At 35.2% G+C, this 70,760-nt stretch overlaps 8 protein-coding genes across 9 annotated transcripts in view; 5 read left to right on the top strand and 3 right to left on the bottom strand.

Annotated features, from left to right (window-relative positions):
• LOC132187166 (shikimate O-hydroxycinnamoyltransferase) overlaps positions 1-2,075 on the bottom strand; it is a 2,536-nt gene extending 461 nt beyond the window's left edge. Inside the window, exons 1-2 of the mRNA XM_059601372.2 lie at positions 1,594-2,075; positions 1-618 (exon numbers count right to left, since the gene is read on the bottom strand). The exon at positions 1-618 is cut by the window's left edge and continues 461 nt beyond it. Of these exons, the coding sequence (XP_059457355.2) occupies positions 1-618; positions 1,594-2,007 (1,032 nt within the window). The 5' untranslated portion in view covers positions 2,008-2,075. The remainder of the gene's footprint in view (positions 619-1,593) is intronic.
• A 10,976-nt stretch (positions 2,076-13,051) lies between these two features.
• Positions 13,052-15,448, bottom strand: LOC148585051 (zinc finger BED domain-containing protein RICESLEEPER 2-like). The gene is made up of 4 exons (XM_088517671.1): positions 15,156-15,448; positions 13,619-14,913; positions 13,244-13,536; positions 13,052-13,129 (listed from the first exon to the last, which is right to left on the bottom strand). Exons 1-4 carry the CDS (start codon positions 15,446-15,448, stop codon positions 13,052-13,054), a joined length of 1,959 nt encoding a protein of 652 aa, XP_088373797.1.
• An 8,695-nt stretch (positions 15,449-24,143) lies between these two features.
• LOC132186676 (putative protein phosphatase 2C 60) lies at positions 24,144-35,068 on the top strand. The gene is given in 12 exon segments (XM_059600679.2): positions 24,144-24,246; positions 24,937-25,059; positions 26,625-26,688; positions 29,212-29,320; positions 30,009-30,162; positions 31,562-31,687; positions 32,635-32,758; positions 32,862-32,938; positions 33,396-33,448; positions 34,355-34,409; positions 34,524-34,691; positions 34,694-35,068. Coding segments are annotated over 11 exon segments (1,086 nt in total). The 5' UTR covers positions 24,144-24,246; positions 24,937-24,942; the 3' UTR covers positions 34,733-35,068.
• A 4,418-nt stretch (positions 35,069-39,486) lies between these two features.
• J8 (Chaperone DnaJ-domain superfamily protein) lies at positions 39,487-41,472 on the top strand. The gene is made up of 3 exons (XM_059601051.2): positions 39,487-39,927; positions 40,255-40,323; positions 41,035-41,472. The coding sequence occupies exons 1-3, from the start codon at positions 39,706-39,708 to the stop codon at positions 41,215-41,217; spliced, it is 474 nt and encodes a 157-aa protein (XP_059457034.2). The 5' UTR covers positions 39,487-39,705; the 3' UTR covers positions 41,218-41,472.
• Positions 41,473-45,763: 4,291 nt separating this feature from the next.
• On the top strand, positions 45,764-53,145 carry MGT1 (magnesium transporter 1). 2 transcript variants are annotated; one of them, XM_059600866.2, is made up of 6 exons: positions 45,764-46,074; positions 46,765-47,392; positions 50,924-51,052; positions 51,924-52,256; positions 52,348-52,395; positions 52,529-52,713. In XM_059600866.2, exons 2-6 carry the CDS (start codon positions 46,802-46,804, stop codon positions 52,544-52,546), a joined length of 1,119 nt encoding a protein of 372 aa, XP_059456849.1. In that variant the 5' UTR covers positions 45,764-46,074; positions 46,765-46,801; the 3' UTR covers positions 52,547-52,713. The 2 variants fall into 2 exon arrangements, with proteins under 2 accessions (XP_059456849.1, XP_059456848.1); XM_059600865.2 differs by lacking the exon at positions 52,529-52,713 and adding an exon at positions 52,720-53,145 and having other exon boundaries at positions 45,769-46,074.
• A 1,898-nt stretch (positions 53,146-55,043) lies between these two features.
• On the top strand, positions 55,044-58,232 carry LOC132188210 (Tetratricopeptide repeat (TPR)-like superfamily protein). Its single transcript, XM_059602619.2, has 2 exons — positions 55,044-55,773; positions 56,566-58,232. Exons 1-2 carry the CDS (start codon positions 55,151-55,153, stop codon positions 57,656-57,658), a joined length of 1,716 nt encoding a protein of 571 aa, XP_059458602.2. The 5' UTR covers positions 55,044-55,150; the 3' UTR covers positions 57,659-58,232.
• An 85-nt stretch (positions 58,233-58,317) lies between these two features.
• On the top strand, positions 58,318-60,329 carry LOC132188212 (early nodulin-like protein 17). The gene is made up of 3 exons (XM_059602620.2): positions 58,318-58,410; positions 59,340-59,674; positions 59,846-60,329. Exons 2-3 carry the CDS (start codon positions 59,503-59,505, stop codon positions 60,190-60,192), a joined length of 519 nt encoding a protein of 172 aa, XP_059458603.2. The 5' UTR covers positions 58,318-58,410; positions 59,340-59,502; the 3' UTR covers positions 60,193-60,329.
• Positions 60,330-63,333: 3,004 nt separating this feature from the next.
• LOC132188707 (Protein kinase superfamily protein) lies at positions 63,334-65,848 on the bottom strand. The gene has a single exon (XM_059603236.2). It carries the CDS (start codon positions 65,756-65,758, stop codon positions 63,617-63,619), a length of 2,142 nt encoding a protein of 713 aa, XP_059459219.2. The 5' UTR covers positions 65,759-65,848; the 3' UTR covers positions 63,334-63,616.
• Positions 65,849-70,760: the final 4,912 nt, after the last annotated feature.

Genomic DNA, 70,760 nt, shown 5'->3' with positions numbered 1-70,760 from the left:
GTCGAGCGCCGATCTCAAATACTCGTCGTCCATCCGCGCCAATGCATGGTGAATCATGGATGCAGCATACGACGTCGGTTTAGACTGGAGATCGCCTGCTAAAGCCATTGGAGTGGTGATGAAGATGACGTTGCCAAAGTAACCAGGCGGGAGTGGAGGATGCAATCTGGACCGTCCGTCGACTGCAACATACAGTTTGGTCTCTTGATCATCAGGAAGTGCACGTGCCATTGTCACACATTTCCACACGTGTCCTGACAGAATCTCATATGAGCTATATCTAACTGTGTTGGTATTGACATCATCCTTAAACTTGGTTTTCAGCGTTTTTAGCTGCTCCCTCGTTATTTTGAACATTGACACTGTTGTTGTAGTGTCAATGGATTGAAGAGGGGTTTTCATCGGAGGGGAGGGTTGGTATTCAACGTGCTGGAATGCAGGCTGAGGTGGATTCCGGGCACGGAGGAGGGTCCGGTTGATGAATGGTGGAATGGTTAAATCAAGGCCTCGAGCCATATCTGACCATGTGTTCACAAAGTGGAGCCCAGCTAACCCATCACCAAGAAGGTGTTGCAGACCAATGCCAAGTGAGACCCCGCCACATTTAAAATGTGTTACCTGCATCCATGAGAAAAATGTCAACGCCTAATTTAGCTCGTTTTAGAGCATGTTTGGAATTAATTGCTTTAAGAAATAGAGGTTTTAGAGTTACTATCCTTTGAGATGATAATTATATATTTCCGAAAAACTAGATCTAATGAAATGATGATTTGCAATAAGTATAGAAGTAACTCTTGTATACCTCTCGTGTCACTCTAAAAATAATGTATCTTTTAAAAAATTATTTCAAATTTTTTGTTTTTATTTCTTATTTCTTCTTTCTTCGGTACAAAAATATTAACTAACAATTCAAAATACTAAATACTTTTGAAAATACATAAATAACTTTTTATTTTTATGTTACATCATAACATTTCTTTAAGCCAAAAACTAAAAACACTTTAATTTTTAATTAAACACATTAACAAATAGAGCCAAAGACAAGGATCCAATTCATTTCAAATGAAATGACTTATATTAATTGAAAGAATCTTATTCCGATCGAGAGCAGACCCACCAAAACAATAATAAATGGATTGGGAATTTAAACAATTAATTTGTAATTTTGCCAGCACATTTAATAATGCCCATATCAGATCTATATGTCCAAATAAATTTTGAGTTGTCCAAATACTTAGACAAATAGATCCTATATATATAAACTTTTTCACATGTACCACCAACTTCCTAGTAATTTAAATAGCAAATTGTTGTAAATCTATCCATAACAAAATGCTTACAAATTGTACTCAAGCCACAATTGCGAAAGATAGTAATGGCCGAACTACAACACAAAACCCTATAAAAATAATAATAAATATAAAACAAAAAAATTATTATTACTTTTTTTATTTTTTCATACTAAACTTTCTTATTTTTTTTTTTTTTTTTCATCAATCAATTTTTAGTACAATTTTTATCCGCTTAAAACTAAGGATGGGCTTGACATAAAAATTTGTATCCAACCCACAACTCTAAAGGTGAAACACGTACCTGCACGACCACGAGGGGAAAAGAGTCGATCCCTTTAGAATAGTCAACAGCGGGAATGAGCTGCCGGAGCTCCAAGGTGGGCGCAAAGTTGCCGAAATCACAGAGGACGGAGTCCATCTCGGCCTCAACAAAGAGCACGCCCTCGGCATTACAATCAATCTGAATCCTGCAGTCTTCGTCCCGCTTGACTCGGCCGGCCATCGGGTAGAAGGGCACGAGGGCCTTGCTAAGGGCCTCCTTGAGCACCCTCGCATCAAAGAAGTGGGCGGCGCCGGTAGGCCTGTAGAAATAGACGCTCGGGGTGTGGAAGCGGGTCACCACCAGATCCAGGCTCGAGCTCCACAGCGCGCGCTTCGGGGTCTCCTCTGCCGGCCGCACCATTGTGGACTCCTTCACCTTCATGTCCATTATCATTTCCCAACCTGCAGGCTTTGGAAATGAAATTCTGGGGCTTTAAAAGATATTTGGAGTTAGTGGGTACGTTGCAGCGTTAATGTAGTATATATGTAACTTGAGGATATAATATAATGACGTGTTCGCTTCCTCGACCTCACTCTCTATTTACCTTTTTACCTTTATAAATGGGCAGGGATCAATGTTTTTTGTTTTTTATTTTTTATTTTTAGGGTTAAATACTCCATACCCCCTAGAGTTTCTCAACTTTATTTTTTCCCCCCTAGGATTTCATTTTTATTACAGGAGGTCTCTGTGGTTTTGATAAGTGACCAAGTTAATCCATCCGTTAGTTGACTGTACGGACTGACACCTGGACCAATCAGACGTTAACACGTGGCACATATATTAATTTTTTTTAATTAAAAAAAATGTTTTTTTTAAAAAAAAAAATTAAAAAAAATGTATTTAAAAAAAAAAAAAAAAAAAAAAAAAAACGGAAAAAACTGGGGGTGGCTCGGCCACCCCCTTCGGCCCCAAGGGGGTGGCCGAAACCACCCCCAGTACCCCCATGGAGCCTTGGGGGTGGCCGAAACCACCCCCAACGTTGGGGGTGGTTTCGGCCACCCCCAAGGCTCCATGGGGGTGGCCGAGCCACCCCCAAATTGCCAAGGGGGTGGCTCGGCCACCCCCAATTTTTTCCGTTTTTTCATTTTTTTTAAAATTAAAAAAAAAAATACATTTTTTTTTATTAAAAAAAAATTAAATATATGCCACGTGTCGACGTCTGATTGGTCCACGTGTCAGTCCTAACGATCAACTAACGGATGGACTAACTTGGTCACTTATCAAAACCACAGGGACCTCCTGTGATAAAAATGAAACCCCAGGGGGAAAAAAAAAAAGTTGGGAAACCCTAAGGGGTTTTGGAGTATTTAACCCTTATTTTTAATGTGTTCACCGAGAGAACGGAAAGAAAGATTCGAACTAGTGATTTTTGCTTTATAATGTGTAATTCACTGCCGATTGAGCTATTCCTTAGAGATGGATGTGTTGTTAAGGAAGGGACATCAAACTATAATTATGATGTATTGTGAACCATAGCTAATCTTAGGTCCATATATGTTACATCCCCACCAAGCCCACAGAATGAATATGGTCAAGGCGCCAGCAAGGCGGACAACTCTTTCACGACTCAATTGTGGTTGTGGGGCTATCTTTTACAAGTGGGAAATATATATATATGAATGACGTACATGTTATTATATGATGAACGACGTGTGCTGCGCTAAAAAGTGTGTAAACCCAAATGCGGGTTATCGTTAATAATAAATTTTTTGTAAGTACGACGACGATCCTTAGGGAGTGATAAAACTCTGAAGTAAACTTCTTATTATTGTGTAGAAAATATATATATATATATATATATATATATATATATATATATATATAGTTGGTTTTGATTTTCCACCAAAGAGTGGAGCTATGGCGTGATTAAATTAAAATTAAATTAAGAAACTAAACAAAATAAATTGGCGTTATGAGAAACACTAAGGCGTAGAGTTAGAGATCCACTTAGGGCCCGTTTGGGTGTACCATTTTAATAAGTGCGATTTTAAAAATTGCGTTTTTAAAAATTACATTTTTAAAATCCCACAGACGTTTGGTAAAACATGCTAAAAAGTACTTTTTTTTATCAATTGAGTGTTTGAATAACATTAGCATATAATTGCGATTTCATGGCCAAATTACCAATAAGGACATTTCTTTATAACAATAAAATAACTAACATTGTCTATAAGCCTCCACTTTTAACACTTTTACAAGCAAAAGGATGACTTCCAATTTGACATTAACTTTGAGTTTTCTACTTAAGCAATTATATATTGCTATATTACTTGTTTCTATATGCTTTTTTTTGTTTTTGTGTATTTTTTTTTTCTTGAAACATATTCCAAGCAGACATATAATAAAAAATAGAAGAATAATCTGTCAAATTAAACTAATAATGTTTATCAAATTTAACTATTACATTATTCACCAATAATTTAAATTAATACTTGATAAATCACCAAAAAAAAAAAAAAAAAAACAAAAACCACAATAAAAATTAGCCTAAATCATAAATAATAAATCACTGTTTACATCCCACAACTTTGAAAGGGATTCGGAAGTGTATATATATATTACAGATCCGATGTAAAAAAAAAAAAAAAAAATACAACAGATCCGTTACAGTGCGCAGTGACAATCACTGCACTGTGCCCACAGCGCAGTGCAAACTGATTGCACTGTGCAGTGATGAATCACTGCGCACAGCCCAGAAGTGATCCGTCACTGTTCACAGTGCACAAAAATGAAAATCTACTTGAGAAAAAAAAAAGACAATTTTTATTCATTAAACTGCTTCAAACGATTCAAACTACAAAAGCGTATATACAATAGATAGAAAACACAAAACCACAAAAAACAATATCCGCCTTAACACCAAACGGTTGAGAGGCTTACAAAAGTAAAAGAATTCTATAGGATGAGATACTTACTTGATGGAGTGGTAGAGAGAGGATGAACAGCAGCTACACAAGAAACAGGGGTGGAAAGAGGACGAAGGGGCGGAGAGACGATGAAGAAAAAGAAGAAAAACGAAAGGGTTTTATTTTAGGTGAGTATTCTTGTAATTTTTTTCATTCTCGCTAAAAAATAGGTAAATATTGCACCAAATTTTTGTTTAAGCGAAATCGTAATTTTTGTTTAAATTCGCATTTTTTCAAATAAGTACCATATAATCAGCTTATTAAAATCACGATTTTCAATTTTGCGTTTTTAAAGTTGCAATTTCAAACACTTCAAAAATTACGATTTTGTTTAAAAATGCAGCTTATTTTTCTAAAATCAAACTCCCAAACAGACTTTTAGCATTATATTATGTATTTATGAAATATAATTAACTCAAAAAACGAGCAAAATCAAGGAAATGGGAAAAACCCCTCTTTCCTTACAATGCCACTGATGGAAGGAGGAATCGAATACCACCTCTTATCAATGACATGGGTCCTAGCAGCTATAGCTAGTAAGTAGTAACCTAGTTCATGGGCAGCCACATTTACTGTCCTCCTCACATGGGTAAAACTTGAGTCACCTAAGCCAAGTAAGCTAGCTTTAATATCTTCCACCAAGTGCCATGCCCACTATTGCAAGGACTGTTGGAGTTAACAGCACTGACCACACTACTTTCAAATCAAATTGAATAAGCATTTGATATAAACGAAAATCATTACAAATCAAAATAAATTTTGTTCTCATGAAACTAAAGTTATCCTCCACTCATGTCTATCAAAATAATTTTCATTGTCAAAGTGCTAAACATTAACAAAATAAACAAAATTAAATTAAAGCATAGAGAAGTTATGCAATGTCTTTGTAGGAGGAAGAAAAAAATAAAGAAAAGCTAAATAAAATCCTCTTATATGTTCCCGCTAGCTCCCTCTCCAAGAGAAAAATAACTCGTTTTCTTTCTCATTCTCATAATCATCTCTCAACTAATTTTAGTCTTTCCTTTTTTGAATTCATAATTAAATTTGTACAACTTGTACGTGAGTTCTACATATTTAATAATAGATAGTTGAGAGTTCTTCAAATCTCCACGTCATTGGTCTTAATTCTGTTTTTCTTTTACGTCCTACATATTTAATGATATGATAGAGAGTTGAGAGTTCTTCAAGCCTCCACGTCATTGGTTTTCTACTTTCCTTTTCGACTTTTGTTGACTTGTCGTTACTGTGGTTGTTGGCCCACATTACCATTTCTTTCCTCTTGGTTCCTCTTGCTTCTACGCATGGCCCACATCTTCGGCTCTTATTTGTTTGTGGGCCCACGTTGTCAGTCGATTTTGTCTCTTGGGCTTTGGGAAACTCTTGTTTCGTTGTTGCTCTTCACTCTTCGTTTCGTTTCTTTTCACCACAAAAAGTAGAATTTTGTTTGACAGGGTGTTTTTGACATGTTAAGTAGTCTAATAGATTACTAAATTTTATTGACCTATCAGTATTAATGTGTGTCGACTGTAAAAAATATGAGTGTCAAAAATGGAGATTTTCTGACATATCACTGTTTGACACGTCAATAAATTTATTAATGTGTCAAAAAGTGGCACGTCAAAAAAAAATTTTGATGTGTCAATTTTGACATCAATAAATTGTTGACTGTCAGAAATTGACATGCCAATAAATTATTGACGTGTCAGAAATTGACGTATCAATAAATTATTGATGTGTCAGAAATTGACACGTGAATAAATTTGTTGATGTCTCAATTTCGAATCGTCACTAAAGTTTAAAAATTATTAAAAATATATTTTTTTTTAAAAAAAATATTTTTCAACATCATTTCTTTCTCTCTCTCTCTCTCCCTTCCTTCGTGTCTCCAGCACGCCATTCTCTCCTTTTCTCACTCTCTCTCTCTCTCTCTCTTCTTTTCTCCATTTTCAAAAAGCCAAATCTAAAAAATCAAAAATCCAAATCAAAAAAATCAAAAAATCAACCTAAAAAATCAAAAGCCCAAATGTGAAACTCAAGAAATCTTCAAAAACCCAAAAAATCTTCTTATCCATTTTTTTTTTTTTTTTTTTTTTTTGCTTCTCTTCTTCTGGTTTTCTTCTGCTACTTCTCTTCTTCTTCTCTTCTCCTTTTGTTTTTCTTCTTCGCATATGAGAGAAGAGGGAGTTGGCCAAGGGTATTGCATGGGCGTGCCGAGAGAAGAGGGAGATTGAGAGAGGAGAGAGAGAGTATGGGGAAATAAAAGAAGACGAAAATAATAACTAATAAGAAGATGGAAAAAGTTGAATGAAGAGAGATATCCCACTTATTTTTTTAGTAACGTGCCAGCATTTGATACGTCAAAAAAATTTTGACGTGTCACATGTAACATGTTAAGAAATTTTTTTTTTTTTGATGTGTTACATTTGACACGTCAAGAATTTTTTTACGTGTCAAGAAAAATTTTTATTTGATGTGCTACATGTGACACAGCAAAAGCAAAAGAGTTTTATAGGATGAGAAGAGAAGAAGATATTAAAGCTTCACCAAATGGTTGAGAGGCTTACAAAAGTAAAAGAGTTCTATAGGATGAGATACTTACTAGATGGAGGGGTAGAGAGAGGATGAACAGCAGCTACACGAGAAACAGGGGTGGAAAGAGGATGAAGGGGCAGTGAGACGATGAAGAAAAAGAAGAAAAACGAAGGGTTTTATTTTAGGTGGGTATTCTTGTAATTTTTTTCATTCCCGCTCAAAAAGAGGTAAATATTGCGCCAAATTTTTGTTTAAGCGAAATCGTGATTTTTGTTTAAATTTGCACTTTTTCAAATAAGCACACTCTAGTCCGCTTATTGAAATTGCAGATTTTTTCATGATTTTAAAATTTGTGTTTTTAAAAAATCGGTTGGGACCACGCTTAATGAAGTAGAGGTCACTAGTTCGAATCCACCTACTCTCTCTTGTACGGACATGTTAAAAAAAAAAAAAAAATCGCAATTCCAAACACTCCAAAAATTGCGATTTGGTTTAAAAACACAAATTATTTTTCTGAAATCACACTCCCAAACAGACTTTTAGCAATATATTATGTATTTATGAAATATAATTAACTCAATTAGGTAGAAAATCTATTCTCTTAATCGGAAGATAAAGCAATAAAGCATTCATATAAAAAGTAAAATAAATTGAATATGATTTCATTAAGAATTTGATTTTGGTAACATGACACAAGATAAATTAAGCATTTATTATAATTAAATTCGAATCATAACAATTTTTTTTTGAAAAGGAATTCTGGTATATTATTCAAGCTCAAAAAAGGAGCAAAATCAAGGAAAAGGGAAAAACCCCTCTTTCCTTACAATGCCACTGATGCAAGGTGGAATACAATACCACCTCTTATCAATGACATGGGTCCTAGGCTCCTAGCAGCAATAGCTAGTTCATGGGCAGCCACATTTGCTGTCCTCCTCACATGGGTAAAACTTGAGTCACCTAAGCCAAGTAAGCTAGCTTTAATATCTTCCACCAAGTGCCCATGCCCGCTATTGCAAGAACTGTTGGAGTTAACAGCACTGATCACACTACTTTCAAATTAAATTGAATAAGCATTTGATATAAACGAAAATCATAACAAATCAAAATAAATTTTGTTCTCATGAAACTAAAGTTATCCTCCACTTATGTCTATGAAAATAATTTTCATCGTCAAAGTGCTAAACATTAACAAAATAAACAGAATAAAATTAAAGCATAGAGAAGTTATGCAATGTCTTTGTAGGAAGAAGAAAAAAATAAAGAAAAGCTAAATAAAATCCTCTTATATGTTCCCGCTAGCTCCCTCTCAAATAGAAGAATAACCTATTTTCTTATTTATTCTTTTAATCATCTCTCAACTAATTTTAGTCTTTTCTTTTTTTTTTCTTCAAACTCATAATTGAATTTGTACAACCTATACGTGAGTCCTACATATCCTACATATTTAATGATAGATAGTTGAGACTTCTTCAAGTCTCCACATCATTGGTTTTCTATTATTTTTTTACGTGAGTCCTACATATTAAATAATAGATAGATAATTGAGAGTTCTTCAAGTCTCCACACCATTGGTTTTCTATTATTCTTTTACGTGAGTCCTACATATTTAATAATAGATAGATAATTGAGAGTTCTTCAAGTCTCCACACCATTGGTTTTCTATTATTCTTTTACGTTAGTCCTACATATTTAATAATAGATAGATAATTGAGAGTTCTTCAAGTCTCCACGTCATTGGTCTTGTATTTTTCTGTTTTTTTTTTACATGTCCGCACAAGAGGGGGAAGGAGGATTCGAACTAGTGACCTTCACTTCATTAAGTGTGGTCCCAGCCGATTGAGCTACCTCTTGAGAACGGTCTTGTATTTTTCTTTTGGACTTTTGTTAACTTGTCGTCTTGTCGTTATTGTAGTCGTTGGCCCACATTACCATTTCTTTCCTTTTAGTTCCTCTTGCTTCTACGCATGACCCACATCTTTTGCCTTCTGTGTGTGTGTGTATATATATATATATATAATGATGGTTTCATAACCTGTCCATCTCAGTTTGTGTCCACGACCGACTATGTACTGATTCATATCTTCCTCGTCTGCCGTGGGCAGGACTAGAGATTTGTGTTTGGAGGATAAAATTTTAAAAGAATTAATTTGGAGGGTCAAAAATTAAATTAAATTTTTTATTTTTTTTGGTACCATTTGCGACGAGAATAACTTATGAGGAGTTACCACCTCGGCATGGAGCATAATAACAAAATAAAATCAAACCACCCGATTATATTTAGTTTAATCAATTTTTTTTTTTTAAAAAATTAAAAATGCAAGAGATAAGCCACTTAGTGGTGGCTGGCCACCACCCCCAGCCCATAGGGGTGGCCGCCCAACCATCCTTAGGCCATAGGAATGGCTGGGCGGCCACCCCCATGGCTAGGGGGTGGCCGGCGAAGGGAGTGGCTAGGCGGCCACCCCATGGTGTAGGGGTGGCCTGTGTGGCCACCCCAAGGCTTGGATGGGGTGGGCACACCGCCACCCCAGCCCATGGGCATGGCTACGCGAGCCACCCCTAGACCATGGGGTGGCTCACCAACAACCCCATAGGCCGAGCACCACCCCATCCAGGCCATGGGGTGGCTGCGAGGCCACTCCCATGGCCAGCCACCCCATAGGCCATTGGGGTGGCGGCCAGCCACCCCATGGCTTGGGTACTGAATCTGGGGTGGCTCGCCGGGCAACCCATAGGTCACAACCACCCCCAGGCCTAGGGGTGGCAGCCAACCACCCCAAGTGGGGGAGGGGTGGCCAGCCCGCCACCCCTTCAATTCTTTTTTTTTTTTTCAAAAAAAAAAAAAAAAAGTTTTTATTTCATATAGAGTAATCTGTTGTGGTTGTGTGTTTGTTTTAAATATAAGTTTATTGAAAATGACTAATGTGTCAGCTTCTGATTGGTAGCACAAAATGTCACTTTGTGCAACAGGTGCATCTAAGTGACTAAGTCCCTCTCTAATCAGGCATGTCACCACCCAATTTGGGGTAAAATACGAGGTGTGATAAAAAAGTCTTTTATGCTTAAATTATAATTAATCCATCGCGCCCAACAACGCAAAATAGCTCCATCTCGTCCACCACGCGTCGGCCAGTGTGTTTCGCCTCCCTCGCCTCGACTGTTGTAACTGTATTATGGTTTTTATTGTGTTTTTGTGAATAAGGGTTTGACTACTCCTTAGATCTGCTTTCATGAGCGATCTTTAGAGTGCAGGTTTTTGTCTTGGCCTTTGGGTTAAGGAGAATTAGTTTTGGTGCGATGGTTTTGCTCTTATGGCCATGAAAATAAAAGTTGGGAATGTGGGCTACCTATATATTAGATTGAGTTTGCCTATAGCAGATCCGTTCTATAGCTAAAGTTTGGACATGGGTTAGTGGATGTTGAAGTCATTGATAGGATTTAATTGTAAGATTTTTATGTTTGTCTCTATGACATTGTGTTACAGTGCTGTTATGTTGCACTGTAATGAGATGAGCAAGAAAGAAAGAAAAGAAGAAAAGATAAAGAAAGAATGGTTGATTCTTATTGAAAAAGCTACTTCGAGGGTAGCCCAACCTCCTAGCACATTCGAGAATGCAATTCTCCCAGTTCAAGAATGAACTTTACAATTCCAAAAGCTAATCTTTACAAATGAAGAGAGAACCACTTATTGTTCTCTTACAAGCTAACAACCTCCTAACTGTATTACAACTCCCTCCTAACAACTAACAGGCTTAACTACTACTCCTCACTAGAAGCTAACTGCACATGGAATTATCTTCATACATCTGCCAGCTAAGCTCATCATCATCTTCTTGTATCTATCACTTAGCATCATCTTCACAACCTGTGATACGTTGTAACTTCATAGCCTTGACTATGATTTATCAGAACTTTATGTTCTTGATCTTTTTTCAATAAATGAATATGAAAGATTCCCTTAAAAAGAAAAAGAAAATTGCAGGAAACATAACTTTTTATACATTCTGATATTAGAGTTATGCCTGTAAATGAGCCGAGCCGATCCGAGTTTTGGCCAACTCGGACTGGCTCATTCAAACAGACCAAGAATCGAGCAGGGTCTCGAGCTCGAGCCGAGCTTGTAAACCCCGGCTCAAGACCGACTCGTTGAGGAATATGACACGCTCGGGATCGTACTCGGGATCGGTAATGAGAATATGTGAGCCGAGTCGAGTCCTCGATTAGTTCGACTCGACTCGAGCTCGAGATAGATACATAATTTTGAAGAGTGCGAAATTGAGCTTGAGCCTGAACTCGAGCTCGTTTAGAAAGCATTTCGAGCCTTAAACGGGTAGCGCGACCCGTTTAAGGCTCATAACAACAATCAAGAATTATATTCAAACATATTTACAATTCCAAAATTTTCCAAGTTAATTCCCACTGCCAATTACAATTTACAAATCAGGTAATTCCAAATGCCAATTACAAATTAGGTAAGATTCACTATAACAAGTTATATCCAAGACTAATTGTCAAATACTACCAATGTAGAATTCAGGACAAATATAACTTACAAATTACAATAGCATTAAAGGAGAAATTTAAAACACCTAAAATTATAAGCTTAGACAATTATATTAGGGCCTTACAAATCAAGCAACTTCAAATTGTAGAAAACAAATTAATCTACAAATAGAAGAATTACAAATCAAATTGAAGAAATTATAAATGATTGAAATGAGTCAAATGACCAAAAGCCAAAATTCATCTAAAGAGACTACTCTTCAGTCTTCATCCTGGCCACCAACTATCCACACCAGTCCACTGTCCACACTGCATTCAATGAAGAAAAGAAATGTGTTAAATGTTTTTAACTCCCTTGCAAGATGTCAAGGGAGTTTTATCACTTAAGATTGGAGTAATTAGTAAGTATTCAAAACTCAGATGAGTAAATGCACATAAAATTAAACATTGGAAAATGAGGATATCAGGAAACAGTATGTGTGATGTGTTCCACTTGCAGTTGACACTAACCAGCCTAACCGTGACCCACACTGCAATCCATGTAAAATACTACCAATGTAAAATTCATGACAAATATAACTTACAAATTAGAATAGCATTAAAGCAGAAATTAAAAACACCTAAAATTACAAGCTTAGACAATTATATTAGGGCCTTACAAATCAAGCAACTTCAAATTGAAAAAAACTACTAATCTCAACAGATAGCAGCAGCATAAAACAAATTAGAAATTGAGTTACAAGCCACAAACATATAGCAGAAGCAGTAGCATAAACCAGTGCATCACAACTAACCTCAAACAAAATAGCAACCACAAAATCATAAGCATAATTGCATAAACCAGTGTATGATGTGTATCCCAACTAATCTCAACTTAGTAGCATAAAGAAATAAATATGATATTTATAAGCACATTTTTTAGAGATTTTCAGGTATATAAAATGCAACAACTTAAAAATACCAAACTAGTAACAAGCATATGAAAATGTGGTAGCTTTTAACGAAGTTTCTTAAAGGCGGAGACAAGGACCCAATGAATGAATAATCATTGCAAACACAAACAAACCAAAAATATTGTTAGCAAATTTTTACTCCCTTGCATTTAGTTAGTCAAAGACACAAAGTCTTTGACCTTTAATAAACGAGTCAAGGGAGGTTCTAATAATCAAATTTTCAAATAAAATTTTTGCTGCAAAATGAAAACAATTAAATGAACAAGGAAGAAATATATTATCTCAACAGGCTCAAATTATCAAGAGAGTTTCCAACAAAAGTACAATATGGCACATTGGCACTTAAACATTTCAAACTAAAACATAGTTATCAAAATACAGACTTAAGAAGCAAAGGGAGACTGAATCCAAACATTTCAAAATAAAACATAGTTATCAAAATACAGACTTAATAAGCAAAGGGAGACTGAAACAAAAAAAAGAAGTATTCAAATTACAGACTTAAAGAAGTAAAGGACTGAAATAGATTGTAATAGTAAATTAGTAATACACTCCTTGTCTGAAATTCTGCATCACATCACATTCAGGTAGTTGAAGTTGTAGTTGTAGGCAACTCCACTTCAACCAATTTTTACAAAAACAAACACAAATTTAATATGGCCAGTTCATACATAAATAAAATTTAGTAAAACTCTAAATAGTATAAATACATAAATTGAAAACAAAACTTACATCACCAGCAGATTTTCTCTTGATGCCATGAAGTGCTCTCACCCAATCTGAACCACATAAGAGCATTTGAACAGTGTCAGGGGATAACGATGCTCTATGGGGTTCAATAACCCTACCACCAGCACTGAAGGAGGATTCAGAAGCAACTGTACTTATGGGAACAGTCAAGATATCCATTGCCATTCTAGACAAGATACGGTACTTCAAGGCATTGCATTTCCACCATGCCAAAGCATCAAAATCTGTTTCCATATATACTCCATTCTCATTCTTACCACAAATGTAGACATCATCTTCAAGATAAACATCCAAATCTATTTTTAATGGGCCGTATGATGTCACTACTTCTTATATGGTCAGCAAACCTTGATTGACCTTCAGAAATTTTGGACACCACATCTCCAACAATTGCACTTGAGGAAGAACAAGGAACATTTACTTGGGCAGTTTCTTGCAATATACAAGCCGTATGGGCAGAAACATATGACTCAAATAACTCTTTCAGAACTGCCAACACATTCTTAATGTGACTACAAGCTTCGGTCAAACGATAAATGATGGGGAAACAGAAATTGATCAACTTCATCTTGTATCTAGGATCCAAGACAGCAGCTATGGACATCAACAAATTGCTATCGCCCCAATACTTATCAAATTTGTCAATCATCCTACTTGCCATTGACCTCATGTACTCATTCCTATCATCACACTTGATCATCAAAACTTCTTTCATCCTCCAAACCTCAAGTAAATACAGATTTACAGTAGGGTACTCACTACCAGATACAACATTGGTTACATCATTAAAAACTAATAAAACCTGGTTCACATTACCCACCATTTCCCACTGCTCTGGAGTTACAACCCACTGAAATGCTTGCTCAACTCTATGGTACCTAGGGAACACTTCTTTAAACTTAATTGCAGTGTCCAACATCAAATAGGTGTTGTTCCAACGTGTGGGGACATCTAAAATCAGCTTCTTACAGGGTAAATGCAATCTCTTTGCTATCTCACTAAAGACATTCAACCTACTTTCAGACACCACAATATATTTTATGCCCTGCCTAACATCATATATAATACCCCTAATTTCAGCAAGCCCAGATTGCACCAACAAGTTTGTAATGTGTGCATAACACCTAATATGAAACAACCTACCCCCAACCAACAAAGCATTCTTCAACTCAAAATCATCTTTTATAATTCTAGTTACAGAATCATTAGCTGAAGCATTATCAACAGTAATGGTATGAATTTTATCCTCAATTCCCCAATCAGAAAAACAATTCCTTAATGCATCAGCAATCACAACACCAGAATGTGGAGGAGGTACATTGCAAAAATTTAAAATTCTTTTTTGGAGGCACCAAGTTGAATTCACAAAATGGCAAGTCACCACCATATATGACACTCTTTGACAAGAGGTCCACATATCGGTGGTGATGTTCACCTTGTCAACCAATTTTAAAAATATTCTCAGCTTCCTTTTTTCATTTTGGTAAGTGGTAATGTAGTCATTCCTAACGGTTGCACGGCTTATTGTTTTCCAGTGGGGTGTGCAGGCCCTCATGAACTTATTAAAAAGTTCATGCTCCATCATATTACAAGGGTACTCGTGAAGTAGCACCATATGGGAAGCAAGTTCCCTAACCCTACTCTCTTTGTAACTAAAACTTGTCAAACATCCCACACCATCATTGTCACTGCTAGGCTCAAATGACAAAGTACTTTGCTTTTTAGCACTACTAAACTCAACTTATCTAACACATGAAGTCGAATGCCTATTTAGGGTTGAGGTAGTACTAGATTTTCCAACAGCAAACAGTCTCTTACACCAATTGCATTGTGATTTTTTAATCCCCCTATTGTAACTGAAACAAAGTCATTCAAGACTTTGGAAGTCTTTTGCCTTTCCCTCTTTTGATATTGTCCATTCTCACTTAGGCCACTTCCATCCCCATCCCCATCCCTATCCCCAGCCCCATGCCCCCCATCCACATCCCCATCCCCAACCGCAGCCATTGCCCCATCACCAGCCCCACCCCCACCAACAGCAGGACAAACAGTGTTAATTGGTTGGCTTGGGTTATTTTCAGTGCTACCAGACTCAACAGATACAGGTGTAGGGATCACAGTACGTGTATCATTAAGTACATCAACTTCAATACCTTCCAATTCCATAGACTGACTCGTAATCTCCATAACTGTTAATTAAAAAATTTATTTCATGATCAACTTCTATCTTTCTATGTTCAAATTTCAAACATGACAAATTTTTACACAAAAATAATTCATAGTTGTTCTAACCCTAAACAGAAAACAGGATAATAATTCATAATTGTTGTAACCCTAAACAGAAAACAGAAAAATAATTCATAGTTGTTGTAACCCTCAACAGAAAACAGGAAAATAATTCATAGTTGTTGTAACCCTAAACAGAAAACAGGATAATAATTCAAAGTTGTTCTAACCCTAAACAGAAAACAGGAAAATAATTCAAGGTTGTTCAAACCTTAAACAGAAAACAGGAAAAGAATTCAAAGTTGTTCAAACCTAAACAGAAAACATTAAAATTTGTATTCATAGTTGTTCAAACCCTAAACAGAAAAATTTGTATTCATAGTTGTTCAAACCCTAAACAGATAACATAAAAAATTTTATTCATAGTTGTTCAAACCCTAAACAGAAAACATAAAAAATTTTATTCATAGCTGCTCAAACCCTAAACAGAGAGTAGGAAAATTTTTATTCATAGTTGTTCAAACCATAGATAGAAAACAAAAAAATTAGTAGTCATAGTTGTTCAAACCCTAAACAGAAAACAGGAAAATTTGTATTCATAGTTGTTCAAACCCTAAACAGAAAACAGGAAAATTTGTATTCATAATTGTTCAAACTTTAAACAAAAAACAGGAAAATTTGTATTCATAGTTGTTCAAACCCTAAACAGAGAACAGCAAAATTTTTATTCATAGTTGTTCCAACCCTAAACAGAGAACAGGAAAATTTTTATTCATAGTTGTTCAAACCTTAAACAGAGAACGGCAAAAGTAGTATTCATAGTTGTTCAAACCCTAAACAGAAAATAGGAAAATTTGTATTCATAGTTGTTCAAACCCTAAACAGAAAACAGGAAAATTTGTATTCATAGTTGTTCAAACCCTAAACAGAAAAGAGGGAAATTTGTATTCATAGTTGTTCAAACTCTAAACAGAAAACAGGGAAATTTGTATTCATAGTTGTTCAAACTCTAAACAGAGAACAGGAAAATTTGTATTCATAGTTGTTCAAACCCTAAACAGAGAACAGGAAAATTTTTATTCATAGTTGTTCAAACCCTAAACAGAGAACAGGAAAATTTGTATTCATAGTTGTTCAAACCCTAAGCAGAGAACAGGAAAATTTTTATTCATAGTTGTTCAAACCCTAAACAGAGAACAGGAAAATTTGTATTCATAGTTGTTCAAACCTTAAACAGAGAACGGCAAAATTAGTATTCATAGTTGTTCAAACCCTAAACAGAAAACAGGAAAATTTGTATTCATAGTTGTTCAAACTCTAAACAGAAAACAGGAAAATTTGTATTCATAGTTGTTCAAACCCTAAACAGAGAACAGCAAAATTTTTATTCATAGTTGTTCAAACCCTAAACAGAGAACAGGAAAATTTTTATTCATAGTTGTTCAAACCTTAAACAGAGAACGGCAAAATTAGTATTCATAGAATCATAGTTGTTCAAACCCTAAATAGATAACAGAAAAATTTGTATTCATAGTTGTTCAAACCATAAACAGAAAACAGAAAAATTTGTATTCATAGACCATAGTTGTTCAAACCCTAAACAGATAACAAAAACATTTAACATAGCAAGTTTTTTTAAAGACTTGAAGGCTCAAGCAATTTCCAAAAGCCAATTGTAGCTTGCAAATTCGATAGACCTTCCTCCCTGAAATTAAGATATTAGAAACATTAGTTTACCAAATAACAAATTTTGAAACAGCCAAAACATAATAAATAAAAAAGACTTGCCAAAATTGAAATAGTTAGGAACTAGGGTTCATGAGAAAAACATAACTTAAATGCAGAAGTCTGAAGAGACTAAGAAAGGCTCTTCAGGTTCTCAGAAGTCAGAACTTTTTCTCTTGTTAGCACTTAGCAAGAAGCCAAAGCAAACAAGTTCAAACTTGTTCAACTAAACAACCAGAGTGACTTGCATGCATCATAGGTTCATATCGGAGTATAAAAGGGCGATGGGGGAGTGGGGGGGGGGGGGTTGGGACTTGGGAATGAATAAAAAAATAAACCTATGATGACAGAAAGCCCAATACTCAATTGCCATTTCTGTCACAGTCAGATCAAGAGCCATCATGTTTGTCTCTGCCGTCGGTATGACTGTATGAGCTAGGGCTTGGAGAAGATAACCTGAAAATTTGAAAATGTCACCAAACAGTTGAATGAACAGACTGAATGAAATAAAAAATTGAAAGAACACAAAAAAAGGGGGATTCGGCTGCAAGAATCAGCGAGATTAGACTGTATAGGAGAAAAATTAGTATCCTCTTCTGGTTTGAGTCACGCGACATCTGAAGAGAGTTTCTCTCACAAAACTAGTACGACTGCTTAGAATGCCTTTAGATCAATATCAAATGATCCATCAACGGCTTGATTGAGAATCTGAAAGGAACGGGTTGTTGGGAGGAGGTTGAGAAGGATTGAATGCGTGCATTCAACTCCCCAACGATGATGGGAGATGCATTGAATGCTCACAGCAGGCTGCATTCAATGGATCATCTCTCTCTCTCGCCATCACCCTAGTAATCTAGCCCTAAAACCAGACTAACCAGTCCATCAAACAACTCTCTGAGTCTCTGGTATTGCCGTAGTGGTAAGTGGAAGTCTGGAAAGACTGGAATGAAGAGAGAGATAGAGAGCGACGAGGGTGAGTCAGTGAGAGACGAGAGTGACGAGGGTCGAGGGTGATGGTTTGAAGACTGGTTAATGGAATAATGGTTAGTGGTTTCAACTTTCTGGTTTGGTTTAGAATTTACAAACGCTCGGTTTCAATCCCAGCCATTAGATTTGCGAAAATATCAAAAATTTTAATAAATGAACAGCTGGATTTGGAGAGAGAATTAGTTAAATCGATCTGGGCGTGCCACGTGTCGAAACCTTTAGTTTACCAAAATATTATTCACATGCAGCCGTTTGTATTTGAATCTGGTGTGCTTATTTAGTACAGTCCGTCAATTCTATAAAAATCATCAAGATTTAATTTCACTCGTTAGATCAAAGCACTCATGGCATGCTTACGGAGCTTGCAATACACTATATAACTCCCACGCGATTTAGTTGATTACAGCTAGCTTCCATTAAACACATCCAACGGCCAATATTTCATCAAAAATTGTGGAGGGCTGAGATGGCTTGTGGTCATACCGAGACGACTCGTACACTGTCAGTCTCGATGATCGTGCGTGCGTGCGAGCTTACAGCCGTTGATCAATTGCTCGAGTGCGATGGGGGGTTTTAAGTCGTTCGATCATCTTAGCCAGGGGAAGCTTACGAAAATTTGGATGCACCAAATAAATCCCACGCAAGAAAATGGCCAACAGCTGGCGTCAACTACATGCATCCAACGGCTGAAATTAAATAAAAAAAAAATTGGACGGCTGTCATCCATTGCGTGCAAACCAAGAGTCTCATAAATGTTGTCTGCCCCGTAGACTGTGCGTGCGTGGGGGATTTTTCCGAGACTGAGTGAGTGAGTGTATCGTCCGCGTGTGTGTGTTGGTAAAACTGGTTTGATACGTTATCCAATAAACAATCTTGACCATTTATTTTAATCTTTATTTTATCATTCAATCAAAGACGTTAGATTAATGGGCTCATAGTGTCCTGTGCAGCACCATATAACTCTCACTGTCGTAATGGATTACAGCTGTATTCCATTAACTAAATCCAACGGCTCCGATTAAATCAAATTGAATCGGACGGCTATGATTAAATATCTAAAATTTCAAATTTTCAAATAATCATAAAAATCTAGTGTGGGTAATTTCAGGTGAGCTCTTCTCTTTAGTTATCCAATAAATCATCTAAACCGTTAAAATTAAATACAAATTTATATCAATTAAATCTTAACCGTTTAATTAAGTAGATTGGTAAAGAAACCGTGTGTGCATAGTAGTGTAGTACTACATAGTTATTATTATCATTATTCATTAATACTAATTTACTAAACGGTTGAGAACTTCAGAGTTGAGATTCTTGAGAGTTGAGATTATTATTATTATTAATACTAAATGTGAGTAAACGGATGAGATAATGAGATTCTTGAGAGTTAAGATTATTGTTATTATTAATACTAATTATTATTATTAAAACTAAACGGTTGAGAATCTTGAGATTATTATTATTATTATTATAATTATAATTATTAATATTATTAATATGATTAATTGATTATTATGAATACGATTATTATTATTATACTATACCCTTGATCTTAATTGAACCTATGTACACACATTAATATGATTATTATTATTATTATTAACTTATGAATTAGACATTGGACATTAAACCTATAAATAATAATATAGTCTATACTCTACACTAACTTAGTTATATACTTATACTATACCCTTCATCTTAATTGAACCTATGTACACACATTAATATGATTATTATTATTATTATTATTAACTTATGAATTAGACATTGGACATTAAACCTATAAATAATAATATAGTCTATACTCTACACTAACTTAGTTATATACTTATACTATACCCTTTATCTTAATTGAACCTATGTACACACATTAATATGATTATTATTATTATTATTAACTTATGAATTAGACATTGGACATTAAACCTATAAATAATAATATAGTCTATACTCTACACTAACTTAGTTATATACTTATACTATACCCTTCATCTTAATTGAACCTATGTACACACATTAATATGATTATTATTATTATTATTAACTTATGAATTAGACATTGGACATTAAACCTATAAATAATAATATAGTTTATACTCTACAGTCTACACTAACTTAGTTATATACTTATACTATACCCTTGATCTTAATTGAACCTATGTACACACATTAATATGATTATTATTATTATTATTAACTTATGAATTAGACATTGGACATTAAACCTATAAATAATAATATAGTCTATACTCTACACTAACTTAGTTATATACTTATACTATATCCTTGATCTTAATCAATTAATTGTACACACATTAATTGAACCTATGAATATGATGATAATTATTATTATTATTATTTACTTATACTATACCCTTGATCTTAATCAAATTAATTGTACACACATTAATTGAACCTATGAATATGATGATAATTCTTATTATTATTATTTACTTATACTATACCCTTGATCTTAATCAATTAATTGTACACACATTAATTGAACCTATGAATATGATGATGATTATTATTATTATTTTTAACTAATTAATTGGACATTGGACATTAAACCTATAAATAACCTATAAATAATAACATAGTTTATAATATATACAATGTTAGTTATATACTTATATTGTACCCTTAGATCTTAATCAATTAATTGTACACACATTAATTGAACCTATGAATATGATGATGATGATTATTATTATTATTATTTTTATTATTGACTAATTAATTGGACATTGGACATTAAACCTATAACTAATAACATAGTTTATACTCTATACAATGTTAGTTACATTATTATACCATACCCTTGATCTTAATTAATTAATTGTACACAAATTAATTGAACCTATGAATATGATTATTATTATTATTATTATTATTATTATTATTGTTATTATTAACTTATAAATTGGACATTGGACATTAAACCTATAAATAATAACATAGTCCATATAATATTAGTTACACTATAGCCTTACATCTTAATTAGTTAATTGTATACACATTGAAGCTATGATTATTATTGATTAATAACATGTTTAATTATTTTTTTAGTTACATTCTCGTGTGGGTTGGGTCGGGTCGGATGACAAAACGGGTCGAGCTCACGAGCCCTAAACAAGTCGGGCGAGCCGGGTAATTTTCGAGCTACACGAGTCAAGCTCACGATTCCTTAGTGAGTTCGGGCGAGCCAGTCGATTATCAAGTTAAACGATTCGGGCTCACGATCCCTTAACGAGCACAGGCGAGCCTGCCGATCTCGACTTAAACGAGTCAAACTCACGAGCCCCCGTCAAGCTTACTCGAGCGAGTCAGGCATGTGTCACTAGCTAATCGAGCGAGTTTCAGCAGTAACGAGTGAGCTAGTACAGTGTCGAGCTCGAGCTCGGTTCGAGCTAAGTCGAGCGGGTATCGAGCGATCTGTCGAGTGTGTCGGCTCATTTACAGGCCTAATTTAGAGTTTACTTCCAAGTGAGTTAGAAAATAGTAAATATCATAAAGAAATTCATAACCTATATATATATATATATATATAAACTTGAATCGTAAATTCATAAACTGAACATGCCACAACATTGCTGTGCAAAATAATCTCATAAAACTGGAAGATATCATGAGTGAAATTCATAGCAAGAATATTTACTTCAAATTTTTCCTCCCATTACTCTCTAAACTATATATACATATATCACGTTTTTCCTCTTTGGGCCATTTTCACATTTATTAACTCTGAGTGGTGCATGTTGGCTTGTTTCAAAGGACGATTGCTTAAAGAGTAATGGAAAGATAAAATTGAAACGAATATTCTTGCTACAAATCTTTCTATAAATACAAAGCCAACACCCAACGATTCACTGGGCTATTTTACCACAAGCAAGAGTACTTGTCATTATATATACAAGAGAGATGTCATTCTTACAAACTTGATTTCTAGAGAGTGGAGGAATTCCTCGTCAGTGTAAACTACTATATTACATTTGCAAATGTATATGAATGTGGGCTGTTCAACTCCTAATAAAAATAAAGATAAATATGTTAATAGTACATATCTAGAACAGGGAACATAAAAGAACTTGCTGATCAGTTGTAACAATATCATAAATGGTGTCGGGAATCTCTTCTATCCATATTTTCTCCTCGCGCTCCTTTATCACGGCCTTGGCTAATCTGTAAGCAGTCCCACTTGCCGTTCGTTTTACATGCCCGATCTCCCAACTTCAAAAAGCCTTTAGTACTTCAAGAGTATCTCCTACGATCGATCTGCCCATATTTGCACCAGATGGACCCCTTAGCCTTATAGCTTCAACGACTTGCTTGGACTCTCCTTCCAGAATAATCTCAACCAGCCCAAGCTCCCTACAAAATTCTGCTGCATCACGGGCCCCCATTGCTTCACCAACGACTGGGTCTTGAATGGTTTCCAGAGGTCTGCTAAGAGCGGCTGAGACCAACTGACCATGTTAACCAAATGTTGTTTGACAAATCAGATATGATAATCATAAAGAAATTACGATTTGTGACAAATCAGATAATCATACATATTTGTTACTTCAAACCTTCTACGTACAATTCAATTCAAAATTTCTGCAATTGAAATCAATTTCTTCATACTCTTTTTAAAAATAGTTTCAAGCTCTGATTAAATTTTTATATTTAGATTATTCTTTTAAATTAATTATTTTTTATATTAAATTGTTCATTTTGATAATTGTTTTTATACTTAATTGTTTATGAATATATATGAAATTAACGTGCTGTGTAAAAGTAAATTGTAAGTTATATTTATATATTTAAAACAATAATTCGATTTACTTGAATTGTTTATTTATTTTGTTAGTTATATTCTTTAATATTTTTAATCAATTTTTGTTCAAATTTAAAATTTTTCATTCTTTAATTTTTTAATCAATTTTTTTTTTAACTTTAAATTTTTTCTTTCGATAAAATTTTTTTTTGACTCCCCTAAACTAAAATCCTGGCTCCACCACTGATAATAGGTGTATAACTTAAATTATTGTTGTTGTGAATCTTGATATAAATATATGTGTGTTTATGTCTGTGTGAGTGTGTTTATATATATATATATATATATATATATTAGAGGAAATTTCAATCTTATAAAATTGCTGAACAATATCTTGCTCAGCAAGTACATTCCGAAGAATAAAATTGGGACATTCTCCCATCCAAACCTGATATAATGATTTGCTTATAGCATTCTTAGCCACTAAATGGGCCCCTTCATTTGCCTCCCTACGGGTATATATGACTAACAAACCAGTACTGAAAGCGCGCTATGTAAATTAACTTTGGAAAGACTGAAATCCTCGATCACTTGTCCATAACGACTCCATCAAGGACTATCTTGTTTCAACGCATTAACAACTTCTAGAGCATCGCCTTCGAAAATCACATGGGGAACCCCCATTCACTACTAAAGACAATCGCCTTCCATGCTGCCACTGCTTCTGCAACTGTGTGATCAGAGATAAAAGGAATATATGTGTACATGTGCGCATGCACGCTTAATGAATTTTATATGCATACTATAAAACATATATATAAACTCTAGATTAGATTATTTAAGATTCAAGATAATTTCTTTAATTAACTAAAATGATAAAAATCTTAAAAATAATTAATTAAGTAATAATTAGTATAGATTTACTAAAAATAAAAATAAAAATGGCGCGTTGTTCGCCCGGCCCCTGGTTTTTCTCACTCAAAAGTCGAAACTCAGCTCCTAACTGCTTGGGCCTAACTACCATACCTAACTCTCAACTAATCTAACAATGGAAATGGGCTACATTAATTGATGGGCCCATTATAGAGAAAAACTGCAAAGGAAGTCGCGCACGTGCATGGCGCGTGCCTCGCCCGGCCCTGGTTTTTTTGTTTTTTTTTTCACTCGAAAGTCGAAACTACCATTTCCAACAAAAGCAGGTAGTTGATCAAAAGGCCATCGTTTCTCTCTTTTCTTTTAACCTCGCCTCTCTGAAATCAGTGTGCGGACGCTGAGCCTGCAAAAGAGAGTGTGTCTCGCAAACCCTAGAGGCCTTTAATTCTTTTGTTTTTGTTTTAATTTCTTGATTCAATTTATTGCGAGTGTTGACTTACTCTTATCGGGATTGATCTGAATTTCTTTGCTCATTGATCGACGGAACTCTTTTTTTTTTTTCAACTTTAATTGGTTATTTTTGGTTAGACGGTCTGTTTGGTTGCCGAGAAAACGTAGGGAAAAATCGAACAGAAATCAAGAATTTTCAATTTCTGAACTCTTGGATTAGTAAAAGGCGTGTAGTGATTGGCTATGGCACTCTCTATTTTTCTGATTTGTAATTGCTCTATTTCTTTTTTGTTTTGTGATTGAAAGAATTTATGCGGAATTATATTGATCTGATGGTGTGATTGATTTGGTGTAGTGAGGGATACCTCTTGTAAGCAAATGTTGTCATTTGTTCTTTTATTTCTTTGGTTGCATAAAAAATCACCTGAAAAGCTCCTCTGTGGTATAGCGCTTGTGTATCCATATGTATGTATCATGTATGCATGGTACGTGTGTGCTTATATATTTTTTTATTTTTAATACGTGTATAATGCGATTGTGTTGTTGGTGATTCTTGTCGTTGATGGCACTCCTATGCTTTCGCTTAGAAATTGGAATATATCTCAGCTATGTTGTGCAATAGCTTCTGTAATTGATAGTTTTGATACTGTTCCAGATAGAAATGGGGATATATCTCAGTGCCCCCAAAACTGAAAAAGCATCAGAAGACGGGGAGAATGACAGACTTAGATACGGGTTGTCATCAATGCAAGGGTGGCGTGCAACCATGGAAGATGCTGTGAGTAGTCTGTGTATTCTTATTTGCTTCAACTTGTTTTGGTTTTCACACGTTTGCATTTTGTATCCCGTAAAAATTTTCTGTCAATATGTAATCATTATGCCCACTGCTTCTTTATATAGCATTGGCATCTTCTGTTCTTGGGTATACTTAGAACTAGACACCCCTAACCCTTATCACTTGAGTGAAATTGGTTTTAGATTCTTAATTTACTAACTAGTATTTAATATCTTCTTGGTATGACTTTTCATTCACTTGGATTGAGAAATGTTATAAAATAGCTATTTGTGGCACATACCTGATTGGATTTGATGACAATACGTGGAAGTGAAAAGATAATGTGAATGTGATCATAAACCAAAATCAGTGTGCGTATTGAATGACAGTGTATTATGACTAAGAGCATGTCTAAATGACTGAACAAAGCAATAATACTCCTACAATATGTGGAAGTGAAAAGATAATATGATCATGAACCAAAATCAGTGTATTGAATGACAGTGTATTATGACTAAGAGCATGTCTAAATGACTAAACAAAGCAATAATACTCCTACAATATGTGGAAGTGAAAAGATAATATGATCATGAACCAAAATCAGTGTACGTATTGAAAGACAGTGTATTATGAGTAAGAGCATGTCTAAATGACTCAACAAAGTAATAATGCTCTAACACAATAGAATTATTTTAATATATTGTCAGTGTATTTATGTTGAGAAACCTAACTAAACTATCAAGAGTGAAACTCCTATAAAAACTATAACTTTATACAATAAGCGGCATTATCCATTGAGAACTTGCCAATAAGATAGTCGTGGAGGTATTCTATTTGGAGTCACATACATAAATTTGCTTGTCATTCTATGTTGTTGTATCTAATATTATCATTTTGAGCATATGCATCTCATAAACAAAGGATTGATAATGATGGAAGAAATACTTCAAAGAAAAGAAATAATTATGGAAGATATGAGTATAAAGAATAGGAATTAGATTTATATTCTTACTTTTATGTAATTTGATGTGCCATGATTGTAAATATATCCTTTGCCCTTGGTTGTAAGAAGGTGGATTGGTATTGTATAAGTGTTAAGTTCAAATCTACCAAGCCAAGAAAGAAATCGCGAAACATATTATATCTTTTCTGAATGGGCCTCATCGAAACACGTTGAATTCTTGCTTAAACGTCATTAATTTTGTTCGGATTACTTGGACTCAGTAAACTTGCTGAAGGAGGCTGTATAATTGGTCAAAACAGGACAAAAATGTTAATTTTGGAATTTCTAATGTATGGAAAATGACAAAAACTGGTTCCTTTTGTCTGACAAACATACAAATGCTCAGATGACTGTCATGTATTTTACCTCAGGATGGCTTATCTTCAAAAGGTATCATGCTACGTGGATAGAGATGATATGGTTGTTACTTATCAAAAAAAAAAAAAAGAGATGATATGGTTGTCTTTTTAATTGGTCTATTTGGTGGACTTGTAATCTTCATGATCATCTGTAGATTATACTATCTTGTTGATTGTATGCTAAATTTACTGTCTTTTTGTTACAGCATGCAGCTTATCCAGATTTGGACAGTTCCACCTCCTTCTTTGGTGTTTATGATGGCCATGGGGGTTAGAGTTTGACTTTTATAGTTTTGTTTTCTTTGTTTTTCATATTTTCTAAATCAACATATAACATTTTCTAAGCACATCAATGCTAAGGTTGGGTTAACAAGGCAAATTTCACGGAGTTTTTTTTTTTTTTTAAACACAACATGCACATCTCCACCTTTAAGAGCGGTTGGTCAATTTTGACCTTTAGATTGTAATATCTGGTAACCTTTGTGTTACCTCTGTGTATTTTTGTTGAAGTTTATTATAGTTAAAAGATAAGGCAAGTTTTTGTTTCTCTCCCATAATTGAAGATAAATTGGGAAATGGTATCAAACTGGTAGTTTGCTTATGTTTTTTTCTAATAAGTCATCTGGTTCTAAACCTTGCTCCTACCTGTTTCCTAGTCACTGTATCTTGAAGGCAACTACCTCTTTCCGGTTACCTTTTTTTCTACATAAGCTTATAATGCTTATCATGGAACCCTGAAGAGACGTAGATTACCATAAATCTTGGAATTGTATCGACGTAATTTCATAGAGTCATTCAGTCTTTGTTGAAATTACAGGTTGGATGTCTAATTGTCCCAGCGATAATGATAGGATCTTGTACTTGAACTGGTGGCTCACTTTTTCTAAGTACATGAACCTAACGAAACAACTTAACCAAGCTACAAATCGAGTGCTACTCTTTAGTCATAGGGCCATAGGCATCAAAATGGAACTCTTAAAGCATCTTGGGGTTTGACAGTTGCATGCTTCTTGGTCATGTATGCATATTCTTTACAAAGCTTCTTTGTAGAGGACATGTTCAATTGAGTAAACAAGACACTCTTCCATGTTTGCTAAGAAACATCTTTGGTAATGACTCAGTTGTCTATATCCCTTTTAGATATTTGAATGCAAGAGCCTGAGATTTGGTATAATGCCATGTTTTGGATGTCTTGGTAGTGCTTTCTGGTCATCAATATCAAAGCTTAGTATGCCACATATGTCACTTTTAGTCAAATGGAGATGTGGACAGCCTGTAGAAAATTTCTATATGTCTTGGGTCCTTAGTTAGCGTGCCAGAGGTTATGGCTAAAGGGATTCGGGCTGTTGGCTATGTTCTGCCGCCGGTTGTTTTATGGCCCCAGTTATACTTCCTATGTTTTGTTTGGGTTTTTGTTTTGCCCTTTCTTGTTAGGTGATTTCCATGTATACTTCCTGTGTACTTAAGGGGGAGCCATACACTTTTTTCAATTTAAATTACTTATCAAAAAAATGTATTTCTATATGTTGCCAAAGGTTGATCTGGCTAAATATCCAAATTGTCTGGAAAATATTTGCGTATCTATTCGAGTTGTGTAGTTATCAACCTTTTCCTAGTTACTTCTTAACTTTCCTATGTTCCTCTTTCTATGTCTGTGTTTGCCTCTCTCTCTCTCTCTCTCTTCCAGGGAAGAAAGGAAAGGGTGAAGGTGAGGAAGGAGGGTTGCAAATTAGTTCTTCACTCTTCCCTTATTTCTTTTTTCTATAGGTTGATAATTTCTGGTCTTGTGTTGTTGATGTAAGATACGTTGAGGGAACCTATCTATGTGTGTTGGGGGTTAGGGTTTGGAGAATGATCTATATTCTAGGATTTTGGATGAAATGATTAGTGTTTGTAGAGTGAACTATGGTTTGAAAGAGTGAATTTTGATGGATGAAAGAAGGTAGAAACTAGGAAAACGACTTGGGAGAATTTTCTAGCAGCAGTAAAAGGTTATGCTTTTAAGGATGTTTAAAGGGACGATTTGAGAGCAGAAGATTGTAAACTTTTAGGTTTATAAGGTTTCAAAAGGTATAGGATAAAGGATTTGATTTGGGGCCTCTTGTATACATGGGTTGTGACCCTTTGCGCGTTTTGATAATATACTTATTACTTATCAAAAAAAAAAAAAAAAGAAAGGTATAGGATAAAGGATTTGATTTGGGGTTGTAAAAGAAGAATGAAAGAGAAAAGTTCATGGTTATCCAGGGGTTGTGAATAGTACCGGTGCAAAGTGAAGAAGAAGAAAAAGAAGAGTACATGCTGGCAATCTTGCCTCAACACTCCAAATTCAATGTTCCTTTACTTTCTAAGAGTACAATGGAGCATATTTATATATGCTTATGGACTCTTGTATTAAGATTAGGACTCCTAATTTGGCTGGTAAACCAAAGGCATGATAAAATCTAATTAAGAGTAACTTGGATTCAAAGAAATAAACTGAAGATGCTTCAAAAAATGCTAGAAGGTTTTAGACACGACTTAATTACCAAAATACCCTAACTCACGGGGCTTACAGAAAATTGCAGGTCCTTCGTACAAAAAAAAAAAGTCCATAACTCATAACTTAGTTGTTCAAATTAAAAGCAATTTTAAAAATTGATCTTAAAAATCATGTAAGGCCAATCTCAAACCGATGTTGTACATAAGCTCCAGACAAGAAAAGCTTTAAGTTTTCCAAATTGAAAATTGCAGCAACTTGACTTTTCTTCCATGGATGCATCAGTTGTTCATAGTGACGTCCATTTTTTTCAGGTAAAGTAGTTGCTAAGTTCTGTGCCAAGTATCTTCATCGACAGATGCTCAAGCATGAAGTGCATGTTGCTGGAGATTTAGGCTCTTCTGTACAGAAAGCTTTTCTAAGGTAACTTCATTTCTTCATTTCTAGTTTCCAATTTATTATTATTGGCAGATGCCTCTAACGTAATCATAGACCTAGTACAGGGTAGCAGGGAAAGTGTCTTTTTTACCTTTAAGTAAGGTGTTATGAACAGCACAGGAATCTGAAGCCCGGCTGTTTCTATTATCACATCATTTAAAAAGCTTAAATGCTCATGAATATATCATCATCAGCCATTGTTCATTGATTTGTTCGCATTATTCTTATATGTAGTGCTGTTGTTAGATTTATATATTTTTAGTAATGTTATATACCACACCACTGTCTCATTATTATCCCACTATGCTGACGCGGCATTGTCAATCTACCATTAATTTTCTCTTCTTTTAATAAAGGTTGATCTAAAGGTGAATTGACAATGTCATGTCGACATTGTGGGGTAGTTGTGGGGCATATAGCATTATTCTTTTTTTTTTTTTTTTTTTCCATTGAACATATATTTTTAAGCTAATAAAATATTTAAGCAGCAACCTTAATATGAAAAGGACAAAAATCAAATATGAGGGAAGGAAAAATATTATAGATCTTAGCGCCATAGTCATGTTCCATGCAATGATAATTTTCATGCTTATGGGAGATTTAGTCATGACATATGGGTTTCTCTGACGAATATTTGCTCACTCTTTTATTTCTATGCATCCAATTAATGAAGAATGGATGAGATGATGTGTGGACAAAGAGGATGGAGAGAATTAGCGAGATTGGGGGATAAAATGGACAAGTTCTCTGGTATGATAGAAGGGTTGATATGGTCTCCTAAGGGTGGTGAAGTCAATGACCATATTGATGATTGGCCTTCTGAGGAGGTAATAATAACAGACTGGTTTTTAGGGTTTTTTTTTTTGGTTTCTTTATTGCATGTAGTTCTAGTACTAGTTACCAAAAAAAATTGTAGTGCTGGCACAGTAATTCTGCCTTTTGTTTTACCGATCACTACCATGACATGCATTTCAGAAATGTTCGGATATCTGAATGGCATTTCACTTTTTATTAAAGTCATGTTCCTGTGAAACCCTGTATGGCTATGGCTGTGAATTTTAATGCCCATGACTATTAAATTTGACAGAGGCTCTTATATGTGTTTATGAATTGAAGCTAGGATTTTTTCACAAATTCTTTTTTATTCTTATTGAAATATTCAGCTATACTTGCATTACATATCACATGTGCCTATTTAAAGTTTATCACATGGTTCATTGCATAAAAAACCTTATTTTGCCAATTTTTGTGAACCATTATGCAAATCTATTTCTATCTTTGACAAAGGAAATTTTTCAGAAATGGAAGTTTTGACTTATGTTTTTCTGGTGCTTGAGTAATTTGAAAAATGTCTTAATTATTCATTTTGATTGCACCATATGTCTCTTTTTTTTTGGGGGGGGCGCTGGGGTTGTGTTGGTATGCATATTCTAATCATAGATTCAAGCTTTAAAGTCAATGCCACTGGAGGTGTAGGATTCTGAACGTTAAAGTTTTTTGAGTAGCTTCAAATCTGCTTGAAGATAACAGAATACTATGTTTGGAAAGCATAATTCTACAAGAAATATATACAGTTTACTGCTTCTAAAACATTTCTGAGTTGTGAAGTTGCTGGCTGAACTTGAAAATGTTTCTCTTTTGCCAACATGCAAAATAACTCTAGTTGACTGTTTTAAAGATATCCTTTCCTTCCCTTTTGGTGTTAATATTTCAATCTACAGTCAAGTACAACGGTAAGCATCTTGCATTAGTCAAATAAAAATTGTTGATGGTTTTGACATATTGGTTAAGATACTTGACTTTTAACAAATAAGGTTTTTGGTCATGTTTGGATAGTCCAGTAGCAATCAGCTTCTTAGCTTATAGAAAAAAGTAATCAGCTTAGGTTCAGTACTGTCTAGTAGTTGAATTTCATGCTCGTTGGCTAGTCTTTGCAACAATTAGTTAGAGCCTTTGGTTTGAAAGGAATGGCTGCTTGTGTGTCAGTGAAGAGCTTCTGGCGCATAAGTTGAAGATTATTGCATGTGTTTTTTGTGGATCCCTTTATAAACTATTATTTTCATAAATTGCCTGATAATTCACAAATAAAAAATAAAATAAAATAAATAAAGGTAAGCCTGTTGTATTCTGAAATGTAAAGCTTCAGGAGATAGCAGATATGGATCTGGTTTTTTTTAATTTAATTGAAATTTAAGGAATATAAAGAGTGTTTATGTTGCAAACTAGGGGCCCCACTCTGATTTTCATGGACCAAATTCTGGATGCACGGCTTGTGTGGCAATCATCCGAAACAATCAACTTCTTGTTGCAAATGCTGGTGATTCTCGTTGCGTAATATCCAAGAAGGGTCAGGTATTGTCCCCTCCTTTAGAGTAGTTGCAAAATATTTTTCAGTTGAATTCTGTGTAGGAGATTCTTTTTCAAGGCTGCATCATGCTCTTCTTCAATTTACAAACTGAAAGTAACAGGATAGTCAGTTTTTACATACTTTTATTGGTTGTCTGATCCTATATGATAATGCTAAGACATTTAAGTGGCTGTCCTACGTATTTTAATAATGAATATTGAACTATTTGCATTCTTTCAAGATATGTGCTTGATTTATTATTGAAGGGATGGTAAGGTCTAATTCATTGGAACCTTCATATAGTGCATGAAGCATGGACATGTGACATGGAGGAGGTGGTAAGATATGTATTCAACACACCTGTTGTTCAACAATTACCCATCAGAGAATGTCGAACTATGGAGGGACAATGTTTATTTTTACAAGTTGTTTTATATGCACATGCACACACGTGGGGAATCCCTTGTTGTGAGCAAACAAACATAACCTCTGCGCTTAGGCCTGGGAGCATTCTTTACTGCATATCCATGCAAAACGCAATTAGGTGGATTGAGGTTCTGAGGTAGACGTTCTTGAAATATCTCCAATTGGCGGGACACACGCAGCTATATGATGTGCATGTACATATATTACATGCCTAAATGCATTCATGCATATCATTTAGCCCAGGGTATTGAAGGCAAATTGGACACAAATTTTTTTCGATGTGCTCTGGAGTTTAGGGGATTCTGACATCTACATACCCACTGCCCTCTGCCTCAACTCTGCTTAACTTTTGCATGAGAGTCCATGTAATGTATGGTAAAATTATCATTCAAAGGGCTTCTTTTTCCTTTGATTCTTTTTTTTTTTTTTTGTGCAAAGAACTGCCACTGGGGTACGTTGTTCTTATTTGTGACACCCATATGGTTTGTGTGCTTGTGCGATGCTTTATGAAAGTTTTCATATGCAGGCATATAATTTGTCTACAGATCACAAACCTAACCTTGAGATTGAGAAAGAAAGGATTCTGAAAGCTGGTGGTTTTATCCAATATGGTCGAGTCAATGGAAGTCTGAACTTGGCAAGAGCTATCGGTACATAAATTTTCTTAATTTTAATCCCAATTCTAAAGGAAAAAAAAGTGATTGTTTTGATCTGTTATGCCTATTTCTTCTGTTACAATTGTGATGGTTGCAGGAGATGTGGAATTCAAGCAGAACAAACTTTTGCCAGCTGAACAGCAGATTATCACTGCCTATCCAGACATAACAACTGTATGTAGCATATGGATTCTGTAGTTTCTGCATGGATTGGGGTTATGATCTGTGGAATTATATTTTGAAGGATAAAATGCTTAGGTGTACTTTCTTGTGTATTTTTCCTTTTCCTTTTTTGTTTGTCTCTTGTATACTCCCGAGTAGTAGGGTACGTGCTTTCCATTTTGTCTTGAATGGTTTTTTTTTTTTTTTTTTTCTTTAAAAAAAAAAAAAAGAAAAAAAAAAAGGGCCGTTCTATAAGTGTAGTCATATTTTTTAGATGCATATACTATTGTTAGTTTATATCTTTCATTACTTTGAAGCAAGTGTTGAATTTTGTGGCTCTGAAAATTATCCTACTGCTTATTTCTTACTACCTAGTTTTCGTGACATCATGATTGGTGATTATGTTCTCTCACTTATGAGATTCTTCTTTTCAAGCTCTACTTGGATTTCTTGTTTCTCCTTGAAATAGGTTGAGCTTTGCGATGATGATGAGTTTTTTGTTCTAGCTTGTGATGGGATTTGGTAAGTTAGTTTCCATATTTAATTATAATTGACTTTCTTTTAAGAAATTTGTTCAGCTATTGATGTGGTTCGTCTTCCCAAATAGTCTTTGTCACTTCTGATATGTGCTCGATTTTTTATTTCAAAAATCTTTGTAATTTAGAGAAAAGGAATCAAGGCGAAGATTACATTATGAAAAAAAAAAGGATAGTAAAAATAATGGGGCAACATGAAATGAGTAATTATATGAAGCATAATAATGTTGGTCCTTAATGCTTTATTCTTTTAATGTATATGTATTATACATCGACAAAATTAAAAAATTTTATTAATGTGTCTGATCATCTTACACTCCACAATTTAAAAGAATTTGAAAATCGGTTCATGATATGATTCACTATTTAACAACTATGGTTGAACGAGGCAAGGAAGCACTAATTACAGGTAAAATACAAGTAAAAAGAGTTTTCTGATAGTTGTTTACAGCTTGTTGGGTTTGTAGACAATATTTACTTAAAATGCTATTGTATTAATACGAAACTTGCCATGTGGCTCTAATGTCCCCTGCTACTGCTTCAAGTTGGAAGCTACCGTCCACAGTTAAATTAAACCTTTTCTTTTCTTTATATGAATAGATTCTGGGCATAACAAGTCCTTTGCAATGGACTCCATGTGAGTAGTTCATCAAGCATGATCTGTTCCAAACGAATGCTAGAAAAAATTTAATGGAGCTTTGTGCAGCCGTGTTTTAATTAGTTTGGATCAAGCTTAAGTAATGTAAAAAGAAACTATAGGAGATCTCCTGTAGTTTTTTCAACAGTCCAGATTTAATTCCACTAAATTGAAATTAAATCTAGACTGTTAAAGAAACTACAGGAGATCTCCTTTCTGTGTTAAAACTAACTCTGATTTTCTCTCTTGCACCAGGGATTGTTTGTCAAGCCAACAACTGGTGGATTTCATACGAGAAGAGTTGAAGACTGTAAGTTTTTTATACTCTTGTCAGATTTTACTGAAATTCTCTGCATGAAAGTTACACAGATCTCTACTTATCAAAAAAAGAAGTTAAAACTCAGATTTCCGTCAAATTATGCAGGAAAGTAAACTTTCAGTCATCTGCGAGAGAGTGTTTGACAAGTGTTTGGCACCATCTGCTGGTGGCGAGGGATGTGACAACATGACCATGATTTTGGTTCAGTTCAAAAAACCTGTTGATTTAGATGCTTCTCCTGGGGAGCAGCCTTTGTCTCCTGATCAAACCATCTGAGTCTCGGGAGTACTGGTAAGAGTTCAGTGGAGACATAATCGAATTAGCTCCAGCTCTTTACACTTTCCCAACATGGCTACACCTTTTTCTTCCAAGTTGAAGCTCTGGAGAGCACAAGAATTCTGGATTCCAATTCATTTAGAAAGCGAATTCTCATGGCATGGCCCTAAATGTTTACTATGTTTCAGGTAGTGGTTCAGCTTTCTGAGTTCTGTATATGTTGCTGATGCCGCTAGATTTTAAGAGACTCCCTTCTAACTTTGTCCAGGATCAAGCACAGCTATTATAGGAGTAAGAACAGCATAAAATTTACAGTTTCAGTCTTTTCCACTGTACTTGGGATAAGGCAATGAATATAATAGTATTTTGGAACCCATCTGCTTCGATTAGAGGCCAGCAAGAAAGTTCTGTAATCTAGTTCTTGTTCTCGTTCACACCCTCCACATTACAGATTTTTATTTTGGACCTAGACAAGTATTTTAGGATGTTAGATAATTTTTTGATACTTGACAATTACCGCAAAACCTCTTAAAAAATTTTGGATTTGAAATAACGGGGGCACTTTTTTTAATAAAAAAAAAAAGAAGAAAAGAAAAAGAAAGAAAGGAGGTTTCTTCGTCATATTTCTTGTCGACAGCTTATTTCGTAAATTTTGACAAAAAGCTGTTTGCAAAAAATATCAGTGGTTGAGAATTTGTTAGCCATTGTGAGAATGGGAGATATAAGATTCATTGATTGCTGGAAACCCAAACCCTAAATAATAGGTAACCCTAATCTTCATGTAAGGTTGATGTATTAATTGGCTAAGCCATTGGTTACATCTCAAGTTCGAGAGTGAAACCCATTGATGATGTGCAGGCGTTAAAAACACCGGCAAACATTTCTCATGAGGACTGAGATTCACAACTCCATTTTTTTTTTTTAAGTCACGGCTGGTTTGTTTTTACTTTCAAGCATTTAGGAAATCTATAAAATTAGGTCAGACGCAAGTTGAAGAAGAAAGAGGGGCTCTTTTTTGTTTTTTTTCAAAATGCGCCGTAGAGATAAGCAAAGCCACTGAGTTGAGATGCGTGAATTTTCACCCAACAAGCTGGTGGGCCCCGATGACTTGCTTTGTTACGAAACACTACTCGGGCTACTAGGTATTTTAACATTTTTTTTTAAATTCTCTTTTCTAAATGATTTTGGTCCCACGTTCATTTAAGAAAAAAAAAATTATTTATTTATTTATTGAATGGCCAGATCATTTGAGAAAATGAATTTTTTTAAAAAAAAAAAGTGTTAGGATATCTAGTATTATCTTTAAGGTTTTAAGTCACCGAAAAACGTGGATGAACTTTCACCCATCAAGCTAGTGGGCCCTCGTGGCTAACTTTGTTTTATCCAAGCAAGTTATTTTTTTGAGTGAAGCTAAACAGCACGCCAGTGTAAATTTTTTTATTGGGACAGGCTTACCTGCGGTAGACAAAACTACCGCATATCTGCGGTAGTTTTGTTGGAAGGCTGGGATTTTAAGTTAGAGTTTTTTAAACCCAAAAGGCTAACGTGGAATTAAAAAAAAAAAAAAAAAAGCCGTAAAAAATTCCGTTAACTTCAATTGTTTTTTTTTTTTGACCCAAACCGTCTCCCTCTCTTTTTTCTCACCATACCCAAAACCAGCGCTCCATTGGCTGTAGTAGCCACCAGGGCTGAGGATCTTGGTCAAGGAGCTAGGATTGAACCTCTACCAGCCGCATATCTCCTCCAAAGGTTGATTATTTTCTGCATTATTTTCTCTGTTTTCTTTTGCATTATTTTTTCTCTTTTTCTTTTTCTACCCAAAACCGACCAGATTTGTTTTCTTTTTCTACCCAAAACCAAGGATTTGGGTAGAAAAAGTATTGGATGGGTCAAAGGGTCCGAATGACCTTCCGCCCACTGGAGTTGTGTTCCAGCCCTTCGAGGAGGCCAAGAAGGAGCTCGATTTCATCCCACCGTCCCTCACCTCTCGCTTTCTCGCAAGAACTACTCCGACGAGTGTGAGGCCGCGATTAACGAGCAGATCAAGTGGGTTTTTTGTTTGGATTTCATCGCTTTGAATCTTTTACATGTTCGGGTTTTTTGTTTGGATGGGTGTTCACGGCTAAAACGTTTGTTTTTAACGGCATTTTTTTTTTTTAAAGTTCACGTTAGCCTTTGGAGTTAAAAAAGCCCAACTTAAAATCCCAGCCTTCCGACAAAACTACCGCAGATATCTGCGGTAGTTTTGTCTACCACAGGTAAGCCTGTCCCTTTTTTATTTATTATTTGTTTTTTATAATTAAAAAAATTTTACACGGACGTGTCACACACACTGCGTGCTGTGTATCACGGTCCCATTTTTTTACCTAAGACTTTGGATGCTGAGCTTTATAACCTCTGCACATCTTATTAACACGACACCGTTTTAAGAGAACAAAACGCATGAATGTAAATATTCAGGACTAGACATGACAACCTAGCGTTAGGTTGGGGGGCTTCTCTTCAATTCCTGTCTCCTGAACTTGCTTCTTCTTCTTCTGCAATATCATGTGATTTTTCTAGAGGGAAGACTCGATTAGCCTTATTTCAAATAAAAAAAACTAATGAAGCTTCTTTGTTCACAAGTGTTCTGCACCTATCTACGCGTATTATGACTTCTTGGGGAGGCTTTGAGTCTCTTTATATTGCTGATTCAAAGGAATTGGCTACTTTTACCTGCAGTGCAGCAAATTCTAACCTCTAAGGCACGCAATTGGTTTAGTTTTTATATTTAGATTATTTATTAAAATAATTGTTTTTTGAATATATATATATATTTATTTTTTGTTATTATGAAATATATAATTGTAGTCAGTTAATATTATGGATAACAATAATGATTTTCTTGAGTTCCAATCAAATTTTAAACCAACTCATACCGAGGTAGATTTAGCAAATTTGGCCATAAATCCTTGCTTAAGAAAAAATATATATGTTATATAGACCAAATCAAAAGTATATCTCAAAAATAACCTTGTCGTGATTTTCTAAAAACAAAATATAAAAAACTTGACGTTTTTTTGTCTAGCCTTTTTTTTATTATTCATTAAAAAAAATCTTAACCCTCTTAAACTAAAATCCTGGCTCCGCCACCAGTGACGTGTATAACTTCTTCGGATGAATTTAGAAACTTTGAATAAGGTTGTTAAAAAATGACTTAAAAGAGTGTGTTTATTATTGTTAAACAATTGCTTCACAATACTTTTTAAAAAAAAAAAATTGGACCATCAAATTAATTTTCAACTCTGACCTTTTTCACAATTCAGAAATCAAAATACTCGGGCGTCGACCATTTCCAAGTAAATCAGTAGATTGGTTCTTTGTATGTATCTTAAAAAAAATATCAGTAGAATGATGATTGGACCACCAGTCTCGTGCGGAAAAAGGACAACCAAGGGTTAACTGCTGGGTCTGCTGGCTCGTATGCGTGGAGCCACGTGTCTAGTCCTTTAGATCTCCTTATCCACTCATTTAAAATGACCGTTTTAAACGTTCCGAAAAACCGCACATTATCCAATCTGGTCTCTCATAATAAAAATAGATAATAATAATAATAATAAACTATTTTCCTTAATTAACGCGCCACGAGGTAAATCCGATTCTGTCACGAGCTTCCACGGCTCTTCGCTCGGACCGCATCCACAGTTTACCACGTGTCAGTATCCCATGTTTTCAATAAACACATGCCCTCCATTTTTGGGTTATTTCTTTTGCTTCCCCACAGATTTCATCTTTTTACCGCCTCATGCCCAAAATCTTCCTATCTTTTGTCACATCAATTCGTTGGTCCCCCATTCACAAAAAGTAATGAATTTAAAATAAGAGTGATGATATTACGAGTCATACAAATGTTGGTTACTGTAATCAAAAGTTACTATTATAACATTTTTTTTAATATTTTTTTATTATTATTCATATCAGTGTGAAGTACTATACATTCACACAGATGTTGTCATGTTGTATTCCTTTTGTTTAGATTAAGACATATCATTGCCTATAAATATGTCCTTTTGAAGCAATTATTCAAGACCTTTATAAACTAATTGGTCAAATGTCAATATCAATACTATTAAAAAAAAAAAAAAGTTAATCTATATTTAAAGTTTTTCTTAGACTTAAAGAAATGTTTTAAATGTGTAAGATTCTTGATATTATTATTTTATTGCTATTAATACATGATGAGTTAGGTAAGGTCATTTTTTTTTTTACCTTAAAGACTGAATCCAAGTAGGATTAGCCCATTCAAAACTGTAGTTGTAACATCTTTTCCAGAGCACAACACGTTAATTTATAATAAATTTATAGTAAAAACTATAATATTCCTAACAACAATGTTGTTTAATGTGATAATATGAACTCGTACGCATGCCATCTTTGAAACCAAAAATAGGTTAATAAAAGAACATAAAGCTTGACTTGACCATGTCATTTATGTAAATCAAGTGAAGGAAATATAATAAATACAAAAAATGGGACAAATTAAACAAATAACTTATTTCTGATGGGCTAAAATAAAAACTATATATATATATATATATATATATATATTAAATTAAATTAAAGGAATCTCCGAGGGGATAAACCCAATTGAAAAAAGGGGCAGAACAGATAAGCACAGAACCCTCTCTCTCCTCTCCTCCACTCCATAAAATACGACACTACACGTCACCACAAACCTGAGTCGTTGGATATGGACATTGCATCCTCGCCTCACAATCTTTTCCCTCTATAAATATATCCAAAGCCTCTCCTGTTTGAAAGTCATCCTATCCATTATTATTATTATTATTCTATTTTTTGTTCATAAACAATCATTCAGTTCCCACAGTTTCCTTCAAACATCTTAATCAAATTTGCCGTGCCGTTCGGATCTTTTCAAAGCAAGATTTTCCTTCCTTTTATTTAAACCCAAAGCTTGAGAGGGGTTGGTATCTGGGTTTGCTCCGGATTTCTTTTGAGAGAGCTTATTACAATGGCTGCTGCCGCTGCTGCTGCTGGGATTATTGGTGGTAATGGGTCTTCTTCTTCTTCTTGGTTGAAGCTCAAGGAGAGGCAGAGGAAGAAGAAGATGGCGAATAGGGTTATGGTTTGTTCTGCTTCTTCTTCCGTTATGGATCCTTACCTGACTTTGAAGATCCAACCCGGTGCCTCTGAATCTGAGGTCAAGAAGGCTTTCAGAAAGCTTGCTTTGCAGGTTCGATTTTTCAAATAAAATAAATAATTATAATATCGGATTTTTCTTTTCTTTGATTTGATTTGGTTCTTCCTATTCTGCGATTTATTGGATTGTGAAGTTATACTTAGATCTGGTGATCTGAAAACTTCTTCCCTTTCAAAAGTCCTTTTTGACTTGCAGCTTACTTCTTTCCTAATTAATGAATTTTTTTTTTTTTTTTTTTTTTTTTTTGAAAAATTATAGCTTATTGTCCTCTAGAATTTTTTGGGTAGGTGAGGTTTTTTTTTTTTTTTTTGTTATTATTTGGGGATCTTTCTGATTGACGGGAAATATTTTTTTTTTCAGTATCATCCAGACGTATGCAGAGGAAACAACTGCGGGGTGCAGTTTCACCGAATCAATGAGGCTTACGATGTACTTAATCCTACTCTCTCTCACTCTCTCAATTTCCCTCATATTTGCTTTTTAATTATCTTATTTTTAATGTTTATTTAGGATAATGGAGAATTCATGGATTTTTGTTAGTGTATAAAATGGATCAATTATATCAAGAACGGCTAAATTATAATACCATAGCTTTATTTACAATCGGTAATGGAAGATTCTTTAATAGAATTATATTTATCTTTTTTCTTATACTTTCCAAACATATAAGCCAATCACAAATCACTCTTAAAAATACAAAAATAATTTTAATTTTTAGAGAAAAATGTAAATTCAATCCTTGGGATTTAAAGTATTAAAATGAACTCAAAAGTCATTTAAACATATTAAAAAAATAATTTAGTCCCGCTAATAATTCGGATAAGTAATTTGAGAGAATTTATATGAAACTTATCCGCGGATAAATGATTGAATAACTTTGAACTTATTTTTTTCTGTGTTTTCCTAATTTTACGTATATTTTCTTTAAATAATTAAAAAAAAAAGAAAAAGAAAAAACTATATATATAATTTGTAATGATTCAATTTGTGAAGAATAGGACAATGTTGATAGGACTGCAGTAAAGCTGCCTCCCACCAGACACATATATTAATTAATTGTGTTATTATAATTGAAAGCAGATAATGATTGTTAAACTGATTAATTGTTTTTGTTGTTGTTGTTGTGTGATGGTTGGGCAGACTGTGATGAGTAATTTGAGAGGGGAATCGATGGCATCGGAGATGTATGAGTCGTACGATGAAGGTGTTGATGACTCGATGAGAGGAATGTACGATCCTGATTGGGACATGTGGGAGGAGTGGATGGGATGGGAAGGGGCAGGAATCCGCGACTACACGTCTCATGTTAATCCCTATATTTGAAAAGTCGTATTGATTGACGATTGTGTATAGCCAATCTTCGTCCTCTGTAAATAGCTGAGATAATGCCTCGGCATCTGCCAAATGAAAAGTTCATATTAAAGTTCTTTTTAATATGTTGGCTCCTTTTCTCGCTTAATTGTTAGAAATGGTAGCATTATTCAATAACATTAACAAGAGACTTGTAATTATTCCTTGTAATTAGTTGTGTTTTTAATAGTCAAGAAATTAGAGAAGAAGCCACTTGATTTGTCTCTATATCCTCTTCCTATTGAACCATTCTCTTTTATTCAGCTCCGATAAAAGCTATTTTTCCTAATTTTCTTGCATTGAAAGAGCGGGAGAAGAATGAGTTCCTTAAGCATTACAAGGTTTTCTTCCTGTCAGCAATTGACTGAATGAGGTATTTTTGTGGGTCTTGCCTTTGAATCATTCTCTCATAGGGAGAATAATGAGTTCTTAAGCACCATGAGGTCCTCTCTTCTCCCGTTGGTAATTGTCTGGATGAGTACGCATATTAACAAGAGCCGGTGAACTTTATTAAGAAGAAAAATGCTACACTTTTCAAAAGTTGATTTTTAAATGATACTTTACTATCGTATGAAGTTTATTGTTTTCGAAAATGTATTATCAACTTATGAGACGATAACACATTATTTGAGAACTAATTTTTAGAAGAAAAAAAATTGTAAAGCGGAACATTTCTCTATTGAGGAAAGAAAATCATGGAATAGAATATGAAAAGAAATATTGAAGGAACAATGAACAACCATAGTTAAAAAGGTAAATTAGATTCAAGATGGAAAGAAAACGAAGGAGTATTAATTATAGAGAAAATATGGAGTTTTTCCCTAAAAATTAATTGCTTATGAAAAACATTTTCAAAATTAATAATCGTTTTTTTGGTATTATTTCTTAAATTAATGCATTTTATGTTGCACACCATCTTCTCAATAAACAGAAAAGAAATAATTGTATTGCAAAAATATGAGTTTTTCTTTCGGATAAGGATCTCCTCAAATTTCTTCTAAAATTGAGATTCTCTTATTATTAAATGTTAGTCATGATTTCAATGAGTAAACTTTTATTTTATCATACTTTAAGGACTTATAAATTATTTTTTATACCATAGAGAATGATTTGTAATTTAGGCCAACTACAGAGACCTATAAATTATTTTTTATATTATATGAAGTAATTTGTAATTTATGCCAACCACAAGGACCAATTTTACATTTATCCCATAATAATAAAAAAATCTCAAATTTAAAAGAAATTTGAGAGGATACTAATCATTCTCTATCTTTCCTCCGGAACCCATTATCCTTCCCTTGCAGGCTGTAGTTGCAACCCTGCTTCCATCTCAAGCTCCTAAATTAATGTTTTATATGGTTTAAAGATGACTCCTTTTAGGGATTAGGAGGATCGGAATTTGTTTTCGGCAGGAAGAATGTTTGGTTTTTATATTTGAAGCATTATAAAGGCACATTTTTTTTGGCACAATTTTGACCCAATTTTTCTCTTATTTTTTATTTAAAAATAAATAAATTTATGAAGCAATAACATCCTATGTGCTCCTGTTTTTATTTGGTATATATATTTTTTTAAAAAGGTATTTTTCTTCATAAAAATGGTCATTTGTTTTTTTTAGAAAAGGTCATTATTATGAAGAAAAAGACCATTTAAAAAAAAAAAAAAAAAAAAAAAAAAAAACTAAAAAAAAAAAAAACTAAAAAAAGGACCAATGTTATTGCTTAAGAAATTTTTTTATTTTTATTCTTTATTTTGTTTTTTTTTTTAAAATGATCACATAATAGAAAAATTGGGTCAAAGTTATGCCTTTATCATTTCTCTTTATATTTTGCTTTCTCTTGTTTATTTTCATACAATAGACAATCAGATTCATTATTGAGTATGTGAAACTACATGTAAGTCTCATAAATTTAAAAAAAGAAAAGGAGAAAGAAAAATAAAAAGAAAATGAAAACAGGATAAGAGTAAGAAATTTGAGACACCAATTTTTTATTTTTATTTTTTTAAAAAAATATGGAACTTCCATTGATGAGATTTTATGAGCATAAAGCTCTTACATCAAAAAGTAAAAATCATAGCCAAAAGCTATGAAGGTTACAAAGTCATAAAAATGACTTCAAGCTTCCGTTAATCCATATACAATTACATTTAAGGAAAAAATATGCTTCATGTAGACTAGATTTAGGACTTGGGTAACCCAATTACAAAAAAAAAAAAAAAAAAAAAAACTAGAAACTACAAATCCGGCCGAAAGAGTTAAGCCCCCTTACACCGATCTATTACATCCTCAACTCGAAGGTTAGGACAACAAATCCATTATCAACCTTGTGGAACCGAATTGAACAATGCATGAACCAACTTGAATCGCATAAAACAAATGCCTAAATTTGGAGAAGAATCTTGTTTTCTGCCATATAACAATGCCAAAAGCAAAAATAGACCACAAATTTGAAATAAGAACGAAAAATTCAGTGGAAAGTACCTAGTCAACTTTTAATCCGATCAAAGTCAATGGTCAACACTGTAGAAAGTCAAAGTCAAAAGTCAATGCAAGAAAAGTCAACTATGGCAAGATGCTGATGTGGCCAATGTGCTAACGTGGCAGTGAAGTTGACTTGGAAGATTTGACGATGTGGCACTGGATGACATGGCCTGAGGCTGACGTGGCTGGTTGATGACCCAGGCGTGTGTGGTGCACGCGCGGAATGGGTGGAGGCACCGGAGCGAGTGAAACCCACGCGCAGGAGCTACCACCGGCGTGTGGAGGCGCGTCCGGTGTCAGATGGCAGCATTCTTGGCAGATTTCTGACCGGCGGCGCTAGATCTGTAAGGTGGACGTGCAACCTTCTTGAAAGAGCCAACGTGGCGGCGCGTGGAGGAGTTGCATCGGCGCTTGGGGAAATGCTTCATCTTCGAGTTGCGTGTGGAGGCGTGTGGATCATTCGATGAGGCTGTGCTCAACGGTTCTAGACTTGTCTAGCCCTGATCTGTTGATTGGCACTATTATCAAGGCAATCGGCGCTGTGTGGCGGCGCGTAAAGGAATAAAAAGATTCTTAGGCGAGTCTTGCCGGCGCGTAAATTGCTTTTGGGATGCGCGTGGAGGCGCGTTTACTAACAGACAAAACCTTTTGGTGGCGCATGTGAGCACCACCATGGAAGCCTGGATGCTTCAGATCTCTTTGGATTTGTACTTGGCGGCGTCTGAACTGTCGTTAGTGGCAGAAGCGTGTAGCTCCTGCAAGGGCAGTGACGGTGCAGGCAGAATTTGGCGGAGGCGCATGGTGGCATGTCAGAGGGCCAATGGCAATTTTGGATCTATAGGCTAGCACGATTTTGAGACTATGGGCAGCAGAAATTTTGGCGGCATTTGATGTAGGGCGATAAGACTAAAATTCGACAAAAGGAAAATACTATAAAAGACGATTATTGAAGGCCACAGAAAAGTGACTATAATACCATATTAGAATGCTTTGATAGCATGTTGGAATAATGGAGAAATATAGAAGAGTGAGAATGATAGGGAGAGCAGAAGCATATAATCGACTACATTGTATTGATATATTTTATTTTAATAATGAATATAAATGTCTCTATTTATAGAGAGACAAATAACTTAATAGACTAAGAAAAAGTAAATATAGTAAACTAATAATACCTTAGGAAGTAAATAACCCTAATAGAATATTCTTAACAAACCCAAAGGCCAAAACAAACAAAATTTATTGGTTGGTATAAACTAGTTTGGAAATTGAGACAGCAAAATCTCAAAAATATCCTCCCGGAATGATATTTTATTTTATAAATTTATTATAAGGTTGAAAGCGTCCAAGATGAAAGAAAAATGCTATTTTGGCAACTGTATACGCGTTCTTAATTTTTTCACTCTTACCCATTCAAAAGTTTTACTGTTACGGCATTTCAACTACTTGACATTTATATAATAGTCTATTAATATTAAAGGTCTATTTGAAATTGGAATTTTAATAAATACAATTGTAAAAATTGTATTTGAAATTGTAAAGTATTTAGTAAAACATGTTAAACTGGTTTTTTTTTTTTTTTTTTTTTTAATCAAATATTTGTTAAATTTGCAATTTTTTAAATAAACACCCCTAATCTACTTATAAAAATCGCAAATAATTTTTTTTTTATTTTTTATTTTAGATTAAGTGCTTTTTAAATCGTAATACCATTTGGTATTATGATATTTTTTAAAAACGTAGATTATTGTTGTGAAATCACAATCTTAAACGCACCCTAAATAACATTACCTGCAAGAATGAGTAGAATGAAAAAAGTAATGCTATTTAGTAAATTCTTATACGATTGTCATATAACTATGACGATGTAGCAGTAAAAATTAACATTTAAATCAACAAAAACTTGTAAAAAAAATAAAAAATTCAATGATTGATACTCACTAACAGATCGGTTACCAGATAAATATCATTTATGTTGATAAATAAATGATCTCAAATGATGTAAAGTATTATTTTTAATTGTTTATCATATCCTGAAAGAAAGAAGCGAAGCACAAGCACCCGTAATTGAAGTGGCAGAAGAAACCTGTTGCTTGCTGTAGTTGCACATAAATACAGAAAGATAGTCACAAATGATGACACATATATTCGTTTAGTCCCAGATTCTCTTGCTTCCTCCACAAAATCTCTACGAATTCTTAGCCTGGTCTAGGGCTAGCTTCAGATTTGTGCGAAGCCAATCGGTACGAACGAAGGCGTTGATTCAGCTGAGACGCCACGCCCTCCGCCCTGGAAGAACCCCTTAATTCTTCGTTGCAGGATTTTATTATTTGGCACACGGACAGGTAGGTGTAGATTATGAATCAGACGTTGCGTATGATTCTTGATTTTTATTTTTATTTTGGTATTATGCTTATTATGCTTGAATGTGAATTTTTGTGTTTTTTTGGCTCTATGGGTCTCAAATTTTGAACATTTCACGATCAAACAAGCTATCAAAATGGGAATTAACAAAATCTTTGTCTTGTGCTTGGGAATGGAAGGATTCATTTGCCTGCGTTTTGCTCTGGTCATTTTTATCTTATTTTTGCTGTCGTTGTTTTTTTGGGAAGTTTGTATTTGAATTTGCTATTCAAAGTTCAATGAGATGGTCTTCGCCCAGTTTGATATATTTCTCCTCTCTTTTATGGATGTAGGAGTGCTGTGTTTAGATTTGTTTGACAATGCTCACTGGTGCCGTATTTGCTATTCCAAGTTCTGGGAATAGGCTTTAGCTTTTGAAGTTATTGAGTATTGACTACCCGGATAAAATCTTTCAACGTATTAAGTTAGATAATCCATTGCATGATCAAATATGTTAACTATATGAAAACCTCAAAACAAATGCTTTTAGTGAATGAGTGCATCAATATCTAATGTGGGTAAGGCTTACTTGAGATAAGTGAGAGTATCATGTTGGTAGGATTTTTAATCCTTTTTTCTCAAATTGTAACGTTAACCATACTAGTAAATAATTGGTGCATCTATTTTGTCAGCTGTTTTGCGAGTTGCTGCAGTCGAAGCTCATTGTTAATGGCGGATCTTAAAGAGCGCCTGCTTCCTCCAAAACCTCAGTCAGCTGTAAACCTTAGAGATACAGCTTATCGATCTTCAACCTCTGGGCGGCCACCTTTCCAGGGTATGGATGTTTTGGGGCTGAAGAAACGTGGCCAAGGCCTTCGATCTTGGATTCGTGTTGATGCATCTGGGGATTCCCAAGTCATGGAGGTTGACAAATTCACTATGATGAGGCGTTGTGATCTTCCTGCCCGTGATCTACGCCTGCTTGATCCCCTATTTGTTTACCCCTCAACAATCCTTGGTAGGGAGAAGGCTATTGTTGTAAATTTGGAGCAGATTCGATGTATTATCACAGCAGATGAGGTTCTGCTCTTAAATTCCCTAGATAGTTATGTATTGCAATATGTGGTGGAGCTACAACGGCGGTTGACGACAAGTGGTGTGAGTGAGGTCTGGCAGACAGATGCTGCTGACTTGTACCGAAGGAGGGGAAGTAGAAATTTTGACAATGCGTTTGGGAGCCCATCACCAGACTATTTGCCTTTCGAGTTTAGGGCTCTTGAAGTTGCCCTGGAATCTGCTTGTACATTTCTTGACTCTCAGGTGCGTACACTAGCAAGACTAGATTGTACAATTTACTCCTTGTCTGTCTTTGCTCTCTCCCTCTTTCTTATCGCATTTGTTTGAATTATGTGTTTACACTTTTGGCCAAGATGAGTGCTTACTACTGTGAGTAAAAGATTTATTTTCTCGAAAATATTTAGCCAATTCATGTATCCTTTATAGACCTTTTCATGGGCTGGGTGTAACACCCCCAGCAGCTAGGTTAGGTTTGTCAATCTAGAAGCCTCAGATAAATAGGAACAGAAGAGCATTTATGGACAAAATAAATACATGAGTTTAAAAGACTTTATTAAACATAAACGCGGAAACATAAAGGTCTAAACATGGCATAAAAGTGTCTGAAATTTTTCTTTCTTATGCCCTTTTTTTATGAATAATAATAATTTTATTGAAAGAAAAGGGCAAAGCCTGTACACGAAATTCTTTCTTATACTATTGGACATGTATTGAAAATATGTTAATCGTAAATCATGAAATGAAATGAAATCCCCCATCTAAGTTGCATCCGGCCTCCTATTGTGTCTCAACCTGACCTGGAAATAAGAAAAGAAAACTAATGAATGAAAATGCTCAGTAGTAAGTATTACTCCCAACCAATTTGAAACCGGTTGGTCAAAAATCTTTTCTTTAAAACCTTTTCCTTCAAAACACTTAATACAACATAAGAAAGAATATTTTTAAACTATTCTTCGAAAAACTATGTTTGAAAACAGTGACTTCTATGTTAAAAGAGAAACTCAACATTAATTTCTTCATAAATAGAACTTAAGGAAAATATTTTCTTCATAATACACCCCCAACCCAGGGTGTTACAATGGTTCAAGCTTCAATCAACTATTAAAATGAACTATAGAAGCCTGAGCCCACCCTTGTGTGGCCCGAAGGTTGAGCCTGCTTTCCAAGCCCAAGCCCAGCCCATAGAAAAAGAAAGCTGGAGCTTGTCCACAAGCCCAAAAATTTCCATCCCCAACTTAAACTAAACCCAAAATGTTAATTGTTTTTAGACTAAGAACCTATTTGGGATTGCGTTTGAGAAATAGAGCTTTTAAGTTAAAATTTTAAGCTTTTGTCAAAAGTGCGTTTCAACCATTTTTAGGCTTTTTGGACCCTTAAAAGTGCTTTTAGTTTTTTTTTACCAAACGAGTACTTTTTTCTTCAAATGGGCTTTTTGAGTGTTAAAAGTACTTTTAAGCCTCTCAAACGCAATCTCAAACAGGCTTTAAAAGGTGATGGGCCAACTTCAATCTAGGCTTACTTGTTTAGCTGAAGATTAGTGAGGGAAATTGGCTTTGAATAGGGGAATGGCTCCTCTCTTGACACCTGTGGTTGATGTGGGATACATAGTGGCGGAATACGCCTCTCCTACACTCCTTGGAGATGAAAGACTCTTGAGGAATCCAAGTCCCTCGTTAGTAAATTTTATATTTTGCTTTTCCTTATGTTTATACAAACACTTGAGCAAATCAAATACAATATATGTCATTATAGATTTCATTTTTGTCAATAAAGTTGTTCATATCTCAAAGGATAAAGGCTTGTTGTCAGGCCTGGCCAAGCTGTGGTTTAGGTATCTAGCCCAAGCGTGGCCAGAAAAATTAATTTGGCCTAACTTTTATACCCAGGCCGGCAGCTGGGTGTAAAATTGAGCCAAAGCCTGCTTAAATGAGTGCAGGGTTGTGTGGGTTGGGTGGACTGCTGGCCCATGAACAGGTCTAATGCTTTTGTGGAATGCACTTTTAAAGCTTTTCGGCGATTTTAAGAGCTCTCCATCAATTGCAGCCAAACTGTCAGAAATGCTCAGAAAGAGCTTTTCATGCTTATAAACCACTTTATCCACATTCAACAGCCGGGGGCTCTTATCCATGTGTCGATGTTTCTTCTTTATGCCTCAAGCCTTTCACACTTGACTACAACTATAATATCAATCAATATTTTGGTGAGACAATCATGTTTGTTAAAGAAAGATGAACCTTGGTTTTCAGTAATACCAGGGGCAGTTGTACATGAAGGATTTTTACTGATACATGGAGTACTCTTTAAACCGATTCATCCATTAGAACTTCTGCAATCTTGAGGGTACTCATCTTGGTGATAGTCTGACGGATGATACTTGCCTAGGGTGCAAAAAGTTATTTTCTTACTAATGTTGGCTAGCCTTAAATGATGCTGGGCATTACCACCTTGGTGCTTTGCCTTTCTAAGTGCTTGGAGATCCTTTGAGAATGTTTTAATGGTTGCTGTTCTTTGTTAGAATACACAATGGTTTCTTGGTGAGTTGTATCGCAAAAGTGAACACACATGAGGTTTTAGATACTGTAGAATACCAAGTAGTATGAATTACTAGTGGTTTTTTTATGAATTAAATTTGGGGAGGAACTAGTATCTTGCTGAAGCCACGAGCGAAGATGTCAGATAATTTAGCTGTAAGGGGGTTGAATATTGAAGAGGTGAATATTTGATGTGCCATTTGCGTGATTAAGCAATTACTGGATGTCAAATTTTGGGGATGTTCTGACTTGAATATTTACACTGGCCCAGAAGTTTTCAGTGAACCTTTATGTGAAGATCTACAAAGTTATGGATGATGAGTTCTGCAGGAATTAGTTATAATAGATAGGCCTCTGATCCTTTTACAGTCATAGTACTAAAAACCTGAGCTGAAATATGGCATATTGTTGCTAGGGTTTATTACTTGAGGAATTGTTCATAAATCAGCGGATAAAATTTAAGATATAAACCAGTATCTTTTCTCTTTTACCCCTGATTTTGTTTTGAAGCATTGCCATATAGGCGTGAGAATTAAAAAAGGGGTTTCTGGATAAATGTGCTGAGATTGGTGGTTATTCCTTTCTTAAATTTTGCCCACATATGGGGTGATGTTTGGAAACAAAATTCTGCCCACATACCGAGTATGGACCTGGACCTTTTAGTGTGAATGGAAACAAAGCATTGGTGATCTCATTATGAGACAGCTGGACTGTTGGTAGGAGATATGGAGTTCTTATAGGATTTATTTTGTGAAGCCTATGGGAGTTGAGAGCTACCATATCTTATGCAAATAAGAGTTGGGTCTGAAAAAATTAGACTTTGAAACCCGGCTTTCTCCTACTTCTTTGGAAGGAATTTTTGACATCTTATTCTGACTGTTAGAAGGACAAGTAGTTCTATCAAAGGCAACCTTATATCCACAGGTGTTTTGGTCTGTCGGGGAAAAAGGAAAAGAAACATGGGTTGAAAACCTGATGGCTCATTAGGTGATTAAAGTTATACCTCTCTCTCTCTCTCTCTCTCTCTCTCATGCACACACGGACACACAAACAAAAGCTTAATTAAGGGTAAAACAAAGATAATGCACTTGCATGAAGAATCTTATCCATTTAACTTCTGGGGCTGCTTGTGCTCTTTGTTAACAGGAAGGTCTTGTAGTTTGTTTCATCATGTTGTCACTGGTTTAACATTTGATTATTTGAGCAAATTAGTAACACATTTAATATTTGGAATTTTCCAAAGGCAGCAGAATTGGAAATTGAAGCATATCCATTACTAGATGAACTGACATCAAAGATCAGTACACTTAATTTGGAGCGCGTGCGTCGGTTGAAAAGCAGGCTTGTCGCATTGACTCGGAGAGTTCAGAAGGTACTGTATATTCAGTAGGGCTGTCAATGGGTTAGGTACAGATCTGGCAATATCCCAGTAAAAGTTTGATTATATACTAGAGTTTGAACCCAAATGACAGATTTATAAAAAGATGTAATCAAACTCAAAAAATCAGAAAAAAAGTTTAAATATGCACATATAATTCTAGCGTGACTTTAACAATATCTATGTTACCTATCCCAAAAAAAAAAAAAAAAACAATATCTATGTAAAATTTGTCTGAATACTTTTTTGTACGAGCATGACTTTCAACAATATTTATATGTAATATTACCTTTTTTTTTTTTTTTTGTTAAGATAAATACTAAATACTATCATTCTATCCAACATTCACCCAATAAGACTAATGTGGTACTCCCAACTAACCCAACATTATTGGACAATTGGTTATTTTGATAACATTGTTGGACAATTGTAGGATAAAAATATTGTATTAAGCATTACTCTTTTGTTAAATACAACTGATTTGTTAGCAAAATTACATATCAAATATGGTTTGTTATAGTTGATATTTTAATCAGATTCAGATCATGACAGGATCAAATCTATCCTAGTAAATTACAAAAAAAAAAAAAAAAAAAAAAAAAAAAAAAATCTATCCTAGTTCAAATTCAATCTGATTATAATCAAATCTTAAGAATTACCAAAATTTGAACTTGTATAGCAAGTTTGCTTTGATGCTAATCAATCTTGATCAGGTTGGTTTCAGATCCTGATCATACCTATACCTATTGACAGCCCTAATCTTTCTTGTGTTAACCGCTTCCTACATTATGCAAGCAAATGGTAGTCATCTTTTTCATATTTTTGCCCCCTTCCTTTGCTCTCCTTTTTGAGTTGCATCTATTAGGTTAGGGATGAAATAGAGCAGCTCATGGATGATGATGGAGATATGGCTGAAATGTATCTTACGGAGAAGAAAAGGAGGATGGAAACATCAATTTATGGTGATCAGTCTTTGGTAGCATACAGATCAACTGATGGTGCATCTGTTTCTGCTCCTGTCTCTCCTGTTTCTTCACCCCCTGAAACCCGGAGACTTGAGAAAAGCTTGAGCATTGCAAGGAGCCGACATGACAGCATGAGGAGTTCTGAAAGTGCCACAGAAAGTATTGAAGAGCTTGAGATGTTGTTGGAAGCATATTTTGTTGTCATTGATAGCACCCTAAACAAGTTGACATCGGTATTTGTAGCATGCATTATGTTTCAATAATTTCTCATCTTTCCTTGAATAGGATGAAGTGACGTAAAATCATTTTCTTACCTTGTTTCAGTTGAAGGAGTACATTGATGACACAGAAGATTTCATCAACATTCAGCTGGTATGTTTTTCTTTTTAATTAATTTTTTGTTCCCTTTCTTGATGAAGAAGTGCGTTCTAAAATCTAACGAGTCAATCTAAATAGACCGAACATCACGAAATACCCTGATGACATTCATCTTCACCTCAACTAGGGTTGCACTTTTCAATAATGATGCACAGAAGAAAACACAAGTTTGCGCTGGACCTTGCAAATTTATGATGGAAGTCGTTGCCAAAGTCTTGAAGCCCAATGACATCCTTTAATTCATAAAAAAATAATAATAATAATAATAAAACACAAAGCATTGAATATTGGAATCTGATGTGAAATTTATGGTTGCAGGATAATGTTCGGAACCAGCTGATCCAATTTGAGCTGCTACTCACAACAGCAACATTTGTTGTAGCAATCTTTGGGGTGGTAGCAGGGATCTTTGGCATGAATTTTGAAATACCGTTATTCGATTACCCTGATGCCTTCAAGTGGGTCCTTATAATCACAGGAGTCACCTTGGCAGTCGTATTTTTCGCATTTGTGTGGTTCTTCAAGTACAGAAGGCTAATGCCACTATAAATTCATGAGGAAACCACAACCAGGAAGTACAGAGGAAAAAAAATCTTTATTGTTGTTTTACCTTTTGTCTACTCTAGGTGAAATTCAAATAGATAAAGACTCGCTCTATTTTATTGCGATTCTTTTGTTTTAATTTAGACTCAATTGTAAGGAATTCGTAGAATATATAATAATTATATATTATTTTACCTTTTATCGAATGCGTATTGGTATTGGTGTTGATACTATATATGATCCTATACAAGGACAAGTAAACTATATGAAGTAAATTGTATAGCAGTCTCTGTACCCATTAAAGGTGTCAATTTCTTTTACCATGGAAGCTCGGGATTCTTTAAGAGCATTCTCGTCCGGCTAGCTGGCTAGTCAAAATGTTAAAATAGATTAAAATGGACTTAGCAAAATGTTGAAACATTTGGTGAGTTGCCCAAAAAAAAAAGAGTGCTAGAAACTTTTGTTGACCCAATTTGAGTGGTCCTTCTCTACCAAATCTAGTACACATGGACAATGTGTAAAACTACCTTAGTAAGTAGCAACATGCCAACAACGTTGGTAACCCCCTGCTTCCACTCTGACAAGGTCTGCCTGCGAAGCTTCCCTCCCCATTAACATTGTTATCAAATATCAACCACCTATCTTTGGCAGCCATTTCTGGTCTTTAAGCCAAACCTTCCAATATATTGAGCTTTGGAATTGGGCCCATCTTTTTTCTCACTTGGGATTCTATTGTTATCAAGAGATACTAATAAAATATGGTTTTCCTTTTTATTAATATATGGGTAAACTTAATTTAACTTCCCTAAACTACTAATCATTTTTTAATGTCCTCCCTAATTTCTTTTCTTTTTTTTTTAAAAAAATCTATTTCTCTCACTCTCTCAGCTCTTTCTCTCTCTTCTCTTTGGCTGTCAAGGCGGACGACAAGAGTGTTCAATGTGGAGAAGGGCATAGATGGTGGTGTTAGAGTTAGAGTGCTCCGTTCGGGTGGCAATTGTGGCTAAGTTTGGCGATGATATGTTAAACTATTAAAGCTTATGAAGAATCATGGGAATGACGATGACCTTGGGTGCAAGAAGCCTAGATGGGCCAATGCTGGTGGCAAACGAGTTGTGACATTCCACATAGGCACTAGTGAACGCAAAACCGAAGATCCCAAACATAAAAAATAGGTCAAAGATGAACAATGGCATGGATAAGTTGTTTGAGACTGTGTTAAAAAATGAAGCAGAAGAGTAGTGTTCCTACAAGTGGTGGCAAGTTTCTTCAAGGGATTCTGATAGAAAGTGTGGGATTCGATTTGTTCAATGACAACATAGGAAGATTGATGGTGGTGGCGAGCATGGCTCAAGAGTGCAACGCCCCTAAAATTAATTAATTATACTAATTAATTTGAAATGTTGCTCGTAGTACTTTTACATTAATTAATTTGTAATAAATTGGAGGTACTATCTAAACACAAACACATCAGAGTAAAAAGTAGTGAAAAGCCAAAAAATGTCGATCTGAGTTGAAAAACTAAGTAACCTCAATAATATCTTCAATTATCAATAAAAACTCAGAGCCTCCAAGAGAATATAAATTTCAATAATACAATACTTTCTCAAATGTATTTATACACAAATGATGCCTATAAATCTACCTCTACAAGCTCATCACTTAGCATCTTCAACCTTTCGAATAGCTCTAATCTTACATTCTACGATAAACCTAACAATAAAACACCAAGATGTTTTACAAGGGAAAAAATAATTGCATAAGTCCATGATAAATCACAAACGGAACTTAACCCTTATAGTGAGCCATGTTTAAAAGATTTGGTACTCTTAACATTTATCTTTTAGTAAACTGTTGACCATTTAGGAAATGAATTATTTTTAGCAAAGCCAATTTTTTTTTATCCTAATTAAAGAAAGGGTTATAAGGACTATCTTTATCGCTCTTTATCCGGGAGAAAGAAAGAGAGGAGAATTAAAAACCGAGAAAGGGGAAAAGGGGTGGGATATATATATATATAACCCTGATATTAATCATATTATAATTATTTTGTTTACAAAGTTATTATAATTAGGTACAACTTTGGCTATTTCCGGCATGCTCAGTAAAACTGAGTGATATCTGGTTTGCTTTTTTACTTGCGTGCTATATATATACATAACGTTTCAAATTCTGCATCAGGATGGCACTCTGCGTTTGATGACTCATGGCACTTCTCCCCTCACTTGCAAGGAGGCTGCAACGAACACATCCGCACCTCCTCCAAGCTCTCTTCATACCCCGCCCTATCGCTCGCTCACCTTCTTCTTCATCTTCTTCTTCTTCACAACGCCCATTACTCCATTGCCTCTCTCACACATTTCATCGAACATGTTTCGTACCGTCTACACAGGCGCGCCGGTTCTCAACCCTCCAACCCTTCTTACCTCGAAACCTCAGCTACCCATTTGACTTCTACTATTCCAAATTCCAAACCACCCATGACCCGCACAACCTGGGTCTTCTCCGATTCCTCGAATTGCTCAGAGGAGCCTCCCAGTGTCCCTCGGAGGCAGAGGCCACGGCCTTTCTTGACGACTCAGGCATCGAAGCAGATACAGAAATGGTCTACTCGGCGATTTGGGAAACGAGGGAAGAGTGGAGACTGGCCTTTTTGGCTTTTAAATGGGGAGAGAGATGGAGCTGCAGTGATGAAAAGGCGTGTAATTTGATGATTTGGGTTTTAGGCAATCATAGAAAGTTTAATACTGCATGGTGTTTGATTCGGGACATGCATATGCTCCGGTCTAAAATGGATACTCGGCAGGCAATGCTTATTATGATTGACAGGTTAGGTTGTGCTCTTCTTTCACAATCTTTGTTTGAGGTTTGGCTATGTATTGTCATAGATCGAAATAAGCATGTTCATGAAATAGCTATATTGCTTTCTAATAGTTAACAGTGCATGTAGTGTAGTTATAAAACTAAAGGTTTCAGATATTTACTTCAAATTTCTTCCATTTAAAGCTTAAAAAGGGTATTCTATATGGTTGTCTAAATTCTGGTTTCGGTGGATCGACACAAGGTGCTTTGAACTTTTAAAAATTATGAAACCAATTTTCTCTTATTCATTTCCTGTATCTCCTCTGCCTTTGGCCCTGGTCCTAGTAAGATGCAAATCCTGTGTCTCCCTTGAAATAGTTTTGTTCTATATTTCTATTTCAATTTTGTCCAAGTCCATTATAATTGACTGCATCACAACACTTTTATTATCAGAGTCAGAGACAAACTTAAAATAGAATAAACAAAAGAAAAATGCCCAGGGAAAAAAAAACAAAAGAAAGAGAATAGAATGACTTAAAAGGGCTTTTATTCTAAATCTTTATCTCACAAAGTTCTATGACTTGATTCTTTGTTTCTCTTTCGTTTTGTAAACATGTAAAATTTCAAGAATTAATTATCCTTGAATTTGTTGAAGCTTCTCTTTTTGAAGTTCTTATTTTCATGTTTGATTGAGGATGAATAATAATTAAATATTTTGGATGAGAGCACTGTTGAAATATTGTGCTTTCCCTACCTTATACTCACAAATATTAATTCAAGTTATTGTTCTTTCTTTGTTCCAAATTGGGTGATGGTCAGATATGCATATGCAAATGATCCACACAAAGTTATTCAGACGTTCCACATCATGGAGAAATTCAGACTGACTCCTGATCAGGATGCATTCCACACTGTCCTGAATGCTCTCTGTAGAAATGGAAACATTGAAGAGGCTGAAGAATTTATGTTTGCAAAGAAGAAGTTATTCCCACTGGAGACCGAGGGCTTTAACATTATTCTCAATGGGTGGTGTAATATATCTCTAGATGCATTTGAAGCAAAGAGAGTTTGGAGAGAAATGTCAAGATGCTGTATTACACCAGATGCAACTTCTTATGCTCACATGATTTCCTGTTTCTCAAAGGTTGGGAATCTCTTTGACTCACTTCGACTCTATGATGAAATGAAAAAAAGGAGTTGGGTCCCAGGCCTAGCGGTTTACAATTCTTTAATATATGTGCTAACTCGTGAGAATTGCTTTAAGGAAGCTCTCAATATCCTGGACAAAATGAAAGGATTAGGTTTGCAACCGGATTCTGCAACTTACAACTCAATGATACGCCCTCTGTGCGAAGCGAAAAGGTCAGAGGAGGCAATAAATATATTGACCTCCATGATGGAGGAGAATCTCAGCCCTACCATGGAGACCTACCATGCATTTCTTGAGGGTGCAGGTTTTGAGGGAACATTTGAGGTTCTTAACCGAATGAGGAAAGTTGGTTTAGGTCCTATTGAGGATACCTTTCTTATACTTCTTGGAAAGTTCTTCAAACTAGAGCAACCTGAGAATGCATTGAAGATTTTCATGGAAATGAAGCAGTATGAAATAGTGCCAAGTTCCACGCATTACTTGGTGTTGGTACAAGGGCTTGCAACATGTGGCTGGATGATCAAGGCCAGGGAATTCTATGCTGAGATGAGAGCAAACGGATTTTTGGACGACCCAAAGCTTAAGAAACTCTTAAAGGAACCAGTCCAAGGAAGTACACGTAAAGGGAAACGGTGGGTCCAACGGGGCAAGAGAGATGGGAAGGTGAATCATAAGAAAGGCAGTACAATGAGATGGGCAAATCAGAACCACCAACCAAGAATGAGGAAGAAATCAATCGAAAAGTCTAATTTGGAACTTTAATTGGATGTAAAAAGCATGGCAGGATATCTGTGCAAGTTAGCAAGACTATGAAGAGCTATAGCTGCTGGTTGTTCATATTGAAAGAGTGACTGAAGAAGCTTCTGGTTCTAGAGTTTTGCTTTGGGGAACTTGGCAATTGGTTCAATAACATAATCCTCTATGTCTTGGGTTTATGATCTGCCTGCATATTGGAATGACTTGCTTCTCTGTTTAAGAACTGAGTTTATAGCACACAAAGAGAACTCTTTGAAAGTTCCTAAAAATTTGAGTTACTATTGATCAAGATGCTCAACCCATATGGTGAGCCAGTCCTGAAGGTGTCCTGGTTCTCTTATAGTTGAAAAAATCTGCATATGTCACAGATTCTGTAAGTCCATAATTTTGTGGAACTTGTCATATTCCCCTAATTCTTGACAAGAGAATGCATCATCTATTTCATAGCATTGAGAATTCAGGTCTTCTGGGTTACTACTTTTTTTTCAATTTATTCAAGGATTTTTCCAATTTGCCCTCGGAGGAACATTGGAATCGCCCTCTCCCCCAAGTGCCTTTTCAATATAGCCTATTTACTGGAGGACTAAGTAGAAGGGCGAGTTACTTTGTGCCTTTTTCTTTTTAGAGGGAAGTAATAGTGAAAGAGAAATGCTACACACACTTCAATTCTCAAATAATATGCCCAGGCTTTGGCTTGAAAAAAGAAGAGGCTTTGCTTGGAGTTGGAGCTCAAGGAGCCAAAAAGCTTCAAGCTTGGGGTAAGGAAGCTAATCCTAACTTAATTTCTTATGGTTAGTCTATGTGCTAGATTTTTTATTTGGTAAGTATGTGTGTTGGCTTAGATCAATGAGAAGTGGATAAAGTTGAAGTTTTTGAGAAAACCGAAAGCATATTTAGTAAGAAAGCTTGGAACTTTGAAGGTTGGTTTGTATATTGAAACCTAGATCAGTTCATGAAAGTGCAAGATTAGACATATAAAATATTTTGGGTTGTTTAATGAAAAGGGAAATGAAGCTGAGTAAGAGTGAAAAAATAATCAATCTTAATAATAGAAATATGTGAGGAAATACTTATCTCCTGCTACAGTTGCTTAAGTTTTTTGATTGAAGAACCAAGATTGATGTTGAAAATCTCTAAACCCTCACATTGTTTTACTCTTTAATGGATATAGCTTATTAGCATGCTCGCAGAAAAGTAATGACGTGATCATACAACAAATTGACGTTCAAAAATTGTTCCAACATGGATAAAGCCTTAATGTAGTGTTCCATTTTTGAGCTCCACGTACTATTATACTTTCACTTTTTTGCTTTTGGTTTTTCTATTCAAAAAAAGGCAGGCGGGTCAGATTAATTGCATATTATACTTGAGCATAACTATAATAATATATGTTTGTTGAGAGCTGCATATGAGTAACTTTTTTTCAAGTCCAATTAAGTTATAGTACCAAACAACCCTTTTAAGACATCAATTAAATCAAACATGAATGATAAACTTTCACCCACGTGCATATCCGACCACTTTAAGGTTTTTCTTAATGATTATTAAACTAGCACTGTATTCATTTCTTTTCTTTTTCTTTTTCTTTTTCTTTTTTTTTTTCTGGTTATCAGCTTTAATTCAAATCTAATCATTATAAAATTGCAACAAGCTTTTATTGACAGATATGCATGTGACACCACTGCAGAGGGACCACCATTTCAAATTTTCTTGGACCTCTGTGACTCTGTCTATGTTTGTCGAGAACAGTCAAAAGGAAGTAAACCAGCTCGATCCCACTCTCTTTTGATTTTGGGTAACCAGCTCTCAATCTCAATCAATTCATAAAGAAAAGCCACCAACAGCCAACCATGTCCAGCTCAACCCACCTCCTCTTTTCCCTCCTCCTCTTCTCCGCCGCCGCAACCCTTTCTCCCATCCTTGCCACAGACCACATCGTCGGTGCCAACCGCGGCTGGAACGCCGGCATCAACTACACCCTTTGGGCCAACAACCACACCTTTTATGTTGGCGACCTCATCTGTAACTCATCTCTCTCTCTAATCTCTATCAATCTATTTCTCGGTCTTCGTGTATATATTTATATTTAATATTCTGGATCTGTATTCTAGACACAACATTCAAAACCCACTATAAAATTTCTTTCCCATTTTTTGTTGTGTGTGTGGCTTCTGGAATTTGTTTCTGCTGCAGCATTTAGGTACCAAAAGAACCAGTACAATGTGTTTGAGGTAAACCAAACAGGGTACGACAACTGCACGACAGAATTTGCGATCGGGAACTGGAGCAGTGGCAAAGATTTCATACCCCTGAATGAGGCGAAGAGGTATTACTTCATTTGTGGCAATGGGCAGTGCTTTAATGGGATGAAGGTCTCTGTACTTGTCCATCCTCTCCCGCCGCCCCCATCGGCTTCTGTGGGTGATGTTGAGCATTCCCCAACGAGTTCTGCTGCCCCAGTGGCTGTGCAGAGGAGAGGGTTCGGGGTTCTGGTTGTATCTTTTGTTGTGATTTGTTTTGGATTTGGGCGGATCATGTAGTGCCGGAGGTTTTGCTTTTGGCTTGGCACCTGGTCTAGCTGAGAGGAAACTGCATTATTCGTTTGTGTAATTTTTCTGAAGGGTGAAAAACTTGAAAGTGCTTTATTAGTACGTGTGATTTGGCACAAATTCAAATAGTCCCTTCCGTTTTAAAATGCATTGCAGTTGGTTTTTGTTCAATAATTCAACGACATGTCATGTCAAACTAATAAGCGACTATCAAGGGTCTCGAACTTTACATTATTCTTATATTAAAAAAAAAAAAATTAGGAGGTTTCGATTACTTCTAATAAGAAGTTGAGTTACCTTCAAGTGGCTAGTTAGTGTTTCCGACCGCTTCGAATGGGTGTGAGGTGGTTTAACCACCCTAAAATTTACCATTTTGCTATTTGGGGTTGCCATGGGTGGTTTGACCACTTCTAGGTCGGCCAAAATGGGTGGTGGCCCAATAATTTTTTTTTTTTTTTTTTTTTTTTTTTTTTATCTTCTTCTGTTTTGTTTTTTTTTTTTTTTAAAAAAAAAAAATTTAAATAATAATAATAATAATAATAATAATGTGGCATATGAGATACATTTAGTTGCATATGAATTTGACTTGGCACACTATTAAATTATTGGACGGAATGACCAACTACGTCTGTAAGATGTCAACAAGTATCATATGTGACACGTTTTAAAACCAAAGAGTATTTGATTTTGCATCAAACCACATGTGCTAATAAAATAAAGTATTTAACCCATTTTCGAAATACATGAATTTTAGATTCTATCTGAATTTTTTGGTCGCATCGAGCTATTTAGGTCTATACAATTTTGTGAAGGTATATGTTTCGTTCTTGAAAAATCATCTAGATTTTAAGTTTGTCTACTAAGAACATTCACATCTAGTTGAGCAAACTTTCTCCATTGCAAGCAAGTTCTCTCGATTTAAAATTTGGCGTGGGGGTAACCAATTGATTCTTCAACATTGATAAATTATTTATAAGATATATGTCATGTCAATCAAACGCCCACCTCTATTTTTAATTAAGCTTGTCATTAGTATGCGGTCAAAATCAAGGCAACTGTTGGTGCAATACATTATTTAACAATAATTCAAATCAAAGGAAGACGAAAAGAAAGAAACTTGCAACTTGGCAGAAATCTTCACTAGAATACCCATTGAATGAATCTTAGGTTAAGGCACTCAAGAAAATTGGGGACTACTCGTGTACTCAGCCTCGAAGGGCCATTAAGACCCAACTATTGAGAAATCACCCATTAACTAGAATTTTTGTGGGTTAACTGATAGTTAGGTTGGCCCAGAAAATTGAAGGGCTACTGGTGTATGCTGTCCCACTAGACCCATAAGGCCCATTTACCCTATAGCTCCTCGAGCCCAAACACAACAAAATCCTCTTCGCTCGCCCAAGAGGCCCTTTGCCAAAGGGTTCGATGGCCTATCAGAATAGACCAAGTTCAACAGGCTAGGAAGAGGCTCGTTGGTCAGACTCAAGACCAATCCTATTCTAGAATTAGGATGCACTTGTGCCTCAATCGATTCTCCCTCTCGCCAGGTCAGATTTTCCCAACCCAAAAACCTTTCCCAATAATCGAGAAAGGGAATTGTTTGTGTACTCAACATCATCTATTCCCTCAACAATATTCAAGCAGGTGACTCCCAAACCCTAGCAAGGGGAACTGGGAACAACAAACTTACATAAGGAGGGAAAAACCCTTCACCAAGTATGCATTCATACAGACCCATACGCTGTCAATTTGTTTTCTTTTCTACCCATTCTAACTTAAAGTATTGGATGTAGTTCTACTGACTCTTTGGTGGACTTTTCTAACTTTTTGTTCTCCTTTCAGCTTATTTCTTGTGCTTGGCTTGCTAAGTTGCTATCACTATACCGACACAATGCATTAGCGATAACAATCTTGTGGATATTAGTCAACATTTTCCTGTCTCTACAGAACTCAGAGTCACATTAAATGCAGATGCCTTGCGCGTAAAAAGGTCATAGTCAACATTATATATAACGCGTTTTAAGCCGAGAAACCCTTGTTTTCAACGTTCTTCTGTATCTGCCGTTAAAGCTGAGTCCCATGGTGTTGTGTGGTGACCCATGGTGGTTGTGGCGCTGAGAGCATAATAATTTCATGCCACTGTCAATTGTTGAGAACATCAATCTGGGTTGTTTAGGGGATGCTATGTAATGAATGTTGATTGGCTTCAACACCAGATAAAGTGGTCAGTCTCTTGTTCTCAGCTACTCAGTGGTGACTGAATGTTGCCTATTGATGAAGCATTTGCTTTCCTTTGCCTTGAAATCATACCATTTATTTCTTTCAGGAAAAAGAAAGAGACAACAGTAATGAAGTGGCTGAATTGTCTATGAAAAAATACATTAATTTATAACATACATCAAGCAAGCCAGTCTTGGTCCCTCGTGGCCTGATGATGCACACGATAGCAGTGAGTAGATTTGCCCTAAAATCATGACTTCTGCTGCATGTTCCTACCAGTCAAAAGCAACACCAAAGGAGAAAATGAAAGGGGAGGTATATAATCATCCTCTGTATTCCAATAATTATTGTGGTTTTTGTTGTGAGTATAATTGTAAAATTCGTGTCCCACATTGATAAAGTATAAAGTGAGTAGCTTGAAGCACTGATAATATTCGGGCTGACTACAAATCTGCTGGTGGACTCTCCTTTACAAGAAGGTTGCTGTTTCAAAGTGGGGAGTGCAAAGAAAAAAATATCACAGCTCCCTTTGGTTAAATATCTGCTTTTGATGTTCCAAGAGTGTAGCTAAGAGTAGTAAAAATGACATTGAACTTATAACCACCACCAAAGGGAGCTTATGGAAAGATGAACAGAAGTAACTTCTGAATGATGAGAAATATAATGACCCATGCACTTCAGTTCACACCAAACAAAAGCACCAGATAACCTCTAAATTTTGAAGAAAACCCTTTCCAAGGTTCACATGGAGAGAACCATTTCTCCCCAGACCTAGGGTAAAGTCAAAAGAAAAAAGGGGGAAAAAATTATTTATTTTATTTTATTTTTGCATTTTGACGAAGAAGAGAAAACTTTGAAGTAACTTGTAGCAGCTACCGTGTATACAAAGCTTGCTTAATGAGTTAGCCAGACTAAAGATGAGCAGGCCACGATTTAAATAAAGGCCTAATTAGCACTTCGAGAAGTTACAAAGCACAGGCAGAACATGTACTTGAGCCATCAATATTTGCATTCACCAAGTGGCAAAGAAAGAAAAATCATTAATCTAATGTACATACAACAACATATTTCTCACAGTACACACACCTTCATTCCCCTGATCTGTTCTCTGATGGCAGCTACCAATCCTCACTCCTTTATATTATACTCAGTATGACAATGTGAAGAGAAGTAAAATAACATTATGATCCAAAGGCTACTCTCCATTTGTCTTCTGTTTTCTCCTTGCCCTGCTGTATATTTTGGAAGAGGGAGAGGGAGAGAACTCAAGTTGGAGTGGTGGGAGATCCATCTCCCCTTTCAATATCTTAACGATTTCCCCAATATCTGGCCGCAACTCCGGCAATTTCTGTAAGCAAGTGAGTGCCAGGTTAATACACAAGCTTGCCTGGTCCTTATTGTAATCATCTTTTAGCCTCTCATCCACAAGTTCTAAGATATTTCCAGCTTGAGCCAAGTGCCGACACCAGCTTATTAGGTTTGCTTTCTCAAGCTTCATTGGGGAGGCAAGAACATGTAATGGCCTTCGACCAGAAACAATCACAAGAATCAAAACCCCCAGACTGTAAATATCAGCCTTCTCCATTAAGAACCCACATCCACCATATTCTGGTGCGACATAGCACAAAGTCCCTCTCATACTTGTGGTACTACTGAGCTCGCGACTAAAAAGATCTCCACTCCACATGTCACTGCCAATAGACCGAGTGCTCTTTTTCTTCCATCCCCTTCTAAAACTGAACTCCCCATTTACATCACACTCATTCTGATTTTGCTCCGCTAAGTTCTTTCGTCTAAAGTGAAACCGTCTTCCAAGACCAAAATGTGGCATTTTGAATCCTCTTCTCCACTTGGTTTCAAGATTTTTAAGCTTACTACCCTTCCTGCTAATCTCAGCAAGGTGCTCTTCCTTCCACCACTCTTGCATCTTCCTTTGTTTCTTCTTACGATTTTTTTTCCCCCTTGACTCTTTCTTCTCATACCCTTTATCAAGATTTTGATCAAATCCAACTTCTTCGAATTGGGGTTCAGTCACATCTTCCAATTTATCTAAGGGAGTTGAATTATCCATGTTATTTTGCTCAGGAGCAGTACTCTTCTTTTCTTCATCCCAGTCAGGATTCGTTGATGGGCAAATCTGACTCCCTATCCATTCCATAACATAATCCTTGCTACACAATTCACCACTCCCATCCTGCTTCCACCACCAATTCTTTCCCCATTGTTTTGTATCCACCTCCTCATCAGCAGTCGAAGAAGCATTAAAATTCAACTCCTTACTATGATCAATGCTGGAAAACTCCTCATCATAAGGCACAAACCTATTGGTCCAATCATCCCCACCGACGTCTATGACCGAAACTTCCTTCCCCTTCGCACTACTACTCTTAACATCACTCTCACTTGCCATGTTTGCATTATAATTCATAGAGTTCATATTCAAAGCTTTAGCATTATAAGATATCCTACTATTTTTTGAAGAAGTAGAAGCCTGTAAAGCAAGAGCAAAATCTACCTCATGAGTGCTCTCCACCGGGGTACCGATTGCCGGAGTCTCCGCAGCCAAATTCCCCGAAAGGTCTTGGCTCTTCCACAGCTCCTGACTCTTCCCCAAGTCCTGGCTAAACAAATCCACCCCAAATTCACCCTCCACCTTAATCCTCGACAACCCAAAATCCGAAATCCTTGCCCGGTAGTCCGAATCGAGCAAGACATTGCTGGGCTTAACATCCCCATGAATAACTGGCGGATCACATCCAAGATGCAAGAATTCAAGAGCTCTAGCAACGTCCAAGATTATGTCAAACCTCCTTTCCCAGCTCAAACACAAACACCCATCTCCAAAAAGCGATTCTTGCAGGCTGTTATTGGGTATATACTCATAAACCAAGACCCTTTTATTCTTTTCCACGCAGTAACCCAACAGAGCAACCAAAAACGGTGACCTTAGGCCCCCAAGAATCTGCAGCTCATTCTGAAACTCCCTCTCTGTCTGCAGAGAAAGAGTGTCGAGACGCTTGATTGCAATGAGCTTTCCATCTTTCAGTATTCCTCTAAACACAGTGCCCGACCCGCCTTTGCCAAGGATGTTGGCAGTGTCAAAGCCATTGGTGGCTTGCTTTAGCTCTCTGTACGAGTATCTCTGGAGCTTGAGAGGAGCACTGGAGTCAAAGGGAATGGTTTTAGCTCTGTGCACAAGGGATTGCCAGATGTGATACAGAAAGTAGAGGATTGAGAGGAAAATTATTATGGAAGCAGAGATGGTGAGGGCCAAGAACAAGACCCTGGTTTTTGTGAAGAAACTTGGCCCTTGAGGAGCTAAGGGTCTTGAAGGCATGTTGCGTTTCTTGGTGCTTCTGGGTTTTCAGGGTTTGAGAGTTTGGTCACAGAGAATTGAAGAAGAAAAGCAAATGCGCATGGATCTTCAGTTGGGTATATCAGTATCCAATGTGGCTTTGCTTTACAGTTGGATAATCATATGCCATTGTTAATTCTAGTTTACCACTAATAATATTTAGTGACTGGTGAATGGTGATATAAGATAAGGGTCTGGTATATATACAAGTGAGTTTAGTGAATAAGTAGTGTTATTTAGTAGGTTATTATATTATTATCGTATAACGGAAATAATATCACAGTAAAATCCAATCATTAGTTTTTGAGTAATGCTATTTACTAAAGTCTTGTACAACTGTTATTCAAGTAAATAATGTTGCAGTAAAAATAAACTATTCATCAATATTCATTAAAAAAAATGATGCATTAATCAAATAGTTAATACTCTTATTCTTAGGGTCCGTTTGGGAGTGCGTTTTTTAAAGAAATAATTTGTGTTTTTAAACCAAATTGCAATTTTGGAGTATTTGAAATTGCGATTTTAAAAACGCAAATTTTAAAATCGTGAAAAAATTCGCAATTTCTATAAGCTAACTAGAGAGTGTTTATTTGAAAAAGTGCGAATTTAAACCAAAATCACGATTTCACTTAAAAAAATATTTGAGGCAATATTTATCTATTTAGCCATGAAACCGCAATTATATACTAATGTTATATAAACACTCAATTGATAAAAAAAATAAATAAATAAATAAATTCTTAACATGTTTTACCAAATGCTTGTGCAATTTAAAAAGCACTATTTTAAAAAATGTAATTTTTAAAATCGCACTAACAAACGGTCCTTAGCAAATAAGAGTCTCAATAGGGGTTTTTTTTTTTTTTTTGAAAAAAAAAGAAGAAAAAAAGGTACTTTATAATGAGGTTGGTGATTGGGGAAATTAGGAAATGTGGAGGGAGGGTCCCATAGTGATAAAAAGATGTCTGCAGACAAAGTCTTACAAGGGAGGAAAAAGCATAGACTAGAATGGAGGGAAGGAAGGTTGGGTTACAGTTGTGATGTTGCTAACCTTTTATTTATTTATTTATTTATTATAAGGACAGTGCTCTTTTGTCTTATGCACCATGATTACCGGGTGGGCACGTGTGCTGGTTTGGACTTTTGGACAATTCATGTTTTATTATTTATTATTTATTATTTGTTTTTGTTGTTTTTATTTGACTAAAAAGTATTAAGAGAGGTTCACATGTCGAGTGAATCCCTCTCATTCTTGCCAACATTCTTTTAGTCAAGAGTCGACTTTTGAGAAGTGATGGTATGTTTAGGAGGATCCAGCTCTTAGTGATGGTGCCTCCACAATGAACCTAAATTCAACAACTTCACATAAACTACTCCTTGCTTTCTGGATTTCTTATTAATTCTTAACTCTTCAATCATAGTAATTAATAAGAGAATTTCTATTTTTCTTTTAATTAATATGTTTGTCAAATTTACATATGATTTTCTAGAAACAACTTAGGTTTGAACCAAACAGAGCATGTTGTTTTTATCTGTGAAATGGAGATAATCTATTTCATAGTTTATATTAGATTTTACGTATCTAATGACATTTCTGTCAAATAATGTGACATCATATATTTATTGTTAGATGCAACAAAATAAAATTTTAATAGTAAAATAGATCCACTTCTTTGAAAAAAGAGAACTATATATATTAAATAGATTAAGAGTGCATTTGATATTGCGATTTTACGGACAAAAAATGCGATTTGAAAACATTGGTGAGGAGGTGCATTTTTTAAAATGCACAATTTTGTAAAAGCTAAACTACAATTTTAAATGCCAAATGCCAAACTGTAATTTTTCCAAACATTTAATTGTATTTTTAAAAATTACGTTTTTAAATCGCACTTTTTGAAATCATAAACTCAAACGAAACCTAAGTGTAAACTAAGTCATTTATGACTTTTGGTAATCGTCTGCAAAGATAAGGTTGTTATTGTGTTTGTTATTTGAGAAATGTTTATTTATATTATGACGTCCATCTCGTGTAAATTTATTTTTCCTTTTGGCCAGATTCATTTATTTTTTATCTAGGTAAAATCTTTTATTGTAGAAATAGCATTTGCATCAATGATCATGACCAATGTATAATAAACATAGAACAAATGTAAGATAAGATATATAGAATAAGCAATCATGAGTAAATAAATTATAACTTGAGTCTTGAGCTATTCTTTGGTTGGCTGTGATAGGAAGACTTCTGGGAGATGAAAACTACATCAACTTAAATCTATTAATCATTACCTAATTAACGTATACAAAAAGGGTAAGTGCTATATATATATATATATATATATATATATATATATATATATATATATTTGCCTTTCATATGGGCAAAGACAATGGATGAGAGTGATTACCAAAAAAAAAAAAAAAAAACACCACTTATCTTTTAATATCTCCGGCAAAAGTTTTCATTTTACTATTCAAAATACAACTTTTTTCATTTTAACTACTAGTTTTTCATTACACACTCAAACAAGAATATCTATTTTAACTATCTATTCTAATTAAATATTATTTTTCAGTATTATTTTATTAGTTTTTTGTTATTTCCTTGTCTTCCCCATAAAAAAAAAATAAAGAGAGAAGGAGAAAGAAAATATTAAAAAAATAAGAAGAAAGAGAAAATATAATAAAATATTACTTACAAGTTGCTACAATAACTTGTAAATATGAAAATTCACTGTAACAGTTATAGGAAAACCTTATATTTTACAGTATCTATTGGAGCAAGAAAAATTAACAAAATAATTAAATTTAACTAAAAAACTAGTTTAAAAACACTGCTGAATATGAACTCTACGCCGTAAAATATCCTAAAAAGGTAAAAGATAATAGTCAATCTATTTGCATGCGCAAAATAAATAATTAATTAATTTTTTTAAGGCTCGGAGTCAGCTAACTGTAGTTGAAAAAGCTCCACATGTTAACCTTTTAGGCTCCAAATGTTAACCTTTCTTATTTACTTTCCTATCAGGAATCTTAAAAAGAATCTTAAGAGAACTAATTAGGACTAATTAATATGCTTCATCCTAATAGGTTTGGTGAAAACAAGTCCTACAAAAAGGCCGACAAATTAAAGACGAAAGAGAATTGATGGAAGAGTCATATGTAGGTTCTGTTGATGAAACAAATTCAATTTTTTTTTTAGGATTGATAAAGTCTGGTAAGTGAAAATCATCACCTTAGGTGGAGGTTTGTTTACCAGATTAACTAATCCGATGGCTTAATTATAGAGTCTAATAGCTTACAAATTAACTTATGATTATAGTTATTTCGACAAGGACATTTTGATAAAAACTTATCAATTGAAAACCCAAGGTTGACATACAACTATCACCTCATTGCAATAGAAGGAAACCAGGAGGGTAGAGGTCAATTGAGAATGCAGCCAATGAAAGTTGCAGCCCATTATGATGAATAAAATTATCAAGAGTAAAAGAGCCTCTAAAAACTTAGATTTAGTCCAGCTTTTAAGGAAACTGAACAAAATAAGATGAGAAACAACAACGGAAACAAGATCTCTTTCACAGACAATAAGTCTGAAGCCCAACTAGTTCAAGTTATGTTGAAAATAACAATACATAGAACACAACAACACCCGACCGAAATATAGAAAATAACTGAATCAATCAATGAAATCTTAACAAATCTAGCTTTGAAAAAACCAAATGTAGCTTGGTCAGAGAAGGTTGCAAGGCAATGGTGGAGGGGTTGACGTTTTGACTTTGGGAGGATAAGAGATAAATTGCCGAAGCCGAGAGATAAGGCCTCATAAGAGGCAGAAAGGATTACATAAAACTTTAGCCAGACAGCATCATAGATTCATAATGAAGCAACTTCCTAGACAGAGCAAACACAGGCAACGCAAGACAGGAACTTCTAGAGAGAGACGCGCCTCAAGCGTTTTATGAGAGTTTTAGTAAAAATAAATTTGAGTAATTTGAGTTGTTTGTTAATATTTTTACTTTTCTGCGAAAAAGTAAAAAGTTATTCTGAAAGGCGTTAACCAAACGAGCCCACCAAATCACACCCTTCGAATAAAATTAATAGATCCCATCTTCCTAAATTTATTATGAAACTGTATTTTGAGTATATATTTTGTTAAGTTGCAATTTGTAAGAAAGTAATTTTTTTTTTTAATAAAAAAAATCAAGATTCTACATAAAAATATATATTTGTTTTGGAGGAATCCTAAAAGATTAATTAACTTAAACTCGAACTTGGATGGAATTGGGTTAAATCAAAGTATAGTATCTTGCTGGGGCATGACAACTCTTGACCCCTAATGGCTAATCCTTATCTGAATCTGTGGAGCCCCAAAGGCACATCCTCTAGAAGTCTACAACCTTTTTATTAACATTACACGTGCAAGGAGGACATGTTTTATTGTTGGAAAGAAGAAAAGAAAATGAGGTTATCTGGTTATGGGTGCAATGTAATTTGGTGTTGTGATAAGGAAAGTGTCCACTCCATGTCTGCACGCATGACATGATCAGTTTGCAGTTTGCTTTCATGTGCGCAAAAGAACATGGACTCTGGTGGGTTGTGGGGGCCTGTCCACCAACAGGGTGGTGTGAACTGTGAAGTGAGACCCAGATTTTTGTTTTTCTTTTTGGGTTTCGTTATATTCATAATATTTATGTTTCTTGCTCTGTTTTTTGTTGTGGCCTTGTGTCTTTGTTTATATTATTGCTTGTACATTTACGAGGAACCATTTTATGCTCTACTAACAACCCAACGAAGAGAAACCTGACAAATTAGGCTCAGGAGTCAGGAAGAAGAAGAAGAGGAGAAAAACAAGAAACAACAGAAAGACAGAGGGCTGAGAGGGAGAGAGAGATTGGATCACATGGCCATTGGATTCAGTGGCGGAGCCTGACAATTGATATTGAGGTGCCACTAAAATTTTTTTGAGAGTGCTGAGTGATAA

Source organism: Corylus avellana, chromosome 6 (genome assembly GCF_965113065.1).
Source record: "Corylus avellana chromosome 6, dhCorAvel1.hap1.2, whole genome shotgun sequence".
NCBI classification, from domain to species: Eukaryota; Viridiplantae; Streptophyta; class Magnoliopsida; order Fagales; family Betulaceae; genus Corylus; species Corylus avellana.
Note: the sequence above shows the minus strand (reverse complement) of the source record. Positions and strands in the feature narration are given on the sequence as shown.

What these genes read in the sequence shown, in the direction of transcription:
- LOC148585051 (XM_088517671.1), bottom strand. Translation starts at nt 15,448, where the DNA reads ATGGAGATTACGAGTCAGTCTATGGAATTGGAAGGTATTGAAGTTGAT. An exon ending in CAATATCAAAAGAGGGAAAG is followed by an intron (nt 14,914 to 15,155) that starts GCAAAAGACTTC and finishes GACAAGTTTTAG; the next exon opens with TTACAAAGAGAGTAGGGTTA. An exon ending in AGAGAAAATCTGCTGGTGAT is followed by an intron (nt 13,130 to 13,243) that starts GTAAGTTTTGTT and finishes AATTGGTTGAAG; the next exon opens with TGGAGTTGCCTACAACTACA.
- J8 (XM_059601051.2), top strand. Translation starts at nt 39,706, where the DNA reads ATGGCTGCTGCCGCTGCTGCTGCTGGGATTATTGGTGGTAATGGGTCT. An exon ending in TCAGAAAGCTTGCTTTGCAG is followed by an intron (nt 39,928 to 40,254) that starts GTTCGATTTTTC and finishes TTTTTTTTTCAG; the next exon opens with TATCATCCAGACGTATGCAG. An exon ending in GAATCAATGAGGCTTACGAT is followed by an intron (nt 40,324 to 41,034) that starts GTACTTAATCCT and finishes ATGGTTGGGCAG; the next exon opens with ACTGTGATGAGTAATTTGAG.
- MGT1 (XM_059600865.2), top strand. Translation starts at nt 46,802, where the DNA reads ATGGCGGATCTTAAAGAGCGCCTGCTTCCTCCAAAACCTCAGTCAGCT. An exon ending in TGACTCGGAGAGTTCAGAAG is followed by an intron (nt 51,053 to 51,923) that starts GTACTGTATATT and finishes TGCATCTATTAG; the next exon opens with GTTAGGGATGAAATAGAGCA. An exon ending in CCCTAAACAAGTTGACATCG is followed by an intron (nt 52,257 to 52,347) that starts GTATTTGTAGCA and finishes ACCTTGTTTCAG; the next exon opens with TTGAAGGAGTACATTGATGA.
- LOC132188210 (XM_059602619.2), top strand. Translation starts at nt 55,151, where the DNA reads ATGGCACTTCTCCCCTCACTTGCAAGGAGGCTGCAACGAACACATCCG. An exon ending in ATGCTTATTATGATTGACAG is followed by an intron (nt 55,774 to 56,565) that starts GTTAGGTTGTGC and finishes GGTGATGGTCAG; the next exon opens with ATATGCATATGCAAATGATC.
- LOC132188212 (XM_059602620.2), top strand. Translation starts at nt 59,503, where the DNA reads ATGTCCAGCTCAACCCACCTCCTCTTTTCCCTCCTCCTCTTCTCCGCC. An exon ending in TTATGTTGGCGACCTCATCT is followed by an intron (nt 59,675 to 59,845) that starts GTAACTCATCTC and finishes TTTCTGCTGCAG; the next exon opens with CATTTAGGTACCAAAAGAAC.
- LOC132188707 (XM_059603236.2), bottom strand. Translation starts at nt 65,758, where the DNA reads ATGCCTTCAAGACCCTTAGCTCCTCAAGGGCCAAGTTTCTTCACAAAA.